The sequence below is a fragment of the Polyodon spathula genome, chromosome 21 (genome assembly GCF_017654505.1).
Source record: "Polyodon spathula isolate WHYD16114869_AA chromosome 21, ASM1765450v1, whole genome shotgun sequence".
NCBI lineage: Eukaryota > Metazoa > Chordata > Actinopteri > Acipenseriformes > Polyodontidae > Polyodon > Polyodon spathula.
Window position 1 is genome coordinate 9,831,880 of NC_054554.1, and position 72,089 is coordinate 9,903,968.

The window sequence follows — 72,089 nt, forward strand, 5'->3', positions numbered from 1 at the left end:
TGAAGAGCTAGAAAGTTCTGGACCATTGCCAACTCCTTGAGCTAAAATGAATACGTATGAACTTTTGAGGAGGTGATGTTATTTCATAGAAGTGCTTTCCTTCCTGTCTGTTTTCAGTACACAGACACAGTTAGGTCACTCTAGCTTGTAGATCACCCAGGTTGAGAACCAGTGTTTTGAAGTGTTTTTGTTATGGTTGCTATAGACAGGAGCATCAATCACATAGTTTGTCATTGCTCTGCTTCTCTGTGCAGGAGCAATATAAAGAACGGAAAAACAACAAACAAACTGCAAAATGTGTACTAGCTGACTATACTTTCCAAAGTATAGGCCAGGGGTGTTTTCTTTTTTAATAAATAATATTCAAATCACCTGAGTGAACACTGAATGTGTACCATACTCCTGCCAAAAATACATACATATACTACTCCCAAATTAGTTTGTAAGATACTTTAGCAATTACATTTGGTTCTAAAAATACCAGGTACTTTTCTCTTTTAAAAATCAATTAGACTAGAGTAAAAATACTCCAGTTTGTAATTATGTGTATGCTATTTAATACAGCATGACAAGGCTGTGTGTCAATGTGGGATGTCACCATACCTTAGGGTGCGTTGTGAGGCAAAGCGACTTCAACCGCCTGAGAAGTGACGACATCACACAGCCAACTGTGATTATACAACCTATTATATAACCTTTTAGATAACCTGAAATTAAAAACAACTAACAAAAAAAAAGAGACAGATGGAAAGGATTGATGGATCATAAATACATTATGCAAACCTGGCAGATGAGCTTTAGATTGGAAAACAGCAAAAGGGATGCAGTTATATTTTAACTGATAAAGCTTGCAGTATCTAAAATGAAGGTCAGTGTGTAACTGAAGCCTAGGCTTTTCAATAACAAGCAGTTGACAAGAGGGGAATGAAAAAGAATATATAAGAGACTGGGTTAGGACTGAGGAATGAAGTTAGCTGAGAGGGAAAGACCAGACCAGATGTATCCAGTTAGTGGGCTGAGCCACTTTTTCCCGGGATAGGTGTGCTCTTACTTTGTCTTGTATCGGCCTGCTACACTATGTCAGACTAGATATATGTGTTAATAGAACTGTGTATTCGGGCTCTCATAATCAAACATTAAATGACCATTAGATGCAAAACTTTGATTTGCATGCTGTCAAATAACACTATGTAACACAATTTTTGTTCCTGGGTAGTAAGTGTTATTTCCTAATTGCTTATGCCTCAAAAGTATAGAAAATGGCTATTACTACCCACAAACTTTGCTTTTGTGACCAGGACAGTGATATTTGTAAATACAGTATAATCGTAAATCTCGAAAAACTACTCGCTTCTAAATATTTTGTAGTCATTTTTGTATTACTTTAGTATAAATGCATGTTAATTTGGATTCATATGTTGTTTTTTTCTGACTTTATGTGAACGAAAAGACACACATTTGCCCGTTTTCCCATTGGAAAATACCACTGTCCTGGGCAAAGTTTGTGGGGAATAATAGTCATTTTCTATGCTTTTGAGGCATAAGCAATTAGGAAATAACACTTACTACCTAGGAACAAAAAAATAATAATAATTTGTTACACAGTGTAATGTGTGCATTAAGTCTGATGTGTGAATACATGATATAGATTTGTATATTTGATGAGTTGGGTTTTATTTTCTAGTGTATGGTGAATGTCTGGAGTATTAAAGCACACATTGATCTCACTGGTAAGTGAGTGTGCTGGAAACGTCAACACTGTACAAGGAATCCCTGGACTCTGGCGGTAAGGTTAATCTGGTTCAAGCAACTTGAGTGGAGAAAAAACACTGCTTTATAATAATCCCCAGCCTCCTTCACACATACTGATATGTCTGAGCTGAGGATAGAGAGACAGCTTTCCCAATGCGTCATAAGCTTATCCCTCCCCCTTGCCTGAAACACTCAAACAACACCATTCTGGAAGCTGGCTGAAGCAGACTATTTCCAAAGACTAATTTGTAGAACAGACAAGTCGTTTCAAACCAAATATGCTCACTTGAAAACAATGTCACTGTGAAGCTAAATACCAGCCCAGTGCTACAATTGCTGCCTTTGTCCGACATACAAATCAATTTGTCATTTGTTTTTCTATAGGATTCATCAAACCCTGTGTCACTTATACAAACAGCTTTCTTATTAAGCCTTGGTACTGGCTTGCAACACCTTTTGACTGCTGATACCATCACTGTTGACATAGAGCACCCACCGCTGGAATAAATATAAGATCAGCTTCCTAGTCATCTGTTGGAACAAGCTCTAAACCTGTTTTGTGCTTCAGGATTATAAGTTTTCCACCCACAGACAACAGCTGCTATCTCAGCTTTAGACCTGGAAAAATGCTACGTGGCTAAATGGAAATCAGAAGCCTGCAGGCACAATGATGAAGTCCATGCTGACAATGGGAGCACTTGCCTAGTGTCAATCACTCCCCCCCCCCCCCAATCATCATTGCCTGTGTCTTTAACAAGGATAGTGACTGATGTGATATAAAAGTGTACTTTGCCCCACAATCTCAAGTTGCTTGTTTTTTGGGGTTTTTTTTGTATTTTGTTTTGTTTAAATGCATAATTTTAATGCATCTTAAAAGCAAGGCCGCAAAAAGTCAGGCTCTGTGAGTTTCCCATTTTGTTATACCACCACCCTTGTTGTCTACCATCTGCCAATGCAACCAGCCAAGTAAATGTACACAAGGTCTCTGTCACTTCTCCACCAGCAAGATACTCATTACCAATAAGAGTAAAATGCAGAAAATGACTGCTACAAAGTGGTGTGGTTGTATAACAAGGGAGCGCTGTATACACAGAATATCATAAACAACCCTACATACCTTGATGCATTTAAATAAATCATTGTAGCAACAGTATGAAGTGTGCTTCTAAATCACTCAGCAACTTTGCAGTGCAGTACTGTATCTTTTACCCAAAGCGATCAAATTTGTCAAGTATCTATTGTAAATGATTAGCAACAAAAAATCTAGGACTACTGTCATGGGTCCTAGGTGGCCTTGCAGGTTAAAGTACATTAACCATTTAATACGAAACTACTTGAAGAATGGTTCCATTGTCAACATACATTAAAAGCAGCATTTTCCAACCCTTCCCATCCACATACTAGTTTGAAAAACACGCAGACATTGGCAATATATTTAAGAAATCTTTATTCTTTTTTTTTCCATTATAAAGCTATTTTCTCTGTAAAATTAACAAATATGCCAGGCAGGCACCTGCAATATACACAAATTCTCAAATAAGGAAATCAAATTGTTTAAAATGGGCAAACTGAAAGGTATTTTAATTTAACACTGTCAGTTTGATTTTATCAGCCTTTTTAAATTAGGTACCAATGTTCTTCAAATAATCTCATTGTTTCTAGCCAGATTCATCCAGGTATTAATGCACTTTTTTTTAATTCAAATACATGGATATATTATTTATAGCCAAACAGTGGTTAATTTTACCCTCACTACCCCCTTGTAGTCTGTAAACATTATATAAATTACAGCACACACACACACACACACACACACATATCATTTTAAATTTCAATTATAAAATAAAACATGTTTGATATAAAAATATTTCAACTTCTCTCATACAATAGTGCACAGCGTGAAATGAAAAAAAAGGCATTTGGTCAAGACTTTTCGGTGTACGAAAAATAAAATAAAAATCGTATAATCACACTTCTGTCTGGGTGGTCGGTCTGAGTTTTTTGTAGACGACGTTAATGATCACTATAAGCAGCATTTCTGAGGTGCTGCTGAGAGCCACTATAAAGGGCGCTTGCGATGCAAAGTCTGCCTCCACCCGGCGGAAAGACAGCTGCATGACGGCGAGGGCCAGGAGGCTGTTCTGAACCCCAATCTCAATGCTGACTGTCTTGCGATGAGGCACTGTCAGTCTCAAAGCAGCTGCCATGAGGTAGCCCAAAAACAGGCCAAAAAGTGGCACCGTGACCCCGACCACTATTATCTGCGGTTTGACATTGGCAAGTATAGAAGCTCCCATTTGATAAGCCATGAAAATACCTCCTACGATAAGGATGAAGCTGAATGGCCGTATGAGGGTAAGGAGAACCCGGGAGACGCTGGGGAACTTGTACTTTATGAGCATGCCGGTAGAAATAGGAACAGCAATGAACAGCAGGGTGACAAGGATTTTCACAAATGGCACATGAAGGGTCTCGTGTACATCGAGGAGGCGACCGTAGATGGTGGAGGTGAGTGGCATCATGCCAGTGGCGACTACAGTGGAGATGAGGGTCATTGATATGGCAAGGGTCACATCGCCACCCAGGAGGAGGCTGTACAGGTACCCGCCCCCACCTCCCGGCGCCGAACAGGTAATAATCAGCCCCAGAGACAGGGCTTTAGGAAGATAAGCAATCCTGGACAGGGCATAAGCGTACAAAGGCATGACCACAAACTGCCCCACTATCCCCATCAATACTGGGTGCGGCTGTTTCAACAAACCACGTAGAACGTCAATTTCCACTTTACATCCAAAAGCACATTTGTTGATGAATATCAAAGGCAAGAGGGCGAAAAGCACAGGGTTTTCAGAGAAATGGGACAGCCCACTCGGTTTCAGTAACACAGCGTCATCATTCGGCGATACTTTGATAACATAGTCGTTCCTCTCTTCTAAAATCGCCGGATTCGGCTCCTTGCTCAAATCCAAAAGCTGGATTAACAGGGGGGCCGTCCCCGCCAGACCAGATCTAATACTGACAACGTAACTTTTCTCCAGTCCAAAATTCCCACTGTCACTTACGTTTAAAATGGTCAAAACAGCTGTGTCCAGGGATTTTACATTCACCGTCTGCTTCCAGTTCTCTCTGTCTGTCCTGTGCCCGTAGTGGCTGGAAATCACGATGACCCCCTTGGTATTCTCTGGAAATTCAAATTCAACTGACGTCCCGTCTCCTATTTGGAGATACCTTCGCCCGCTCTGATCTGTCAACGTTGTCCTGCTGTTATTATGTGTATAATTCCCATTAATAACATCCGTACCTCTGGTAACACAAAAGATAAAACAACAGAGTAAAATAAATATACTCATTGTTTTATTTTTAAAATGTCAAAGGGACGCCGCCCAATAGAGAAAAAAAAATGTTGTACTTCCCCCAAATTGGATTACCAAAAAAATAACCACTCTTGTATCTAGCGTTCTATATTCCTGATCACAAAGTCGAGGTTTGCGTCTGAAGACCGAGAGTCACCCATTTGGTTAATTTGTCGGCGGTTTCAGATTGCCAATGTAAGCGTTTCCCGTTTTCTGTTTCAGTTTTAAACACACATTTGAGTTTCCTCCTTTTTCTTCCGGGCAGTCAAGAAATCTATCTGAATGGTTCTCTCTCTCTCTCTCTCTCTCTCTCTCTCTCTCTCTCTCTCTCTGTGTGGGTTGCTCGCTCCTGTAATCCAATCACAGAGCTCAGAGCTTTAACTGTTTCAGGTTCTGGTTGCTTTTCTATAAATGGTAAATACATTGTAAACATACGAAAAAACAAAACAAAAAAACAATCATACCAAACAAACCGACGACTAAATGACAACACACCGAAGACTATTAAGGCAAGTCTGAATCGAGTTTACCTCATCATTTTCAACATCATGCTGATTAACCGTTGACGCGTTGTAGTTGATAATAATAAAAGTATTTATATGTTTGTATTATTATTATTATTATTATTATTATTATTATTATTATTATTATTATTATTATTATTATTAAAGCCAGCTAGTTCAATATAAAGTGTAGAATACGTACATTGTTCTTATCTTACATGACTAGCAACGTCATTGCATTGAGAAACACCGGCTAAAAATCAGCTATAAATTCCATAACCTGACTGAGATCCCATCACAAGAAGCAATATTCCTAATATTGCTATGCACCACAAGAACAAAGCAAAAAACAAAAACAAAAAAAAAAAACAGCTTCAGCATATTTTTAAGGAACTACTTACTTTGCCTCAGTGGAATAATACACAATCTAAAATGCACCAAAAATAAAAAGAGAGAAATAAATAAAATGCTCATCTTCATTGGCATATACATAATACCCTTCACATTACCAAAGATTAAGGACTTCCTTCAAGTTGGGCTAATTACTATAAAAAAAAAACAGGCCATAATGAATAGGCTGAGAAACCTATGGAGACTATAGTGTCGTGGCAGGATAAATGGGTTTCATAAAAGTTGAATTAAAGTCCAGAAAACAAAGAAAATGAGAATTGTACAAATATTGTTCATAAACACGTCTGTTAAATGTTCACTTATTTGAAATTCGCATATCTTTGAAGTTTCTGGGGTCATGTTGTACTTGATTATATTTTAGATGAGGTAAATGCCATCAACCACCTTTATCTTTCATCCTACGATGTCTAAGAAAACATTAAACAAACAAGATTACTTATGCACACCCTTTAATTTTGCTTAAAAAAACCTTCAAAGGTTTTTACTGTATTTGAATGCCTCATTATGTGAATAGCAGATATTTGATCTGTTTTATTTTCAAATTCCAAATGATAAAACATTCTGTTGGTGTTTTCAACATATTTTAGATTTTTTTGCTTTGCAATATACACCAATACATCATATTAAGTATTCAGAGGCAGTCAGCAGAAAAGCATTCAACAAACCCACAGATCACACCTACAAGGTAAATACAACTGGATATGTTACGAAAGCCAAAACCATAACAAATAGTGTGGGCACAATTGCAAACAAAGTACATGTTCAAGTCAATATCATTGGCTTGAGCAAGACAACTGTAACTACAGCAGTCTGAAATTAGATATGATTGGTTACGACAATGTCCCATGAATATTTAAACTTTCAATTTGGAAATATTAAAAAATGTTATGATCTTGCCCTCAGTCACCGATATAGAATGTCCCTGTAAATCATATGGGTCTGCTATCCATGGGGCAGAATCATACATATTTTAGTTTTGCCATTTCAGATTTAAGCAACATGTGGCTATGTCCTTTTAGATATTTTAAATACAACTGAATGACGCATTCAATTGTATTTACCAGTATGAAAATACTTAACATGTTCATACTTGAAAGATTATCAACCAAGATCCTTCCTGAAGGGTGGATAATTATTACCTACAGCAACTGGTTCACCACGCTATGTCGTCAGATTACTTTTCATCCTGTCAATAAGATGTATGTTTGTGTTTGCCCTTAACTCGTCACCTGCAATTCAGTCAGTGTATGACTTCACCTAAAAGGATTATCATTTCATGTATACTGTACCGATTAATATGAAAATAGTTAATACCAAAAGGTTTTAGTTCAGAAGATGGACGTAGCTGGGTTTTTGTGTCACGTGTTTTTGTTAAAATTACTGAATCACTCAAAAAACAAGGACATTGCAGTACACAATTGGCTTGTATTAAGTAGAATAGAGACACAGATATGTGGGTATGGGTATGGATAGAATTCTCTATTTACTATGTGTTTGGACACAACCTGGGATTATTGCTGTATTATCCACTTTCATGTGGTTTCAGAGTCTCTGATTAACAGTACTGGCCATGTTTCCTGATGTAACATTAGGCAATACAAGATTAGTGTTAATCACAGCCTGTGTAATCAGACAATTGTATTTTAAATGCCTTGAATTGTGCTCACCATTAGAAATAATAACTTATCATACATACATTTTCTATAATACATCCATTAGTTTTGCTGTACTTCTATATAAATATTACATTCAGTTACCACAATGCAATTTGAACAGCAGACTGCTTGGCTTTCCATATTGCCATTTCTTACAGAACACCTTTCTGCTTACAGTGTTTCTTCAATAAACAAACAAACAAACAAAAAACTTTTATTATTTTTTTGATTGCAAGATTGGCATGCCCTTAATCACTCCCTTCAATGCACTCTGAGAAATGAACACTGACTTTGTTTCAATGCAGTGGAACATAATCTGTCTGTTCTGTTGCAGGATGGCGTATGTTAGTTTTGGTGCTACTTGGTGCTGGAAGCATGTTATAAGTTGCACCCCAACCTTGAAATTGAAATTTAAAAAGTTATTTTGAGTCTGGTAATTTCAAGCATTCTGTCAATTGTTAATGACAATATATTGCCATTCCAAGTTTTCAGATTAAATACATTTTGATGATGTTGCAGTTTTTGAACAATGCTTGACAACCTATGAAGCCATTGCTGAAATATTTGAAATAAGAATTAATTGAAAATAGGTCTAAACTAATAGAGAAAAAAAAAAAAATATATATATATATATATATATATATATATATATATATATATATATATATATATATATATATATAATATTAAACCATTGGATTGGAATGGCAAATGGCAAGTGTCACATGACCAAAAGTACTTTGTGCTTTAACACTATTGCCCTGTGACATCACAGGTTTAATATATATTGAGTGATTTCACCTCATAGTGGAAAACTGTTCCCCTTGGATTGAAAACGTGACTGCTAGTATTGTCCAAACTCTGTCACTTCAACTCATCAGTAATAAAAATGTAGTTATCCACTATATTTCAACTCAGGATTAGAATATTTTCTTTACAATAAGCAAAAGGCTTTCTGAATACTATTTTTTTTTTTTTACATTATTCTTTTTCTTTTTTAAATTTGGCCAATTATCGCTGCCAATTATTTTTTATTATTTTCTCCCAATATGAGACCCAAGAGCTACAGCGTCGGAGGACAACGCAGCTCTGAGGCAGCTTACAGGCAAGCCCGCAGGCGCCAGGCCAGACTACAGGGGTCGCTGGTGCGCAGTAGGCTGAGGACACCCTGGCCGACCTAACTTCCCCCCTTCTGGTGATTGGTGATTCAATATGCGTTTTTATAATGTTGTATCTGTCTCTCCCACATATTTAATGTTGTTACATTTTTGGCAAAATATACCATAAACAAGGTTGCTAGTTTTGCATGAGGGATTTTTTTAAGATTGAGTACATTTTTTTCTCTATTTGTGATTTAAATTTTATCTTTACAAATATATTTGCATACCTTACATTTGCTCTCACAGGTTTTAATATCCTGTAATGTATGTACCAAAATGTCAGCTAAATTTGCATCCCTTCTAAAAGCCACAATCGGCGCGTTCAGAAATAATTTTTCCATTTCCATGAAGTATACGTAAATGCTTCCAACTTTTGAAATGTTGGGTAATAGTTTGATATGTAATTATTAATGGTACTCTTTTAACCTTCTTTTTCCTTGTATTATATTCAAGTAATTCATTTCTATTGAGTTTGTTAACTTTTCTCAATAATCTGTTCTTTATATCCTCTTTTTTAAGATTTCTATTTTTTTTTAGTAATTTTCATCAGAACCTATTATTTTTATCCTTATACCCATTCCTTTGGGAGTGGCTCTTTTTGTATGGATATGATGAAAATGACTTATGTAGGTACTGATGCATATCGGTTTGTTTTGAGTAAAGATGTTTTAATAAATCCTTCATCAAGTTTATCCAAGGTATCTAAGAATTCAATTTCTGATTTTGTCCACCTTAGAGATACTGAAATATTAGGATGGATATTATTTGCTAATTCAAGAAAAAGGAAAAGAGATTCCTCTACATGTGTCCATATTCCAAAAACGTTATCCACGTATCTTATGTATACTAGAGGTTTCTGGTATACTTTACCCAACAACACATCCCCCCATTTACCCATATATGTGCTTGCAACATGCATGCCTAACTTTGAGCCTATTGCTGTGCCATCATTCTGCTTGAAACATTTATTTCCAAATGTAAAATAACTATTTAATATCTCTTCTGTAGGTATTATGTTCTTATCTTTTCTATTTTCCAGTACCTCTTTGCATACCTCTAATGTTTCATACCTAGGAACACATTGGTAGAGGGATTTTACATCCATGAAAAATAAAATAGTATTCTCTGGAAGTTTATTTTTTAATCTGTTAATCCTATTCAGAAAATGCGTTGTATCTTTAACATAGCTAGGTAAACTTTCAGCATGTGGCTACAACTGCATCTCAGCTATTTCTGGAATAACGTATGTGGGGTTATCAACTGTGCTAACAATCATTCGTATTGGGTGTTTATCTTTGTGCATTTTTGGGTTACCTCTAACCAAACCTTGTCTTGGATTTTGAGGGAGCATGTCATTTTTTAATTCTTTTGATAAATCAATTTTTATACAATCTGCTAAAATTCTCACTTATTTTACTGTGATATTAATGTTAGTAGTTTGTACTTCTTCATATGTATTTATATTTTGCAATTCAGTCCCTACTGCTTTCATTTAATCAACTTTGTTATAAAATGAATACAATACAAAACTTTAATTGATTATGAAGGTTCACAATCATGTTTATCTGTAGACAGCTGGGCTGTTAGCATTGCCCTACTAGTTGCCTGCCAAGAAACAAATGTTAACAGGTTGCTGAAGCCAAGTCCAATGTGTAACAGTTGTAAACAGGAAAAAGTTTTGTGAATATGGCCCTGTATCATTACTTAGGGGATATGCTGTGAAATAATGCACAAGCTCACTGGCTAATAATGAAATGCTTAGTTGTTTACTGACTCAGCGCCAACAGATACTCATTAAATAGCGTGTGCTTTACTATTAAATCTAACACAATATAAATAAAATGTAAAGGACAGCTTTTTTAATATTGATGAGACAGCATTTCCCCTGTTCACCAAAACGATTTGATAAAGTACATTAGTACACTTGGTTATAATCAAATAATGAACTACAAAAAAAAACAAAAAAACAAACACTTTAAACAGAATGAACAGGGTTTATTTAAAAATACAAAACCAAAAAAATTACTTTCTTTATATATCTTTGAACATCAATAATCTGGGATGGACCACACCAAAAAGAACCATTTAAAAGCACAAGCAGACAAAGATATTAAATCATCCAGAACTGTAAATTACAGAAAGAAAATGTTTTGATCCAATCATGTTCATTAAGATCCCACATAACCCTAAAATAATTCCCCAGAATACACCATAAAGTGTATGTTGTTTCATATGTGACTGGTATTACATATTATATTAAAGGCTTGTCAAAGGTCTATATATTTATTTTATTAAGTCAGCTAAATCATGCAAATATGCCTGTAATCTCCTATGTATCATCACTCCAACGAGAGGCATTCTGACACCATAGAATGTTGAGCTCTTCAGCAAGCACCTGTGTTTGTGTTAGGCAATATTAAATAAAATAATCTACATTATCTGTAAAAGATAATATCGTTTACTCATTTTCCTACATAGATTGTTTGCAGAGTGGGGGTTATAATAACTAATGCTACTGTAACTAAATTAGCAGAGTTGAAAGGGGTTTTTCAAATTATTTCAGTCCACTGTTACTGTATACCGAAAAAAAGTAACTTCAACTTCGTGAACACTACTTGCATGTTACGAACTGGGTGTGTTAGTTTTCACTAGCTTCTGTTTTTATGCAAGTTATTTAGAAGTGGAGCGTGTTATCAATCTGAACAGATGGTTAGAGGCAGAAGTTTCTCTGCTTAGAAGAACATGGTTCATATACATGCAAACTAATCATACAGCACACCTGCATATTCCAAGTTGTGTTGGCTGCACCAACAGATTACTAACTATCCATTATTTAGTTTCTTACTGGCCAAGACTGATCAATAAAAATGTTCTGAGAATTAGCAAAAACGCACAGATAAAACTGTACAATTCAAAGATGTTATTTGGTATTGAGTCATACTGAATGCATCTGTTTGTTTAATCTTCAGCTGTGAACAATATTCACGTAGTAGTTTTGCTATATGCAGTACTTTAGTGTTTTTGGGTTACATTATGTGAATCAGACCAGATAACAGAGAACATTGAGAGACCAAATAACAAGGTTGCACAGTGTTCAATAAAACCCAACCAAGAGAACAGCATAATAAACCATACACTGGATTGTCAAGCTGTTTCCAGGCTGCCTGATGTTCAGCAGCATCCTTTCAGTCTTAGTGAGATCGGCTATAAATAAAATGAAACAGGTACTATAGGGAAGATCAATAATAGGACGCCAGAATGCTTATACATACAGTTGATTATAATACATGGAGCTCATACTCTACTCTCCCATGCAGACAGTCCTTTAAAGCACTAATGGCTGTTTTCTCTTTTAAACAAAGTCGTAAGTTTAATGTCGTAAGGCAGCCAACCTGAAAGAAAAAATATATCATTATTAAAATGTGCCATTATTTATATCCACATTTCTTCTGTATTTGTTATTTCAAATAAATGTCTCTATAGGTGATGGGTGACCTACAGTATTTCTGAAGACAAATATAATAATTTACTGCATTCAACGGCAGATGGTTTTGTTTGGTCATTACACTTCACAAGTGGAAACAGTTTTTAATTACCACAATGAATTAAGCACATAGCCGCACACAAAAATGTATTAAGCACATGACTACGCCACAAAATTCTCCAGCTGGATCCTGCCTTCTAATTCAACTTTCTACAGCCAAAGGTTTGCAGTAACAGTAATGCGACTAAAGCTGGGCTTAAAGGGAAACTTGGCGTGGGTCATCCCATCTTAGTGGCTTTTTCAAACTTAACATTTAAAAGCATCCCTGTTGCCTCAACAGAGATCTTCATATAATTTTTAATAGCCAACACTGCCCCTACTGGATGCAAGAAATCCCACATTTGTTCCAAGGTAGCATCTGACAATTTCTTATGTCTACTAGTGGAAGAGTTATTTTATTTTATTTTTTTTACCCATTTACAGGAATACACCATGCACCACTTGGTACAGAGTTGTCAAACATGGTCCCTTTTTATTTTTGGGGTGTGTGTGTGTATTATTTTTTATATACACACACACACACACACATATGCTATACAGTATTGCATTCTATTAAGAAATTACTAGTAAACACAAAAACAAGTCATATCTAGCATTTTCTGACAGATACCTCCTCGACAGCTGGTCCTCCTTATCCTGCACGCGGGCAGAGCCCTCTCCCAGTGAAGTGGCTCCAGCTGGCAGATCTTTCAGCTGGTCCATGACCTCCAGGCCGCTCTCCTCTGCGATCTGTATGATCAGGCTATCCACCTGCTCCTGGGGTGTGGTCAGGGTGGTGGCCGAACTCATTGAATCCTCCATGACCTGAACAAAACAGACACACATTTATTATTTTTTAGTTTACCAGTGTAAGGTTTGATTTCTTAAAAATAAGTTGTCATTCTTTAGGTAACTTCAATCAAAAGACTTTTATTCAGGAACAAAGCATATCAAATGTGACACATCAGTGATCTAACACGCACGCCTCAGTAGATGGTGTTCTGAGAACCGTCCTGCCCTCAAAATGTTGTCTGAGCTGCCATGGCGACAGAGATGGTATGTCTGAGCTCTCATGGCATTGGAGACGTTCGTTTCTGAGCTGGCGTCAGTGCAAACGTAGTTTTCTGATCCCCGAAACAGAAGTTACAGACATTCACATACTGTAATATACTGGGCACCAGGATTACTCACTGGGACTGAACAGACCCAACTACAGCACACTGCTTTCCCTTTTAACATATTTATGTTGTAAGTACTTGATATAATGCACACCTTTAGATAAAGTACATATTACCTGGTTCTTTCTGTGGTGCGGCTTACAGAAGGGTATAATTTTCTTCATTCTCTTTCCTCCAATTTATTTACTTTATCTCCAGTGCTTACAATTCCCAATCCTTAGGATCACTTACGCAAAGACAACAGTTGATTCCAGTAGTATTTCAGGGACTGACAAGTACTAAAATCCTGACACAAAACTTGACTTGGAGATGCTAACCTTTTAACACCTTTCAAGGAGTTTTAGTACAGCATACAGTATTCGGCAATTACCTTGATTAGTTTTGTTATTGTCCTTTTTATAAAGGATAATCAGCACCATAATTAGGGTTTACACATCATGGTTTTGCTTATGATTGGATGCTAATTAAATATGGTTAAAAAAATTTCCTTAAAAGAAATTGATGCTTTGTGAACAAACAATAAAGCATACCTGGGGACATTACACCGTGTAAAATTTTTTTTTTTTTTTGTTCCTGGGTAGTAAGTGTTATTTCCTAATTGCTTATGCCTCAAAAGTATAGAAAATGGCCATTATTCCCCACAAACTAAAATATCACTAAAATTTTTTTTTTGTTTTTTGTTCCTGGGTAAAGTGTTATTTCCTAATTGCTTATGCCTCAAAAGTATAGAAAAATGGCTATTTTTGTGACCAGGACAGTGATATTTCAAAATATCACTATTTTCAATGGGAAAACAGGCAAATGTGTGTCTTTTCGTTCACAGAAAGTCAGAAAAAAACAACATATGAATCCAAATTAACATGTGTTTATACTAAAGTAATACAAAAATGACTACGAAAAATTTAGAAGTGAGCAGTTTTTCGAGATTTACGATTATACTGTAAATACTCACTTCTAAATCTTTTGTAGTCATTTTTGTATTACTTTGAGGAACTTTGCGGTGAAACAGTTAATGTTTACAGGTTTTGTAACTTAATTCAGAAAACCTAAGATTCCAGGTGTGTACTAAATATTATGGCAATAAGTCATACAACCTCAATATTTAACACTGTGTATGTTGTGAAACATAATTTTCAATTAAAAAACTACCAAAAGTTGTTGCACACCAAACCTTCAAAAAGGTCCATTTCTTACTTTTCTTGACAATCATCAACATAGCATTCTAAAAGTCTATTTTTGTTTTAATGTTTTCCCAACTTTATTTTCACTTTGACTCAAGTAAAATAATTTTGTATACACTTCAGGTCTGAAAATATAAGTGATATGCCTTAACCTGCGCCATATGTGGTCGGGGGGTCCTATTATAACCTGTAACACAATCATTGTGAGCTATGGCAGGTAAATAACTACTTTGATAAGGCAGTTGTGCTGATGTTAGGAAATAAAGCCCTGGGTATTATCCCTTTAACCTACCTACATTCTCATGCGTGAAATAACAAATGGCCTTTAACAGAGGGGTTGGAACAACACACATGTTCCACTTCCTTGCTTCAGGCACCTACAGCTCACCTATTTATGGAAAATACTTGGCAAAACTTCTGTAAATCAGCTGTTGTGATACTGATTTTTTATTTTTTTTTAATAGAAAAAACGTAACCAGAAAATTCTGGAATTCAGTAAGAATTCATTTAAAGGCTGTTGTATCCTACAAACACAGGCAGTCAGAACGGCCAAAATATACCTCTGATCTTGGGATGTGGGTTCAAATCAAATTCTTGTCCCAGTAGAAAAATAACTTGTTTGATTCTAGAGGACCACAAAAAAAGAGGCTCTGTCCAAATTAAAACTACTCTCAATGACTTTTTACAATATTGAGGACCACCAGCTATTGAGGTGCACATATCTGTTTCTTGAGTTATCAGTCCTAAATCCTTCAATTCAAATCTTGTACAGTTGAACTCTAGTTTATGGTCACCTGCTCTTGCCAGCCAGTTATTTGTATTTCCTACAGTAAATGCCAAGGAGCACACTGTCGTAAGCATCCACAAATGTTCAGCCTCCTTTGATGGTCGGTTACTTCAAGTTTCACAGCAGTTGGAAGTGTAAGGGCAGCAAGAGGGGCAATAACTGAAGAGATTTGAATTTTAATAATAAAACAAATGCAATGGCAAAGGAAAATATTCTGAGGGATGAAACTAGCAATAAGTTGCAAAAGGAGCAGTCAAATTACTGATTTGAATACTATCCAGCTAGTTTATCAGTTACATTATTTAATTCCATTTCTGGGAAAAATGCTTTTCACTTGCTTTAAAATAGGGCCCCAAGCGTTCCAACTAGTGTTTTTCTATTTTAAATAGAATATAATAAATAAACAGAAATTCAATACTATAAAAAACAGTTGGAATGCATACCGAGGTGTGAACGTCCAGATTTTGGACTTGCGTTTCAAACTTGTCCATAACAGCTGACACCTTCTGGAGATCCATTGAGCCCAGAGCTTTGTCCAGTGCTTTTGTAACTTGAGCCATATTCTTTGTAACCTGAAACAATGAAAAAGAGAATTAAATCAAGAGGGCCCTCTATGATGCATTCCTTGTAGTCTACACAGACATATTTATGGGACATAACAATGTTAGGGGGAGTAACATTTCCAAAATATAATATACAGTACACCCTTGCTATAACACCCTTCATTACAATGAACCTATAACAAACCTGGCCCCTGGACCCCAAACAAAAACAACAAAAAAAAAGCTGATCTAAACACCAGTGGTCATCATCCCGGTCTGTACACACAGGATGCCACCTCCACAGATAAGTCAACTCTTTTGTCTTCATAAAAAGCACGCACTGTGTAACTATGCCTCTAAAACAAAAATCATGTTATGTTGCAACAAAGCTGGAAACTATTGATAGTTTGAAAAATTGATTAAAGAAAAAACCAACAACAAAAACTGATTCACTTTTCATGTCAAACAAAAAAAGATGGCACGCAATCTTGTAACCAAAAATGTCTCCGTTCCCGCACATTATTTTATTTTGAGCAACAGAAAAACATGCAAAATCCACATAACCTACTAAAGCACTCCCTAAATTAAATTACAGATGTTATGGTTTACAAATTACAAAAAAAATGTGCCTCTATATAACCCAATGTATTCCTATATATAAACAGCAGCTCACCCCCTTCATTGTTACTGCTGTCTGAACTTTTGACGCCACCGCATCCACTCGAGATGCCATTCTCAGCCAGTTCACCCCTTCATTCTTCTTTCTGATGGAATTCTCTGCATAGACCCTGGCACACTCCACATTCTTCTGCTGAAGAGCCTGATTTGGGGAAGAGAAGAGAATGCCATTCACACAGCACAGTGAAACGCACAACCAAAAGCTGTAGTTTGTCTCCTGGTTTACAAAAAACACACATTTAAAAACACACAGAAGGACATACAATAGACATCTTCCCCTTAATGACAATAACATATATATTTGTTTCATTTAGAAGTAACTTGGTAGTGTTGCTGTAAATATACAGCCATTTGAACTTTCCCCTTGAGTGTTCTAAGCCCTAACTTATAACAGAGCTACTACATATTTATTACACTTTTCACAGTCCAGTTGAGTCACTTTGGTTTTGTAAACTTTGAATTTCCCTTCCACGTGTGACAGATACAAAAAAAAAAAAAAAAAGTATATGCTGGAATAAAAAGTGTTCACTCTGGTTTATTACAATGATACCCCACCCTTCTGTCACTCTACTAAAACCATAAAATAAATATTTAGAATCTGGTCTATAACACCAGTAACTTAAAAGGAAACTTGTACAGATTAAAAAAAAAAAGGATTGTTGTTGAGATTCACTAGTTTAATTTTCTGCATCAGTTATATATTGCATACTCAAATCCGTCAATGAAACAGGAGCAGTGAGCCAACTAAATGCCAATCTGCCGATTTGTCAGAGAGGTTTTGTTTTCTGATTGCAATCAATCCCCTATTGGCTCTGAATGCTTACATGATGCAGCCTCTGTTGCTCTCCAGACTGGAAAGCAGGCGATCAAAGGGTTCAATTTCACCTTGATCCTTCAGTGTCTGCAAAGCTTATTTTTCACCCTAACAATGCTAACAGCAAATGATGAAGTCAGTTACCCAACTAGCTGCTTTTCTACTCTTGGCTAACCTATTTTGTTTACTATTTGTTTAATACAGCTTATTCAGCTACTTTTGTTTACTTACCAGACAGCCTTCTTTCCCAAAGTGTACCAACCATTTTTATTTCCTCAAGGTATTCAAACCACTGTTCCCCACCCCAATGCACTGCACAAACCTTTTTCACTTTGGCCTGTTCAGTTCTGGAGTCTTTCTCGGCTTTCTTTGCCAGCTTCTCCAGCTGCTTTGATGTAAACTAAAAAACAAATGTGGGAGCTTGAAATTCATTTTTCCTACAACTATAAAACAGTCAAATCAAACAGTTTGGTTTTGTGAATAATGTTGAAACCATTTTATTTTACAATGATCTAATTAATCTACTGTACATGCAATAATTAGGTGTAGTGTACAATATATATCTCCCCACAGCTTCTCAATACCTTGGACTAAAGAATGTTCTCACCAAGTTTCATCACAATTGGATCTGTGTGACATAGATAAGTATCCTATCTATGGATAGCACCTATATATATATATATATATATATATATATATATATATATATCTATATAATATATTATATTATATATATATATATATATATATATATATATATATATTATATCCCCTGCAGGGAATTAAAATTTTGAAACATCTTTAAAACAGGGTTCATAAAGCGTATGATGAGATAAGCTGTTTCTGATTAGAACACTGGTTGCTTCTCTAATCATAGATATTATAAGTGCCATATGTGACATGCTGCTTCTGCTCCAATAAAAAGCACCGATAAGCAGCATGAATTGTTTTTATTGCACTGGAAAAAGTGACATTTCTTGTGGTATACATTTACTGTCCCATAAATGTCCCGGCCAATTTGTCTGATGCAAAATATATTCGCCATTATAGATATCAAAACACTGTATCAGCAGCTTCATGACAACCTGCCCACTGTTGCTAGTGTAAAACCTTTGAGCTTTATCTAAATAAAAGCCTGAGTGAATACGGCCCATTATTTTTAATTCCTCAATCTAATACATACAAGCTAAATATTAGGGTGTGTCAGCGATTACAGCAGTTCGGTCTGCTTTAACCAGACACAGCACTGACTCAGCACAAACAGCTGAAAGCATCAATAAAGCAAATTATCCTTATCCTGGACAATATAAAAGCTTGAATAGCTTGGTACCTTCACATTTCTACCTCTGATGCTCTAAACAGCAAAATAATAGTAATAAAAAAACTGACCTCCTAACTTCTCCTCATGGCTAATTCTACCTATAATTATCCCACTATTCCTACAACCCCTTAATACAATTACAACAGTATCAATGAAAGTCATAGTACATAAACCACCTTTATTATGGCCAAGAAAGAGGCTCAACGTGGTCTGTCTGATACACCCATAATGTTCAGCCCAGAGCCAACAAAAAAATTAACTAAAAAAAAGATAATGTATTTGTTTACATGGTATGAATTTTGGCTTATGTGATGCAGGTACTTACCACATCATTATCATTACACAGGTACTGTGTTCCTATCATTCTGATGACGTGGTAATTTCTATTTTACTAATCTAATATTACAATGTGTATGTCGCGTAACATAAATATTGTTTGGGAACCACAGCGTGGGGTAACATCAAAACAAAGCTCTAACCTATCACTGAAATTAAACACATTTTCAATAAAACCAAATTTTAAGTTGTGTTTCCAAAGTAAACCCATATTTATTTTGAAGAAGCTAACAGCCAACGGTATATTATGAATCCTACAGTTTGATTTCAAACTCTTAAAAGGGATATGATAAGAATATCTAGGGTGATTACAACTGTGTTTTTTTAACTAAAACATGATTATTTTTTTAATGAAAATACACTGTGTACCAAAAATTAAGACAGTAGCACAAAGTGTGTCATCTTTCTTTATAAAGCAGAAACCTAAAGAATCACATTAGGAAGCCATATTAGGTCAGAGGTTAATGTCTTAGTGTGACAAAGTGCCCGCCCCTGTGTATATTATCTGTTATATGTTCCGTGTGGTGCGTTAAATGTTGGTGTATAGACATTAGTACACAGGATATAAATGGGTCTGTGTAACACTAGTGTTTAAAATGTACATTTGTATTTAGGCACGAGGATTGCACAGCACTTCACGTGCAAGTAGAAAGTAATAATATGTGAGCACGGGGAATTGCACTTTATTAATTCACGTGCAGTTGTACCGAGACTCCAACTGAATGATTGATTAGCAATCGAGTCTTGGTACAGCTGCATAAAAGCAGCATGTTTTCACCCACTCGCGGTTGGGTGTTTGGTGAGTGGAGAACGGGATAGGAGATGGAGGTAGCAATTGCGATCATAATAATATTAGTAAAATATCCGCTCACCATATTTTTGTATAGTATTAGTCCGTTTTGTTTGTCTCTTTGTTTTGGCTGCATGTGCCGTGTCCTTGTGTTTCTGTTTGTTACCACCGTTTATTTTCTGTTCTGTTCTGTTCTGTTTATTTATTAAATGCTGAGTGAAAGCATTCACTCAGCTCAGCCAAACTCCACCTCTCTGTTTATTTTCCTGTTTCTGGTCTGACGTCACCCACTCCGGCAGTCTTTGTGACACATAGTCATTAACATATAGCATGCAGGATTTCTGCTTCAAATGGTTTGTCAGATATGAGGCTTTGTAAAAATTACTGACACAAAAGGGTTTTCCAAAGTTACACATGAACCGGTTTGTGAGATATTAGCAAGTGAAATACTGGATGTAGATTTTGAAACATTCAATCTCCACTCACAGAAAAACTTAATTTGTGGGTTAATTGTAATATGGTAATTAAACTGTTTTTTTTTTTAAAGATTTTAATTTATTTGATTTATCCTTTTTTTTATATGAATTACAAATGTTTCGGTACTCACCTTCAGCTGAAACAATGTATCTGTAAAGAACAGAGAAAACCACATTACGAAACACAAAGTCTGAAGAGATAGGTATTAAATGCCACACTACAGAGAACTTTCCCTCGACATGATTAGTAAACAATACAGCTGAACGAGAATGAATGTTCTATGAATAGAGAATTACCACTTTAAATCAGCACTTCATTAGAACTGCACTTACATCATGCAATGAAAATTTTTTTTAAAAGGAATGGGGAAAGTAGTGTCAGTTTATCAAATGATACAACAATGGCTTCATTGTACAAGGAGTCATGTAGTCTAAAGCCCCATTCACACTGGCATGCTCTACCTGGGACAGAACCTACCCGGGTCAGAACTCAATGTTATGCAGGTCAGCTATGCAACATCACACTACTTTTAAAGAAGCAGGGTCGACAGAAGCACATAAACAACATGTGTATCAATGTCCCGAAAGCAGCTCTTTATGGACGTTTCCATCCAAGCTTCTCTAGATTGAATGTCCTAAATGTTGATTCAAGCAAACCGTTTCTTCATCCCTGCTCCAATCTGTCTTATAGTTTGTCTCAATCAACAAAAATATGGCTGAACATAATAAACAGAAATGTTCCTTGCAGAAGTGAAACCTTCACACAGGTGCGGCTGTTTGTTATTTTGTCGGCTTACGAACAGCCGTCATGCATTTTGTCTCGCTTGACCCGGGTCAAATTAAGTTGACCCACATACTGAAGTGGGTCATTGAGATCCGGGTCAACCCAGATACAACCCAGGTACATAGTTTCACATAACCTGAGTAGCCAGAACCCGGACAGTGTGCCAATGTGAAAGGGGCTTTAGACTATACAAGCCTCTGAGCTGTAATTTGACAGATAGTTGTTTTACAAATGAATAGAGGTAAAGACTTGTGTGTAAAAAGCTATGATGGTATGTTTCCAACTAGTTGGAGGATCAATCTGTAATTGTAACACTAGGACAGCAAGGAACACTGTAAAAAGTACAAATTGACATCATCCTTCAATGATGCAGGTTTACTCTGTTTACAATTCATTGAAGGGAGTATGGGGAAGCGCTTTGCGATGAGTTGTCTCATGTCACATGTCTAACCCACTTAAGTTTCTGCATGTGACCGAATGGTTTTTGGACCAGTTATTCATTTTGGAAGAAAAGTCAATGTCATATATATCCGAGCATTGTGGCAGAACAAGTCATTCTGCAATCATTCATGGTGAAGTATGTTTTGAGATGATACTAATTATCTGACACTGGCCAAACAAACTGTGTAAATAGTTCGAGGAACATGAACCACAATTCAATTGAGCATCCGTGGGATGAACCCAGAACCCAAAGCCCAGAACCCTGACACACCCAGAAGTATCAACTTCCTGGCACTATTGCACACTACCTGGATAGGAAATTAACAGCATCCCACCGTATGTTTACTATTGAGCTCTACTTTGTTTGAAGGGGTCCTGCTGGATGGGAATCTGGTGGTGGCAACACAATAGGTTTTGAGGGGAGGTCCTAGTAAAGCGGCCTGGTAAATAAATTACCCCTATGTGAATAAAGGCTTTACACTTTGCAGGGCAGTGTTGGGCAAACATCAGAAGTGACTGAATTATTTCCTGGTGACGAAATCTTCCTGTAACGTAATTGTCTTTAATAACTCTTGAAATGACTTTCTTGAATTAAATAACCACGTCTGGGTGACCTAATGATTTTAAACAGTTTTGATATTTACATTTTTTTTTTTTTTTTTTTGTATTAGTTTTCATCAGCTGTATCGGAAATAGCTCATACCATACAAACACATATGCGAACCTTTCTTTTCTAACGTAATGCTTTTTAAAATAATAACACATTTTACATGTATACATTGTAAAGGGACCTCTACACACATATATGTTAATCCCTAACTCATGTTACATTTCAATTAAAATGTTGTCTGCTTTTTTAGCCCCCGTAGCTGTCAATTTATACCTCACACCAGGAAGTAAACAGTTTCGTCGATGCAGCACCAATGAAATGAACATAAGCCCGTCTATTCTCGCATAATAATAGGTACATGCTCTTACCGTCCATAATTTCACAAACAAGTCTTGTAAGAAGGTATTATGAGAATTAAAGATTCCACTGCACACCACCTTGTCATAAACACAAATTCAGGCCCCTCTTCCGCTTCCGGTTTTGCCTTAGTAATTGAAGCACGTGAGCAGGGATCTCGGCCACAGAAGGTGATTTGGATTAACTTAGGCGCAGCAATGTATGATATGGGTTATTATCTTGTTCCGTGACGCATTTTATTTACATATGTGTACATGTGACGAAGCATAGCTCGGCCAAATTAAGTCATATGCACACTTCAGGTTACTAATTCTCTTACTGACACCATCGGCTTCTTTCTGTATGTGGACAGAATTGGAAATGAGAACCAGTCTTAAACATTGCAAAGAATTACCATTCACACACATTAAATCTACATACATGTCGTGCTGTATTCCCTGACACATGTACAATTTAAAAGGCTTTAATATTCATACTGGATGTACATGTAGCCAATCTGTACAAATCAATGTCATGAAAAAGTTAGTGACAAGTAAGTATGTAATTAGCAAGAATGTAGTCTTTCGCTGCATGCATTTCAGGTAACATTCTGGGTTTGCTATGTCTATCATGGCGACTGCCACAATGTCATCAGGTGGTCATTTGTAGACCTGGTTAAGTATATAAGATTACTAAATACAGTATTAACGGGGGCTATTCCGTGCAATCAGAACATACAGGTAAGCGTTTAAATAATTCATTACTTCATATTTCAAATTTAAGATTTATTTTGTGCTATTAGCGCTTATATTGTTCAAGTTAAGTAAGACCTCAATTCTCGGATCCAGGGATTCCTATAGTGCTTGCTAACAACTTAGAAAGATGGCTTAATGCAGGTATTTACAAATAGTAATAAATAAACAACATGAGAGAATAGATAAAGAAATATTGAGGGACAGAAACTTATCGTCAATTGTTCTGTCGACTGGAGCTTCTAACGGGCAATGGATTTTTAACAATTATTCTATTGTTAAAGAAGCCGACATATTTTATTTAGCTGGTAATAATTAAAGATATGGCTGGTCGCCTATTTATTTTTTTCAGAAATGAAATGTTAAGTTTTCTGTCCATAAGTTTTTTGACCTTAAATGCAGCTAATCCCTAGACAGCAAACTGCAGCACCATTAAACTAGGAGCTGTTTCTATATCGTTTTAATACTGAATATTGACAGCTTAATGCAAGTTAAAATATTGTTACTTTTTAGGATATGTTAGCTATATCTATCTGTCTATCTATATATAGCCAGCATGACACTGTGACTAGTCTGCATGATGTGCAATTTGTTCTGGAGAAATACATACATTATAGGAGGGTTACATTTAGATTTTAAATTTCCTTTGATTTAAGTTGTGAAAGTGCTGGCTAATTATCTGATAAATATAAATCTCCTTTTCCCCCATCCTCTTGTCAATCTGATCAATCAACCTCTAACTCTCCACCCACCACCTTGCATCAAGCCTTGTCTAAGCCATCAATTTAATAGCAATGATAGCTCATGTCCTGCCAGTCCCAATTTTGACAATTGTTAAAGAGTAACATTTTCATATATGTTCTGCCTTTTTATGATGTTTGCAGTGAGTCTTGTTAAGGTGCTTTGACCTGAGCTGAGGACAAAGCTAGACCAGCCAACATGTCTGTATGTAAGAGAAAACGCCATTGAGGTACTGGCAATACACAGCTGTGCACAAGATGACGCGTTACTATGAACATTTCATTAGAAGCTGCAAAATGTTTCAGAAGCATTCAAAACATTTAACAACGCATTACAACATTTAAACTGTTGTAACTATAAACACACCTTCTACATGACCAGCCCTTCAGGGTAGTTTAATCTTCTATACCCTGCTCCCTTTAGGAATCTCGATCAGCAGTCTCAGAGAGATAAACCTGCTGCTCAAGCTGAGGCACCCCAGTATTGTGGAGCTGAAAGAGGTGGTAGTAGGAAATCACCTGGAAAGGTATGATATGGAGTTTAACAAAGTAAATCATGAAGGTTTTACGAGTACTTTATCATTTATTACTCTCTGCTGTCTAGCAGAGCAAAGGTTAGAGCTCTACTTGTTACTAGAGAACTGCTTATCCAGTTGGTTGCTATTTCTTACTACATTCATTAATTTTAGTTATTGAGAGTGTCATATCCTTTGAATATATAGATGGACATATCCATTACAAAAAACATAGAAAAATACAAACAAAAGTGACCTAACTGACCCGGTATGTTAGCAGCAAGGCTATAATCCAGTCTGGAAAAGAGTTTCAATAGATACAAGCTAAATTAACAAAGGAAGATTTACCCTGGGTTTCACTCTTCAGTCTTTAACTCAATACACCATTTGTGAACTAATCTCAGATTACCAGCAGACATGCCCAGTCTCCTTGCCAGCTAAAGTATTCACACTGAAGACTGAAACTAATAATACGTGGTGTAATTATGAGCTGGCACAAATTCTGACACAGAGGAATGTGCTGTGTTGCTGCTGTGAAGAGATGCGAATATCCTTAGCAAGACCTTGTTCTCCATAAGAGAACTGCGTCACAGCATATTGATCAACAGCAAGACTGAAATGATAGCGCTAAAAATAGGACCAAGGATGTGACCTGGAACTCTGTCTTTTCATTACAGATGTATGTGTGTTGGTACCTAGCATTCGATGCCAATGGCATATGAGTTCTGGTCCCAGAAGTACAGAAAATGTTTCAATGAAGAGTAAATGCAGGTTTCAAGGTTGAGTGAAGAATCAGTCATAACTTATGTGAAGCGAAAGCGATATGGGTTTGCAGTGAGCAAAACCACAACTCCTGCACTTTTACCACTGGTTTCACCTTGATTGGCAGTATCTTAGTAAATTAGGTAGTCCAAGATTAGTGTTAATTTGGGTCTGTGAAAACAGGAAGGTTATCTGCAGGTAATTCACACCCCTGTCCACTTTAAAAAGCAGCTGTACTTTTTGTTTTGTTTTTCATTTTGTATTTTTCTGGTGATGGGATACAGTGAACAAGACCTTGTCAGCCTTTTAGAAAATATGCAGTCACCATTCTCAAAGGCTCAGATAAATACTAGTGCTGCATTAAAATTGACAACTTACTGACTGTATATCTTAGACCCAGAACCATTACCATAACTACATTATCACAAGTCCCCCATTAATTTGCTGTGATTATTTTTTATTTTTTTGTTTTCTATTTCAAATAGTCTTTAGGGTAGTGAATAATAATAGTTCAAGAACACGGCCTTATATATTGCGGGGGAACGTGCAGTATAGCACCTGTCATGAGATGCACGTTTGTACTAAAGAATACTTTGGTTAGAACTTTCTCATTCTACAGCTTTTTAAAGGGACTCCATTACCTGCATGAAAACGTCATTGTGAACAGGTGAGTGTAATTCAGGGGGTGGCAGAAAGCTTTGCTGGAGCCGCTTGACTTCACAAGCCTTAACCACAGGCAGTCACTTCAGTACAAATGCCATGAGATGTAATATATTGTAGAAAAAGTTATACAGTATGACAAAATGAGTATCTGCCAAAGATGCCTTCTGGGCCAGTCGGGGTAATTTCTTTCCTTGGCAGGGGATAAGTATATCTTCTGATTTCTAAATACAGTGCAGAGTATATATTTGTGTTGATCTGTTTCATTTTTGGTCATGATGTCAAATTTAGTTTCATCCTCAGGGATCTTAGTGTCCAACTTACTAATGACTGACAAAGTCTGTGAAAAGATTGTTGAGGTGGATTATTTTATTTTATTTTTTTAGAGGAATGACTAAAACTACCGTAGTTAGACAATACTAATACTGACATGTCACCCTGCTGTTTAGTTAACCTGCCTTTGTAGCTTTGTTAATGAACAATATTAATGCTCTGCCATACTTATATAATTGAAGTAGTAACAAAGAAAGCATTTGATATGCTCATTCTAACTTCTGGTAAAGGTTGTTGGGTTTTCATATAGTACACTGCTTCGCTGTATTTCAGTTCCCTCTGGTGGGGGATGAAGGTAATTCAACTGTGATGCAAGCTGACTTGCTTTAATACAAACCAGAAATAGAATCATACACATTTCCAATCAGCAAACTTTTAACTTTTTGGGGTTTTAAGCACTTTTTTCCCCCATGCCACCCTATTCTCTTGCCCAGTTAATTTTTGTTTCTTATTTTCTTTCCTTTGATGGTTTTGTTTCCATCCTTGTGCTCAGCTGATTTCGGACTGGCCAGAGCCTTCGGTGTGCCTCTGAAACCGATGACCCCGAAGGTGGTTACATTTGTGGTAAGTTCATCTTTTGGGATAAGAGGACAGGTCACGCTCAGTTCCCATCTTGACCTTGGTCTTTCTGTGTGTGTTGGAAGAATGATTCATGATTAGCAAGCTAGAGAAGTCATGAACTGGAAAGAATGCCATCCCTGCTGTTCAGTTTACTTGGTGTCACATTCACGTTGGCAAGTTTCCCTTGGAAAGAAGGCCTATGTCTCCATGTCAATAACCTGGGTAAATAAACACACATACTTGGTGCCAATCTGGGGTTTTGTGATTTGGACACTTACTGTGTCTACTAAGAAATGGATTCCGACATAAAGTGCTTATTTAATATAAATTAAAATCTGTTCCACTCCTGTGCTTAGTTTTTAATAAAATGTAACACTTTGCAGCCAGAAATGAAACCAAAAATTGGCGTTGGTCATTCCTTAAGTTTAAATCAGTAATTTACCATTATTTCCATAAGAAGTATTTACTTGGTCTTGGGTTAAACGTGAGATGCAGGGCCATTTTGAAGCACCTTCATTTATGGGGCCTGAAGATTGATTCCAGGTCATCTCTTTAAAACGGTGTCGGTAGAACCTTTCAATAGATTGGTTTAAAATTCCTGTGCCACGGGGATAGTTGGTATTTCTTACTAATTCCAGTCAGGAGATTACCACTATAACGGTAAATGGGTGATTGCTATGCCCCCTATGTAAAGGCAAATCTGCAGCCATGGCCATTCCAATTGCTAGGATTCCTTTTTTTTGTTTTTGTTTTAATGAATTAAATGTTGTAGTTTTTTTTTTTTTTTTTTTTTTTTTTTTTTTTTTTTTTTTTTTTAAGTGTCATAGCCCCAACTGTCTTGTTTTAATATACTCTACGTAAACATATCGCATCTTCCTTTTGAAACTGGCAAGTTTTTATACATTATATAATTGTGTGCCTTTTTTGTGTGAGGTTTGAATGATTACATTTACATTTCAGGGCCATAGCAGAGGATAATTTAGAGAGTTCCTACTTCAAAGAAAAGCCCCTGTGTAAGTAATATTAATATGTCCATAATGATTCAAGGGATATTTTAATAAAACTCAATGTAGAAAGTTAATCTCTGATGCTTACATATCTAATTGGCATAACAGCATTTTCACAAGTCCCTAATTGTTTTCACTTTGACAAGATTTTTTCTGTCACTTACCATTTTAAATTGTACAGTACTTTGTATCCCAACCTGTCCTGTGTACTTGCATTCTACGGTGCACAAAAAAAACCAAACCTATAGTAAAAATAAATAAATAAAAAATAATCCAACAAACAACGCATTTTCTACTGTCTGTAAGAGTATGAATGTAGCATCAACCCCCTAAACGTCAAACTAAGTTGGAAGGAGCCTCTAAATAATTGTTCTGAGTAGTGGCTTGTTAGGTTTTTAAATTTTTTAAATTGTTGTTTATTATATTATCTGTGAAAATGTCCCTGGTGTATGCACTTGCAACAAAACTGTGTCTCTACTGTTATGGCAAGAAGAAACTCTGGAAAATAAAGAACTGCATCTATGAATGTTATTTTTAAAAATTGCTGCGCTTTAAGTTTGAATCTATCATTTACCTGTATATTAGAAGCATACACATCTGTCTCGTTGAATGATAGTTTCAAGCACTTTTTTTTTAAATTACTAAATTGACAAGTTAAGCTTTGTGATAAAGAGCAAAGAAAAGCTTAACTATGAATTTAATGCAGATTTTGAATATTTATTGTGAAACTTTTGCAATGGTAATTCCTCAGTACTGTAGTGGGCATGTTTACTTGTAGATGCCTACCTTCCCTCACCACCGGAACAAGCGAGCAGCTAGGGGCTCCGAGATCCAATCAAAACGCATCAAGGTCTGATCCCAGGAAACAGCCCTCTGGCAAGTGGTAGTAGTTGTAGCAGCAGCAGCATGTGCTCCTCTGCACGGTTTAAATAATAAAACAATCCCTTCTCAGAACAGATTTGGAGATTTTTCATTAGCTGTCATACACTGTTGATGTTTTTGGTTGTTGAACCTAGAATGTGTCAGTGGAGGCTTAAACTTTCTTGGTACCAGTATCAAAAAACCTTTGTGCATTGATTTATATTGTGACTTGAGTATTTAAAATTCTAATGGTATTCCTAATTTTGTATTGTATTACAAATATGGTGCTCCATAGTTGTTAATTTTTTTTCTCTAAATCTGCCTTTACCTGGCTTTGAGCTTGGCTGGGAATAAACTGCCTCCCCTCATTGCAGTTGCATGCAAATCATCTTCCAGTCCACCTTTTAAATTGACAAACAAAACTAAGAAGATGCATCTTAAAAATGGCTTATATCAATGTTCAGTATGCTTCTGTCTTTCAATGTTTGCATGTGAGCATATTGAGGTTCCACACAGGGACAGACGTGCTGCTGCTCAGTGTACATCCTTCCTCGCAAGGCTTTGCAATTCTGTAGGGAAAAAATATATTGCGGTACAGTGACACTTACACTGTTAGATTAACAGTCCCACTGCATTCCAGCTTCTGCTTCTGATGGGCATGAAAATCTAGATCTGACAAGTTACACCAAACAGATACTTCTACAATTTCAAAACATCAGAAAGAAATCTAGTGGTAAGGATTACCATAAAAACACTTTGAAACAAAAAATGGATTAAAGCAGCAACTACCAAAGCATGTATTAAAAATCAGTATATTTTTGTATAGTTACTTTGGGTCTTGTAAATAAAAGAAATTTTTAAGCAAAATTACTGTACAGTTTCTTGTCCATTGTATTTGTAAAGAAGCTACCTTTATATTGAAGACACGCAGAGTGAAACACTGTATTGTTAAAAGGGATAGTACTCAACAATATGTACTGTGAGTACAGTATGCTATTTACTGTTGAATACAGATTTATCCTCTGCTTAATACCACTTAAATGTGTTACAAAACACGTTTGATTAAGGAAAACAATTTTTGATTTAGTCACAGGCAGCAGGATCCAGTTAGAGTGTACTGTTTGTAGTCAGTAAGAAAATGAATACACTGGAGTGAGTGACAGTTTAATTGAACCTTGGGTTTCTATCTTTCTGTGTTATACATCTGTCTTGCTGTTGCATGAGAATTACTTTACAATACGAATTATGAAATTAATTTTCACCTAATCAGTTATTACTAGGGTAAAACAAGCATTTGGGAATTATACAAACAGTAGCGCATACAGCCTTAGAAAAATGTAGTACGTTAGCTTATTCTGTTCAACTATATAATAAAAAAAAGCAAGCTCACTGAATACCATTCTCTGTCAGTCCTTTTTAATTTCTCTGTTACTTTAAACAAAAGCTGGCTTTCTCTCATGTTCAGATTTCAACTTAATTCTTAATAAGATCCATGTTTAAACCAAACAATATTCAGTTATAACAGGCATCAGTTCTCAGTTGCTGGGTACAGCAAATCAGAAAAAAATGGAACAATTACTATCAGGAACTATTAAGACTGGAAAGCTGGGAAATTATTTTTAAAGATTTCAACCTGTTTTATTTATTCATTCATTCATTTATTTTTTAATAATCACTGATTTTTTCAACAGGAAAATTGATCTAAACTGAAAAAGGGTTCTTGTGTGAAAAATAAAAACACGCTAATTGCATAGCTAAAACTATTGCTTAATTCAATAACATGAAGTACAGTTACTGTATATGAAATAAATGAAATCTGAAGATCTCCCTCTATTCAACCTGCTCTAAATTAAGATTATTGTCCTATAGGACTTCTGAGTTGAAAATATCTTTAAATTTCAGTTTTGTTTGTATAGGATCCTGGACTGTGTGCAGCCAAATTCAGGTTGGCTTGGTGATTGGTCCTATGAACTCCAGTAGGATAGGAGCTACCTAGAGTAAGTTTCTGTTCAAGCGACTGAGTGCCAGATCTTGAAGAAGCATTAAATCCACTACAATCATCTTTATACATCTGTTCTGGGACCCTTTCAGTTTGATAAAAGGATACATTGCTGGTATATATACCCGTGCGCCTTGACTGATGTTCATCTTGAATCAGTATAAAGATCAAGTGCAGGCTCTGCTGATTCTGCATCTTCTTTTGTCCAGGGGTCTCTTTGCTCTTGTTTCTTCAAGGCTAAGATCTTTTTCTTGAGATTTTCCACCTTCATCAAGGCTTTTCATAGTGAGTCTCTCTAGTATCAGATGTTGAATAGAAGCATCGAAGCCCTTAAGTCCCTTTAACACTTCTAACAGGAGGTCACACTCAGACCGGGCTGTGAAGAAACCACATGCCCGTTTCATCAGGTCTTCAGAAGATGGTAAGATGGCTATTTCCAGCTGATTATTGACTGTTTTTCTATAGCTCATTTTCTGAAAAATGTTCACAATATTGTGATCAGACAGGATAGGTTTCAGATAATGTATGTAAACACCAGAGTGTCTAAAACAAAAGAAAGTTACACGAGTCAGAAAAACAGTGATTCATCATGTTTCCATGTTTACTATATTTGGAATCCTATCAAACTCATTTTTTTGTGTTTTTATGCTAAGTTTACATTCCAGGTTTCTATTGGCGCAACTGGATTCAAGCATGGGTGGAGATGAATATTGTGACAGTGGTCTTCAAAATAAACACCAGGCCCTATATTTAATCTTTAATTAGAGAATCTACTCTCCATTTACGTGTGCAAATTTGATTCAAGTTTATTCTCTTTTTACAAATCATTCTATTGATGAATACACGAAATAACAGCTCCTGATCAAAATATGAATTCCCTGCTTCGTGCATTCTGCTAAGGAGGCAAGACAGATTTTAAGTTCCCAGAACGTGATCTTCATTTAGCTTAAATTAGAAATCTCTGCCCCACACTAAGGCGAAGGGAAGCCATGCTCTTGACAGGAGATCTGAATAAGAGTAATCTGCAGAGCCCCATGTTTTTCGCAAATACCAAATAACACGAAAGACAAAATGCAACATAAAACGAAATAAAACAAAATGCAAACAAAAACGAACAATCTATATAAAACAGAGTGACGTTTTTAAATTGCATTGTGAGATCTTGTTCTTGTCGTTTGACTAGCAGCTTCTTGCTCTCGCTGAAAGGAATCTGTGATGATCTCAAACACAATAACCTGCAAAGAAGTCACTAATTTGGAGCGAGTCGTTTGGGTATTAAAATTGTTATGGAAGAGAAGAGACGTTTGTTTCTAAAATGCCTAAACCTGTACACCTTTTTGCAACAGGAAAAAAAATTTGAGCATGAGGGTGATGTATGCAGTGTGTTGTACATGTGGTCCATGACAAAATAATAGATGGGTGTACAATGATGTGCAGATTTTGCAACTGTAGGCTGGAATGGGGAGTCAAAAGATACCGTCGTTAAGCATCATAGATGTTTATTGCTTTTGTGGAAAATATGACTTGTTTGCTTGTACTGTATTTTGCATTATTATCCTAATTCTTTGCTTCATTTCAAGTGGTGCAAACTTTGCACTGGATCAAATGCTGTTTTGGTTTTGAATGGATTTGAGTTAATGAATCTTATTTGCTAACTGTTTAAATACAGAAAAACGCCAAGCTGTATACTGGAGCCCTGCTTCAGTGCAATGGGATTGAAAAACAATTCCAATGTTTTTTTTTTTTTTTTCTGTTTGTTTCGTTTTGTTTTTAACATGTATTTATTTTTCATAAGTAGACTGCTGTATGTGCAATTATTATGACAGCCCGACAATAATAGAATAGTGTGTGTGTATATATATGGCAGTATTTACTGTAAACAGTTGATTAAAAGAGTAGGGGAATGTAATTTACCGTTACTGCCGCTAGTGTAACATTACAATAAGGTTAACTAAATTTTTCTGTGCATGGTCTGTTTGTCAAAATATTAGTTAAAACATGGTGTATACTATACTATTGTTGATATACGATATACATCTATTAGTGTTTTATTCATGTGTATCTGTAATAAAATTACATTTGTGAAAAATAAAACGAAATAAAACGACATTTGTGTTTTATAATGTTTCTAAAAATGAAAAATAAATTCACGCAGCTCTAGTAATTACACTATTTTTTTTTTTTACACCCTTATGTTATTGTAAACACTTTCAGAAATTAAAGTTCATTATGTAGTCAGCTACACAAAATATTATTATAATATAATATATATAATATATTTTATATATATATATATTCTATATATATATATATATATATATACACATCTGTGTGTGTGTGTGTGTGTGTGTGTGTGTGTGTGTGTGTGTGTGTCTGTATTTCCAACCTAAACGACAATGTAGCTATAAATAATGAACAGCATTTGAGCATTTTAATATAATATAATGTTAAACCGAAACCGAATGTCACCATAGTTTTTTTTTAATTAATGATAAATCATAAAACTAAGATTCTTACCTTTTGGTTATCCTTAACTTGTCTCAGCAAAAATGACTTCAAATTAAAACTTCTCAGCCCACACGCAGGCAGTCGAGAAACGAAATTTCTTTTGCACGGTTTAACTAAATTAGCCTTTAAATAACCAGACTGCTTGCTTGTGTATAACTTGTTTTGACTAATAAAACCCTATAGTTTCTATGCCTATTCCGTTTATTATTTTCAGCTGTACGTTTAATTACGTCGTTTATTTAATCACATAAACTCACTATATGTGACATCACTTTTACTTATATCTTTAAATCTATATTAACTCTAATTAACATTATTTTATATAAACTTATGTTTATATTATCATGCAATGCTGGCTCTGAGGATCAGCCTTGATATGGTCTCCCCAGAGCATCAGAATGCACAACTTTTTAATTAATTTTGTTTATTTAATTATTTTTAACTTCTATATATTTATTGGAATTAATTAGTTCATTCTTTTCTGTTGAGTCCCGCTGGCATACTTGTGTTCAGTCTATTTATCCATTTACTTTCCTTTATTCTTCTATATGTGGCATTAAATAAGTTTAGCTGTTCTAATACTAAAAACCTTACATCATTTATGTCATGTCCTTGACTGGTGAAGTGCTGTACTATTGGCTCATTCATTTTTTTATTTCTAATTAATGAAAGGTGGTTCTGAATTATTTTATATAAAGTTGTTCCAGTCTCTCCAACATATTTTATTTCATCACATTTTTTACAGGCTATTCCATAAACAACATTGCTATTTTTACAGTAGGTATTAGTTTTTAATGGCTATGTGGTGTTCTTATATATAAAGTGTTTGCTCAAACGAGCCAACTTCTTAACGTTTACATACAAAGGGAAAGTGTGTTTGAAAACAAACAGTGGAGGTAGTTATAGGATTTGGATGTCATGGCAACCACATTCATTTATTTCAATTTAAATCTATTAATGTGATTGTGATGTCATTTACCACATATTGTTGTGGATGATGTAATGATCTATTAATTTTTCTGTTTAAACCTTCAGGCATCATGGTATTAACTTTATTTTCTTTTAGTCTTATATATAGCACCTTTCATAATGCTTTACAGAGGTAGGCTATGAACTGTGCATTATATGCAGAGTCACTTACAATAGGACATTGATTTAACATCTCATCTGCTGGATGGAGCACAAGGATGTTAAGTGACATGCTCAGGGTAACACCTTGTGGTTATAAGCCCTGGACTTTAATAACTGGATCACACTGCCTCCTTGTACATTGTCTAATTTTTTTATTTTTTTTTCTAAAACTACTAATGTTAGATCATTCATGTTATGCTTTTTCTTTGTAAAGTGCTGAACCACTGGTTCATTCACTTTTGTATTTACTATGTTTGATAGATGATTCTGCATGTGTTTGTATAATGTCTGTCTTCACTTGGGTCAGGAGTATATATATATATATATATATCTATATAATATATATATATATATAATTATATATATATATATATAATATATATATAATAAGGCCCCCGGGGAAACGATGTATGATAAATAACAAGCTATATCTCTATATCCGCGTTGTCCTTGAGGTCCACCTCAACATAACTGCAAACACCAAAACACGGCAAAGGAATTATGTTTTCTGTTGTTTACATCGTGTTGTTTTACTAGAATTACAACAGGTGGCGCAGTTTTACAGGTTATACACAGCAGCAGAACTGTCCTGTTGAATAGCAGATGCTGCACAAGATGGGTCTGTCTCGCTTGGCGTTCTTGTGAGCATTTATATTCATACAAAATATCTGCTGTATGCTTTGTGCCACTTTGAAACTGAACTTTATTGCAGGTGTCGCTGTTTTTAAAGGCACTGATGCAATAATAAGCTATCCCTTTGGAACAATCAGATTCAGACGATTAATAATAATTAAACATTTTAAATGTACAAATACATAAATAAATCACGACAGCGGGGGGAACGGGTACAGCAGACGTGTTTTTAATTTGTACAATCAATGTGTAAAATGTGTATTAGATATATAGTAGATGCTGTTTACTAACAACCTCTCGGTTCTCAGCAGAAAGTTGTCATTAAGCAAAAGTTGCCAATAAGCGAAAAAAACCCGTTTTCAAGTATACTCATATGGAACGATATACTCTAGTTATACATATATGGCACTGAAATACATGTGTTTTAAATTTTATTGTTAAAAAATAACATGAGAAACACGAAATTCCCAAACAGAACTGTTTACTTCACGCGTGTTTAAAACAAAGAAAAAGGAGCAAGCTTGTGCTACACTTGTCCCTACAATGAGTAAAGCAAACATAAAGAAATATATGTTGTACTTACAATGAATTCTAAAGAACACACTTTGAAAATAAGAAATTGTCCAACGTTGTCTGCTTTTTATAAATGTACCACCTCCCGCTGTAAATCCATCTCAATGTTGCGTGCAGCTTCGTAGCCAGTTTCAAAGCTGCGATTCTGCCCCAGTCTGTCAGAAATACGCAGTTGCGAAGTCAGTGTTATAAAAGCTGCATGAAATATGCGCATAAATCATGCAAGTGCGCTCTGTAGCACTGGCAACTAGTAATAAAGTTGTCAATAAGCGGCGTTGCTAATATCAGAATCACATTAACATTAATGTCTATGGGACAGAATTGATTCCTGGGCAAATGTTGTCTTTGTCAGTGTTGCTAATAAAATCTTTTATTTATATATATATATATATATATATATATATATATATATATATATATATATATATATATATACATATTCTAAATACATGCTCATGTCACACAGTGTGAAACATTTTGTACGTCTGGATGGTTTACCAAAACTCAACATAATGATGCTGGGGAAAAATAATAATTCTTAAGAGTCTAAGGAAACGTTATCCTTTTGCAATATGTTTTTTTTTTCTTCTACCTACATGTATAATAACAACAAATGTAATTATAATAAAAAAATAACTATCCATAGTTTTCTCTCGTCTCCCAGTCCCCAGGCAAGATAAATGTAAGGGGGGGGGGCTTCTTTTACCTGTCAGGGCGTGGCTTCATTCCTAGGGAGGCGTGACTTCCATCCTATCGATGCCCATTTAAACCCTTGATAACGTGCAGCCTCCATCAGTTGTACAAACGTTTTATATATATATTTTTTTTACAATTTTTTTAAATTTTTTTTTTTGCAATTGCATTTGTAATTTGAGTTTTGTGTTAAGCCCACGATGTCCTCCTCTGACAGAGTTGTTTTGGCACTTGGGGGAGCTGGCACCGTTGGGTCAGGAATTGTCAAAGCGCTGCTGGACAAAGGTAAGAGATATTCACATAATTTACACATAGCTCACTGTACAGTAATGGCACATCTTTAGTGTCACACCGAAAGCCAAAAACCCTAATTTGACCATTGGCTCAAATGCACTTTATTATTAAATATGTGTGTGTGTCTGTGAGTGTATTTATTTGTTTTAAAAGTAAGGAATATTTTTTTTTTTTATTTTAAGCTGATTTTAAATCAATGATTTGTTACTGACTAACAAAAATTACTAGATGCTACATGTATCATCAACACATTCAATATAGCTGTGTATGTTATAAACCTAAAATAGTAGATTTCTTCTCTATGCATACTAAGAGATGTACTATGTAAGAGCTTAGCATCATTATAGGGTTCTTGGTTAACATTGGTCATACTAAGAAACCCCAATGGATACACTTGAGGCACCTGCATCATTTGTGGACAATCCGAAATACAATTCTTTGTCTTTTGAATGAATTAGACAAGAGGCTAGTCCCAATACATTTTCAAGAACGTGTAAACTTGCATAGAAAAATCTCAGATTTTAAAAGTGGACATCTCTCAGTCTCTGCAGCAATTTTTTTTTTTTTAATGAAATCCTATAGCCTAAAGACTGTGTTGCTTCAGCACTATGTGTTACAGTACAGTATTTTGGGCTTCATCATCAAGATATGAACAATGGGCAATGAGAACGGAAAAATATGCAACCAGTATATATTGACCGTTAGTTACAGAATCTGTTACATAGCTTCTATCACACTGCACACACTGCAAGCTGTGCTGGTAAGATTGGCCTTTGGTTCAGCCTTAGGATTGTAACTAGCCTTCAAGTGCATAGTCTGTTACTCTTATCAGTGCAGCATTATACCTTTAATTAAGGCAGTTGGTCTTATCTTTGTATATATACATTTGCTGAATCTATTCAACTTTTAACAAGAAAATAATCTATAGTCAAGCACTTGTGTTTTGAAACCTTTTAGTGAACACCTGTTTAGTGATCACGCAAGTCACCAATAATGTGGCTGTGATTAGCGTGTGTGTTAGAATTGCACTGTCATCTGTTAGGATGCAAATGCATTTTATGATATGTGATATACTCTTAACATAACGTAAGCGCAATTAAATGTTGTTACAAGTGCACTATTTTAAACAGCAGGCTGCAGATTGAAAGCTGACAACTGGGTTATGCTGCTTTGACAAAGCTATTCTAGGTGAAGAATTGAAATGGGTCAACTTGGTTAATTATGTCCTAGGTGATTGTGATCCACACAAACACAGTCTACCAGAAACATTTTTTAAAAATCTCATAGTTAATTAATGATAATACCTGTGCCTAACAATGAAGAAATTCAAGCTTAACCATTGGCAGACCACAGCATCACCAACAATAGATTACCAGTATTGATTCATACCACTTCAATATCATCCACATGTCAAAACATTACAATTTTACCACTGTAGTACCCATTGTAGTAATGGTCATACTATTGTTGGTGCCTATGTGCTACCATTACGTTGTGGTAAAGACCATTTTGTAAGAATAATTCAGCATTATTGTTTTACAAAATGTAATAGTTTGAGGCTGTACCCAGTATCCTGATTTTAGACTAGCAACTCGAAGAATGTTTTAAATGTACAGTGTGGGTTTAAGTTTAAAACACCTGTTCCTAATTTTTCAGCTCTCTGAGTAGAAGTCAGATTAATTGCGCTGTAAACTCTAAGGTCTATATCCATAAAGTACTAGCTTGCTGGTATAAGTAGTTGCATAGTCCTGTGTACCTACAGGTAAGCCAGTCTAAAATTGTATCACAGTTAATATAAAAAACTGTTTATATTATTTGTTGCCCTGTGTGGTTGAGCAAACAGTGTTCATAGTGCCGATAAGTTATGTTAAACATAAGTTTCCGAGAGGAATAAAACAAAAGATAAACTGGAGCAAAGGTAACGGGAACCATGGTAACGGTCCAAAACTAGCAAGAAACTTACATCAGTAGGGTTGACAGGTAATTACAGTGCTGTTTTCAAGGCAAATTAATTGTGGGGCTTTTAAAACCAGAAACTCCTTTAAAACTAATTAGTGTGCTTCCTTCAGTGATCTTTAAAGATCTTAAAACCACCTAAAATGAAAACTAATTTGACAGTGTTGAATATAGTCAAACAGGTGGATATATTAACTGGTAATTTATATTATAATGCCTGGTGCAATATGATTGTACTGTTTTGTAACACTGTGCTGTGTGCTATAGTTTAAAACGGCTTGGAATTTTAAAAAACTATCATACTCGAGTTGTCAGTGCTACCCCCAATACCGCCTACCTTTGTGTTCTAGCTCTTAAATTCTCGTTATTCAAGAGGAAAACAATAGGGAGATTAGAGATCAAGTGTGGCAATAGTATACTGTTATCATTAACCAGGAAAATGTCATTGAGAGTCATCTTGACATCTTGATCCAAGACCATCCTGGATAGATTACAAGAACGCTAAAATTTTAATAAAATAAAAAACAAAGAAAAAGCCAAGAATAAAAGAGGTTCCGAGTACAAGCAGTGGTCTGGAATCATGCTGCCTACTCATATTGAAACAGTGTGCCAACTTGCTAGACAAGCTAGTTTCATAAGCCTTTCCACATCCCAGAGAGTAAAGTAAGGCTATATAGTAAGATATCCAAGTCCTAGAGCATATTTTGGTTTAGCTGAATGAATAAAACAGGATCAAGTTAACCCTGATAGCACTTAATTTAGATTATCTATTTATGATAAGGCAACTTAAAAAATACTGAGCCCCTTGACAAAATAATGAACCACTTGAAAATCATACAGCATCTACTTTGGACTTCAGAATCAGCCTCGCCCTGATGTTTGGTTTTGTTAATGTACAGAGAGCATTAGAATACTGAACAGCATGCATGTGATAGTCGTGACAATTATTATTATTAAATGCCTTACATTGATAATATGACAAGTGCAATATATGTGTAACATAACGAACCAGCTAGGGGGTAACATTTAACAAATAGTTACAGTGCATTTACCTAGTCTAGAAAAAAGGAAAACGCTATGGGGATAAGTAGCATGCTTCAGTTACATCGTTTATAAAACTAGCTGGCCACAATTATGTCATTACAAACACCTTTAACAAAGCAATGTATGACTAGTTAATAGTAATCTGTATCATGCTTCAACAAAATATTACCATAGCGCCTTATTAACCTAAAGGTGGCTTTACAAGTTCTGTTTTTTTTTTTGTTACACAAATGCCAACAACCTAACCTTGCTGTACAGGATGTACAAATCATCAAATGGTAAAGAATATATATATAAAAGCTAAATCACACATAACGTAATAGTATATGAAACAGGTATGAAATTCAATTAAGGACAATGTAGATGGTATGATGTATTCCCTTTCACTTCAGCCAATTAAAAGGATTTGTGATCCCAACTCAATGGGGAAGTTAGCTCCACTTGTAATCATATAATTAATTTTGCATGCTCTCTGGAATGTCTTTGAAGAATGTCTTTGTAAATTCAAAAATGTTTGATAAGCACAGAGTTTTTACTGGAAACAAGAATAAACAAACAAACAAACAATGAGAACTATTCATGAGGCAACGTCCGTAACCAAGAAACCATCGGAGGTCAAACAAACCTAGCAACTTTCCTCCATCTCCTTCCAATCTACTTACCTGTATCAATAGTAATTGTAAGTGGAGCCAGATTTTGATGTTCCGATATTAAGATTCATTCATTTGTTCTACAGCTGCCTCTAACGATCATCATGTTTGCTTGGAGGCATTTTTGTTTGACCATGTGCTTTGTCTGTGAGTAATCTGTGAACTGTAGAGTCTTCCCTTCCTTAACCTCAACAGTTTATTTGGGATCACGGCACCAATGTAACAGTTTGGAGGCTGGGTGTGAACCAACGACCTTTAACACCACAAGTGAGGGTCTTAACCACTATGCAAAAGAGCCAGGCTCATCTGCACTAGTGGTTATAGAGCTTTTAACCTCATCTCGCTGACAGGCGGTCATAAAGGTGACCAAAATGTGATGAGACTGAATTACACAGGAAGACTATATTAGGTCCGATTTTTACATCCATGCCAAATTGCTGTGTAGACCTCAATCCTGAATCAAATGTCAGAGATGTTTATTTCTGGTTTGTTAACCTTATTTGTGTGCACTTTTCCATTCAGAAAATGATATTAATGAACTTTAACAATCTATCCCACTTTGTGTGGATACATATCTCACCCTATTTGTATCTTTATCATTTGAAACCTCGATTCACGTCCATGCTTTATGCCTGTCAGGTTTCCGTGTGGCTGTGATCTCCAGGGATGGAAACAGACTTGAAAAGCTGCAGAACTTTGTCACCCCTTCTACCAAAGACCATCTCTATACTCTGGTAGGAGATGTGGGTAAGATCACTTAATTCAGTATTGTACATTCCAGTGAAAATGACGTCAACAACCATTAACACAGGGTGCCCAAAAGGAAGCTTATGTTCAGCTATCTGTTCCAATAGGGACTGAGGAAGGAGCCGAAGCAGCTAAAACCAGCCTGCTGAAGAGTGTGGGCAAGGTGACCGACATCGTGTCATCACTGGGCTTCAGCTGGTGGCAGGGGGGCCCTCCTCACACACAGTCACTCAAGGAGCTCCATCAGGTGAGTCTGGGGCAACAGAGCAAACCATGCACTGATCTGCATTGCTTTGTGTATCCTCTACCATAGCAGGATAACACAATCTCTCAGTTACTGAGCGTGGTCAAAGCATGTCACAGGATTCAAAGCATGTCAGTGATTTAGTTGATTAGAGACGGGAATGAAGGGGTCGGGACAACTCAGGTAAAATTACTTAGGAAAAATCAATTTATGCTATAGTGTATTTCTTTCAAAACTGCACATGTCATACTGCGTAGCGAATTGAAGGACAGAGCAGGTGTGGTTTATGGAATTATTATTCATTAGGGTCGAGGTGGCATGTAAATTAAAGCTTATGGCAATAAGAATTCTTATTAAATTTGAGGCACGTGTCCTGTTTTTTTCTTATTTTAGGTACTGGAAACTCTTCTCTTGAGCACATTTACTTCCTGGAAAGCTTTTTTCCCATTGGTGAAAGACAGTGCCAGTGGAACATACACATTCATTACTGGTGAGTATTTCATATAGTGTTAACGGTAGTTCAGTTTTCCTTACCAAATTACCTTGTGTGTCTGTATTTGGGATGGATAGCAGTAGAAGAATGCCACATGTGTGCCTGTTTGGATTTCAGTGTGTTGTTCTTTTGCAGGTGGTGCTGGAGAGCGGTTGCTGATGCCAGGGACTGGATTTCTCACTCTGGGGGCAGCAGGAGCTTTGGCGTTCTGCCAGGTAGTCAGGGAGGAGTACCCTGATGTGCCATGCAAACTGAATGAGGTGAACCATCTTTCTGATTCTTGAACTAACAGGAGTATTATTATTATTATTATTATTAGTATTATTAGTATTATTATTATTATTATTATTATTATTATTATTATTACGTAGACAAAAAAAACCTGACTCATAGCAGTAGTGTTATAGAGATAGCCTTTGGTGCAGTGGCCCTGAAATACTCTACACAATCAATTAAACATGTTATAAACAAAAATGAAGCAAATATTTTAAAAAATGTCAGTCAAAAAGTCTATTTGTTATGAATGTTTTTTCAGTTTCCATGGGAACCACATTTTTAAAACGCGACGACAATGCACTCCAAAGGAAACAATTTTTGGCAAGCAAACTAAAACAAAAATAAGATGCTAAACAAAAAAGGTTTTGCTGGTAATTGAGTTTTCTTTTCTTTTTTTTTAACGATTATAGGGTTTATTTCAATTCAAACCACTAATTTATAAAGAAGAAAAAAAATAGGGGACGATAGATTGTTAGCAGAATATTTAAAACAAACAAAAAAGACTTTATAATTCATATACATATATTTGCTAAAACTAATTCAACCTGGTAAAGGCACGGCCGCGTGGTGTACAGTGCCAGTCATACAGTCAGGGAAGTTGCGTCTTGGCTGTGAAAAATCGTCTTCTGTGGGTTAGGGAAGCAAAAGCAGCAGGGGCAGTTTCTCCTCAAGACACTACAGCGGGCCTTTCTGACCAGGCATCTGTAGGGCATCTAAGTTGGAGAAAAAACCTGTGGTAAAATAATTAAATAATTGAGTGCTCTAAATGAAAAAGTTGCCTTAAAAGTTTTACAGGCTTTAATCAATTTTAAGTACCTTTAAACACTCATTACAACAGTATAAAAAATAAACGTGGCATTAAAATCATGAAACATGAAGTACTGGGGGAGAACATGAAGGTCACCATCAACTTAAGGTCAACTGGAGAATAGTGTTGAATTGAATATTGCACAGCTTCTAAAACAAAACAGCGGGAAATGCATTCATTATAAATAAAATTGTTGTTGCTTCTTTATCATATTGAACTTGCGTAAATATTTGGAAAAGTCAATTAAGGTAATTTTACTCAATATTTTCTCTCAGATATAGCTTTATTTTTTTTTTTTCACTTTCCATGGGAACCAAACCCAAATAGTTAACCAAACAGAAAAACCTTTGTCTCCTCCCTGGGAAGAGAAGCACACTCACTCATTTTCAGACGCCAGTGAGGTCAGATTTAAACCCACACCTTCCTGGGCAAAGTGCCAGTCCGTGCATTGTCTTCTGAATCGCCATTTATTGCTTGGTTAAGCAGCATTACTTGGGAGAAGCCAGGGGCCACAGATTTTCACCCACTTCAGTATTCCCCCAATTAACCAGACAATACTTTGTGGTCACAGATTACTAGATTTCAGAGATACCAAGAGACTGCAATATCTACGGTTTTCTGCGTGAACACCATGGATTAGCTTAGCTTGCACAAAAAAAGCGCACAACCCTTGAGAAACTTAAGAAGATAAAGACATACTGCAGTGATGCAAATTCAACTTTTTCACAATACAATTCTACATACTAATAGGGCATTCGATCCTGCATGGTGAAAGTGCATTCACTTTCCATTGTTTTCAATAACGAAATAAAAATGTTTTCACAGTGGACTACTGTATTTTTCCCAGAACAATAGAACAGTTTCTAATCCATCCCCTCTATAAACCTGCATCATTTTTGGGTTACGACCAAATCCCTAGTGAAATTAATAGTGTGATCCCCTCTACAATTCAGCATGATTTCTAAATCTTGTCTACCTAAAATCAATGTAAACCTGGCTGTGCAGCCTGGCACAAAGTCATGTGATTTTTCTGTTCTTAGTTTTTATTAAACATTAACCATTCCCTCCCTCTGATGCCATTTTCTTGCACGATGATATGAAAAGCACATCCATATGATGTTCTGAGTTGCACTTTTGAATCCCTTTCTGATTGCCATGTTATGCATTGGCCATAGTTCTATGTTATTTTTTCCCATAAAATGTAATCTGTTACCACATTTCATTAACTGCCTGAAAGAGGAAAGATTCCACTTACGTTACTGAAAAATGTAAGGATAGCTTGACCTTTCCTTTCGGTGCTGGGATCTCTGTTTCAGTTTGCTGCTTTGTGTGCCCCTGCTAGGTGAAGGTAAACATGGGAGTTGCCAACGCAGAGAGGATGGGACCGGGTTACATCAACCACCTGGACCTGGGCGAAGCGGTGGCGTCTCTGGTGGAGAAGAGGAATACCTCGCACAAAGTGTTCAGCATCAGCTCCCCTGCTGACCTCAAGACCGTCTTCCTGGAGGGGAAAGTCTAGATGTCCTGCCAGAGACTGAATATGAAGACCCTTTAGCAATCGCACTTCTGCAAACACCATATATAATACATTACATTGTAGAGCTAACGCAGATCTTATAGGAACCATAGTGATGACCAGTAGTTTTTCTGTAACCATAGACAAATTGTGACCTTTAGAAAATTTTAACCTCCCCCAGTTTTCCTAAGAAAAGACATTTTTTGCTGCATGTCTGGTGCTTCCGTTGAAAGTACAGCAAATACAAAATTGTACTCCCTTTTTATTTCACTATCTAACATTAAAATGAAATACTGAAAACAGGGAATAGTACATTTATTTACAGTTATTACCGTGAATGAACTAAATCTGTGAATTATTGCAAATCTGTGAATTATCACTTTATCTGGGACCCTCAAGATGAGCTTTATTAAGCTTACTTCTCTACATTTAAATTAACATTTGATGATAAAACATAAAAAAAAAAAAAACATAGTGGATAAATAAAATGACCGCCTTCTAGTTCCAGAACCAAAATATTTGTGGTATATCTCTGTTGTTCTGTTGAGGCTTACCAAAAATACAAAAGTAGGTTACAATGCTTTCCTGCATTATTAAACTTGATAGCCGATCATTTGCTTTCACCTTTTCCCCCAAAAAAGAATGAATGCCAATAGTTTACTGAATGTATTCCAGTGTTATTTTATTTGTTGTTGTTGTAAAATGTGACAGCTGTCAAAACTAATATGGCAGCTCTAACCATGCATTAAAGAAAACACATAAAAGTTGTATTTCAGTGGCCCAGTGAATCTGGACACTTTGCTTCAGTGGTTTTGCCTCTTCTCCCCTGTGTGAGAAGAGGCTATATCAATTGACTTGCCTTTTTGTTTTGTTTGCCTGTCATGTTATTTCTTTGCAGGAATTCCATTTATGATAATGAAAGATAGCTAAGCCTATTTTGTAACACTCGCAGTGCTTTTGCAGAGTCAGGATTAGTCAGTCTGAATGATTCACTTCTGTTTTACGGGGTCACGGATATGTGCAACGGCAGGCGTCAATCTCTTTGACTGCTGCAAAAAACATGAGCAGCACAACCTTATCACCACATCACTCCCATGAGTAAGTAGCATCATATCGCGCAGCTGGATATCAAAATTACTTATGGCAGACAGATTAGCCTTTGCTTGTCTTTTTCAAATTTTGTTTATATTTTCTGTAATTTGTTCATCATTGACTTCAAGATCAGTCCCCCTACTGGTCATTGTATGTGTTGTCTCCTAGATTATGGATCATAGATTTCATTTAGTCACATACAATTCTACATTTAACTGATGCTTGTATTGGCATATGTTGAACACTTGGCACAGTATCAAAGATTAACCTTTTCCCTACCAGGAGAGCATGCATACATAAAGTTAATTCTGTATTTAAATGACATCATAGCAGAGTTCATATCATATAAAACACCAGTTATTACTAGGTGTGCCACTCTTAACTAATTTAAAAAACAAGTAAAGGGCCCATTTTGAGCAGTAGCAGTTCCAGTATTTAGTTTAATAGAGCAGAAGGACATTTCAAAAAATATATTAGAACTAACAATGCTTTTAAAACCTATTGTTTTTACCACTAGCGCCAGCAATATTAACATTGCCCCCAGATTTACCAGATTGCAGGCATAAACCAACGACACAAAGTGGAAACATGACAGAGAGTGGTTGAGATTAGAGTCATAAAACTTTTTTTCTTTTAAGCACAACTTTCAAATTTTTTAGCTGTGCAAATTGTGTAGGCCTCTAAGCAAATTGCTAAAAAATAATACAGACATGTTCATTTAAATTAGTTGTCTCATGAAACACCGCCTTACAGAAAGCTATGAATGCATACTAAATTATAACCTCAGTTATTATGTTAGTTCATTACTTTAGCTGTGCAGTAACTGTGTGTCAAAGCTAACCTATTCATCACAAGTAAATCAGAGCAGGCATGCAGATGTCTATGGTGTGTATTAAAGCAGTAGAATAGTTTCATATTAATGCTGTATGATAGGTCCTTTGTTACAGGTGAATCTATAGGTTCATTCTCCTCCATACGTTTTTGTGCATTTAGTATTCAAGATAAATGCTTGTCTCTTGTAATGAAAGCTTTATTTACAGTAAATACATTTCATGCTTCCTCAAAATCACTATAAATTGCATGCGTTAAGACATTCTATTTGTAAAGAAACCAAACTGTCTTATTGTTTGCATCTTCTATAAAAGCCACTACCCTATTCCAATGGTTCTCTGTCCATTTGGACCTTCTTAAAAGTGACTTTGATCTCGTGTGCCCCCCTTTTTGAATTTCTAATAAATAATACAGTCATTATCTATGCAGCATCTCTAGAGGTTATTGAATATACATGAAATATATGAATAATAAATGCACTGTTGCCATTACGCATAGTAGGTCTGCTTGTGACATCCCTCGACCAAAGTTTCTGAGCACCTGCCCTACTCTCACCACCCAAATAATGCGTGATCCACACGCATTTAAACCATAGATTGTCATTCACAATTACCTTTTCAAAACATGATGACCCTGCATTATTTAGGTAGTGTGAAAAGATTATAAGCTTACAATTAATTACTTAAATAAGTAAGCTTATTTCTCAGGATTATAGTTGTGTTTGAGTTTACATTTGCCTCATTTAATACAAGTACATACCACAAACACACATACACAGGATGATCAACACTAGAAGTCTGACGGGTTATATCACATGGGCAAGAATGCTCTTTAACAGACCACAAGTTAGATTTGGTTAATTACAAGTCATATTTTAACATAATACATAAACATCATATGTATTTTAAACAAGTTAAATACATTTCCGTCATCATAATGAATGACACATATGCAGATTTCTTTTGTTAACATTCAGCACAAAGGTTAAGAAGAGTACTCAAAAGGCAAACATTTGCCAATCATACTCAAGATTAAATTTTTTTATGTATTTAATTCAAAAGTCATCTTTATAACAAAATGTTGACAGCATGTTACTGGTTAAAGATAATGCTGATGAGGTGCTGAGGAAAACAGCTCAGAGTACATTTTGATCTGCGTTCTATTTGTAATAAATATCCACTGCTGAAAATCATACACGCAACAAAGAAAAAATAACTTCCACGTTATTGCTTATTTAAATTAGCGGGGAATGATAATCAAATGAGAACCACATTGTGGTGGGAATGTGGATTTGTTTTTCTGACACTTGTCTGAACTCTCTTCTCACCATCATACTGTTCTTATTAAAAGCCTTCATGGAAAGAAAAACAACACAGTGGTTAGCAACGTCCTCAGGATCATGGTTGCGTGCTAGCGGTCTTCCTTGGACTGACCAGTCAGAGTCAGGGCCAAACCATCAGGGTTCAAGGCATTGACAGCATGCTGGCACACAGACCCTGGTTGGCCACAAAAGGATCTTTAACCTCCAATCTGCAAAACAATTCCATTCATCTTATCTGTCTCTCAGTTCCTTTAGCTTCAGAGAGATCTCAAATGTGCAGTTTTGAGAGAAACACATTAGCAAAAAAGTATTTTTTTAATTTTAATGAGCTGGTATTTTACTGGTAAGTTAAATAATGCTCTGTTTGTAAACCTTTTTCTTTCAGATTGGCTTGCATTTGCTTGGTAATTTCACCCGGAAAGTGAAAATGTGCCCACCCCTTAGGCACCTTTTTTCTATCATGAACCAACCAGGTGCTTCCCTTTAATGATTGACCCCAAATACATTGTTGATGTGAAATGACCTTGGAACAGTAATAGACTATCTGGAAGTAAGACAAACTAAATGAGAACTTTGTGTATTACAAGAAACAATTTTGAAACAATTTAAAATACTTATTGTAGTAAAGACCTGCTTGAACGATATGGAATAATCTGAAAGATGTCACAGTGGTGTATTTATTTATCCACTTTAAACTGCTGAACTAGTATTCCTGTAATACATGGATAGGAAACGCCTGTACCTTGCAAAGTTCTTTGAATTATAAAGGAAATATCAAATTTGTTTTTGCTTTCTGTTGTCAAGACATAAAAAAACTTTCTAAAGACGACAGATGAATGAAATGCATTGAAGTACTGTAATATATTTCTCCACAGATGGATCCTGATTCTTTTAGAGAAATTAGATTTCTCTGAACCTAGGTTTGATATTCAAACCAAACAGTAATTATAGAAAACAGCCTTCTGGCTTCACTGCCCAAATTCCCTTTTCACTGCCCAAATTACACTTTGGGCCTTTCATATTGGGGTTTTCAAACAAAAAACTAACATTGGTTGCACAAGCCAAAATGGTTTTCAAAGAGAAAAAACACACATGATGTTGTACAGCTGACCTTGTCTCACGGACCCGAGCTTCTTATGCACACTCAGTTGACGTTTCTCAGTCCTCTGGTCTAGGACAAGATGACTCTCTTATATTGCAAGACAATGTCCTGTCCACTAACTTATATCTGGACTAAAGTTTGATATTGTAGTAATCGTTTCATTTTTCTTAAAAGGCAACTCTTACTTTAATAGGCGCCACGCCCAGCCTTTGTTATAATTACCTGCATCAGCAGAAAGCCTTGTTACAACAAGGATGAGAACTATATGCACAGGCTAGTATTTGTTTCCTGCTACCCACACAGCTCAGTCATTTCACAGATTACTGTTGGCATTCCCACCATCTCAAACAAGGCATCATTCTCAACATGCTGTGAAGGCTGTAGTCTGGGAGTCAACTGAAGACATCTCCAGTTCCCCATGTGCAGCAGGTCATTAAAAAGATTAAACATAATATAAATGCCAGGGAATTAGATGGTGTGTAGTGAGGACACTGACCCTTAGATCTTCAGTCTGGGCTCTGAGACAGCTGTAGGAACTCTGATTTGTTCTCATCCCTTGCAAGCCTTTCTGATCCCCTGAACTGGCACTTACTCATCTGATGACTGGGGTCCTAGCATTGTTTAGAAGCAAACAGTTTGTGCCATGCATGAATAATTAACCATTTAAACATGATCTGCCAATAATGCCATGATACTTGTAGTGTAGAATATTGCAATTATAGTGTTTTTACTTTAAATATGGTATGCTTTTATTGGGTAACAAATGGACCACCAAATCCCTTTTCTTAACAAAGCAAAGATATTAAAAAGAATCATTGAAAATGGAAAAGACCTGGGATAAAGTACATTAATTACTGACATTAAATTGAGGTCAATGTACCAGAATATTGTTCTGAAATAAGTATTAGTACCAAAAGCCTGTGAATGCTACATATCCCATGCAGATGTATCAACATTACAATGAAACTGAGAAATGTGCATTAGGTTGATATTCAGTAGGCTTAGTGAAAGACACTAGAGTTGTTTCTGCTGGTACAAATGGCCTAGAATATTTAAAAGGACTTACATTTGCTTAAACCTACTTCAGGAGAGGATGGACAGGCAGTGTCTTTCTATATCTTTGTACACGTTGGGCTGCCTCTTATCGTGTTAAGAGCCGTCTTTTGCGTGCCAGGTTGTGCTGCTACAAAAGAAAGCTGTTTCCAGGACGATAGAAATAGTCCTTGTTTACACTCTGTATATGTGTTTAATGAACTCAGCAAGGAAAATATTAGGTAATCTTTGTTAATAGAAAACACTTTGGAATATTGGGCTGAAAAAACAACTGTGGTCATTGAGTCAAAGTGAGCTGTGCCAATGAGAATATCCAATCTGAAAGACAGCTGCTGATTTGGAGCAATATACAGGGTGTACGCATGCAATGTGGAGATGAGGCATGTTCATGGAATGGAGAAGAGGAACGCCATAGAACCACTAAACCAAAAACTGGAACCTGCCAAGCAATGCGTGTGTAGTAGGGTCAAAAGTTTCTCTCTGCGTGGACAACTTGGCAAGTAAAATGACTGGTAATCTGCAAGAAGCTACTGCTTTAATATATCCTAATTTGACAACTTATGAAAGGAAAGCAATACAAATATAAATTAAAATCACAGAAGAATTGTCAAGCAGTGGTTGAAAGCGAATGCATTAGGAGTTCTGACTTACATCTGCAGTACTGTATGCCGGGATAAAAAATAAAAAAAATCTACCAGCAGACAGTTGATTGTTTTCCAGTCCCTGTATCTGCCTCTGCAAATCTGCTCTTAATAATCAGTCACTTTATAAATTCGGCATCCGGCTGCTGTTCCTTCAGTAGAACTGCCAGGTCACACAGCTTCCCTTACTAAAACCAGGTGCTATGAAATCAACAAAGGGCCTGCAATTTAATTTCGCATTAAACTTGTCATAATTGTTATTTGCGGTGCCCAGAGTGTGTGGCCTCTTGGAACGTTACATGCTGGCACTGTAGACAGCAGGGGTGCTAGCTCACACGCACACCAGGCTTTCATAGGCAAGTGCCAAAACTCTGCCTAGTAGTATTCAAACCTTTGCCTATTAGACTATATCATCAATTTATTGAGGAGCTTTATATCAAAATACCCAGATCTGCTGTGTCCCTGTTCTTGCAACCAATTTAGTCACAAACTAGTTTCACATAAGTAAGTCCGAACCCAAACATCTGAAGTTACTGTGCTACATGAGGGTCAATGAACTGAGAGTTATATTACATTTATTGAGCAGTTTAGTAAGTCTGAATAAAGCTTTTCAGTTACAGTTGGAGACAATGGAATCATTACTTTCAATAGAAATTAAAAAGCTTTATAGCAGCAACAAAACTAAGAGGGGGAATCTGACCAATCAGTCACTGAGAAGACTCCTTTGTGAAGGGCAGGGCAGGGCAGTGTTGTTAAGAGGAGCATTCAAGGTTTCTAGCATAAACTCAGTTAAGTTATTGTAACCAGTAGCCCAGACATTAATTAAGAGGCAATTCTATTTGAACCCTTTTTTACACATTTCCTCATTTAATCATAACCAACTTTATGGATGAAGTCCAGTGAAAGTGGAGCTCTCCTCCCATACATTAAACTAGAGCACAGGACTGCTGTCTGATACAAACATCTGGTTTCATTCAAAATATTACAAAAAACGAAAGCACGAGACAGAATTTGTCTTTATTGCACCTATAAAACTGCACAGGCTGGAGCAAATAGAATAATACATTTGCTTTTCATTAATAACCCTTTCCTGTGTATAAAAACAAGGCCTGTGTATGAAAGAAACACACGTATAGCACCAGTGAGCCAGTGAGCCAGTGCCAGATTCCATCTCAGTCTCAACGACTATTAACTGTCGCTCAGTGAGAAATAGAAAATTGGAAAGATCTTACCAATTATTTTGAAAGCCCCATTTCCAATAACCAAATTCAAAACCAAAAAACAAAAACAAAACAAAACAAAAAAAAAAAAAAAACAATAAGGCTGTCCTTCTCAAGGTGAATCAGAGCATTGGAAATGAAAACTATAAATCCAAGGGAACCTCTTCAGACCAGAACACTCATTAGATTCTGTCCTGCCATGGCCCAGTTTATCTGAATATTGAGTCACTATAAAGTTAACCTTCAAAAGATTAAAATAAAAAATAAGAACTCAGGAGCAAAAAACTGGAGCTACCCTACCCCTATGCCAAATTCAACAATTAACCCTTTACACTCTGAGCTGGATAACATGCACACTATTTTATAACTAATTTCATTTTTATTTGAAGTATTACCATTTTATATAGCAGTGGCATGAGGCTATCACTGTTGTGAACTTGTTGGTACTAGAACACAAGTAGACTACTGTGGCAAAGTGGTGAATACATGCAGGTGAGTGCAGTGCAGAGTGGATAAATGACACAGACAATGATGTACAGGTGCAAGGGTGTTTATTAAATTAATTCAATGTCCAGAGCCTTGTAGCAAACCTGCAAATAATAATAATGTTGGAAGTGGTACAGCGGTGTATATCACTTCTGATTATAATCCCATGGGTTTGACCCGTAACCCAAAGTCCAGTCCTTTCACCAACACAAAACACAAAACACAAAACACAGACACAAAGCCACGCCCCCCTATTTATACCCTCGCCCATGACCCCTAGGTTAATGAATGCATCCGCTCCTCCAATCCTCAGATGCCACGCCGTTTACCGTCCGGGTCAGTGAGCTTGGGTGCCGTAGCTCCGCCCCTTTCCTAAATGGCCGACTTCCACCTTCCCTTCGGCATAAATTGTCTTGCCATTTGTTTAAGGTTACTCTGTTCCTTCTTTCTAGTGCCCTCACCGGTCGGGAAGGAGATCTAACATCAAGCGTCATTCAATCTCTGTCACAACTACTCACATTGTATTGTTTACATGTTAATCCAATATGGGTAATACACTTCAATCCCAGAATGCTCCAATAATTACTAAAGAAGACCTTTCTCACAGTACTGACACCTGTTTAGTAACCTAACCAGAACACCATGTAAATGATAAGACTGGACAGAACCTGACAACCAAAGAGGTCCACAGTTTTCCCATGGTCATACTATGCATTTATCACAGTCTGCCATGTTATGCCATTTTTGTTTTAATGTTTACCTGTACTTTATCATGCTTTTACAATGCTGTGTTATATTAGGCTTTTACTATGGTAAACTTTTATCAATTCTATATTTAATAACATTATCATATGTATATAATAATGTTATTCAGGACATTCTGTCCAGTCTTATCATTTACATGGTGTTCTGGTAAAGAGAATAAAACAGATTTTTACTCAAAATCCTTCAAACTCCAACAGAGGCCCCCTCTTCATCTCAGCAGTGTTCCAATCAAAAAGGAAGTGAAGCTAGCACAGCAGCACCTCCCATCTCACAGGACCACCACGAACATTTCCTGTTTCCAAAAAGACTTTTCTTGTCTAGCCCTAAGTGACAGGCTGAATAAATTGTATTAATGACAAAACTGTGTTTTTTTTATCCTTTAAAAACAAACTCCCAATTCAGAAGAAAATAAAAACCCACCTGTTTTGTTTAATTCTAACAATATAGATATTCTGTGGGAAACAAAGTCTCTCAGTCCTCATTGTGGAACAGAAGGGGGGGATACAAAAGAATATGAATTTACATTTTATAACTTATTAATTTTTCATCTTTCAAACTTTATGAGCAATGTGGCCCGTTGGGTTGCAATAAGCACAGGAGGCAGGCTCTTTGGGTCTCAGGGGGGTTCAGAGGTGAATGGGTTTACTGCCAGTCAGCCCATTCATATTGTCATTGTGTAAGGAGGACTGTCTGACACATGCTGTTCAAAATGTTAGCCATGGCAGACTGACTGGAAGAATACAAGTAGTAGGACATATTTTCCTGGACAGTTTTGTGTTTCTGACTAAAATGAAATTGAATGCATTTGTATTGGAGTGCTGTGGGATTTCTGTCTTTTCTTTCCTGTAATCCATCTGTATCTGATTTAAAAAACTTATGTGCAGCTACAGAAAGACAGTTGGTAAATTCCATAAATATTTTGAAGTGAAATTCCTTAAAGGCATATTCAGACTATTTATCCATTATCTTGTAATAGCAATGCCCTTTTTCTTGTAGCCCTCCTGTCCTAAAAGAGATAAGTTATATTATTAGTAAGTGGTATGAACAATAAACATAGATCTGAAGTTTCATAACTCCAAACCAGACAATATTAAGGCTTTGGAAATAATGGTCTCTGAGATTACAACATGAGGTTCAAAGGGGAGAGGGTCAAGCAATTATGTTGTGTTAAACTATTGAAAGAAAGGCGCAATTAACAATTTGAAAATGAAGCAACTGCACATACAGTATACTATTGAAAGAGTTGAATACCTAAAACTCCACTTGACTGTTAAAGTAACTAGGTGGCAATTTAATTTCAGATTGCTTAAAACAACATATTCACTTCTGCACTTCAGCGTAGCTGCCAAGTTGTGGTAGCGCCCAAAAAGCAGAGCTTCAGAGTGTGTTCACTAGGTGAGAGTTCAAAAAAATGATGCACAAACCTGTTTATGAAAGCAGGGCTCATTTAATTAGGACTTGAAAAATGCACCAATTGTTTTCTTGAAGACATATTTCGAATCTTCAAACCTTACTTCAGCTGGTAACTAGCTGGCAGGCATGTTGTCACAGCAGAGCACGAAGAAAATAAATACATTGAACTTGCAGTGCAAAGCCCAGGCGTGCAATTCAGCTCAAAATCTATTCAGCCAGCCGGTTTCAAAATGATGACAGTTCGTATCAAACTGTAGCGTTTTGTTTTTATTTTTTTACAATAAAACTTCTTTTGTGGTAAAAAGAAGAAGTTTTGCTCAAGCTAAGATGCAAGTCTAGTTAAACAGTTACGAAAGACAGTCTGGTATCTATCAATCTCATCTTGCATTTTCTCACCATGGAAGTCAAAGGATAGCTTGTTCAGACTGACCTTTTTCTAACATGCACAGTCCTGTTCAGTCAAACATGAGTGAAGAATTTACATAACTGATGTACAGTATGCTTCTATTTCAAATTACAGATTAAACTATAGCTGTCAAAGATGTCTGATATGTACTAACAGTTACTGGTTAGTTTCCCTAAAGGCTTTTAAGATTAGTGTTCCTAAACAGTTCTTGCCTTCATGTCAATTTATTCTCACTGGTAGGCTACTGCTATCACAGATTTTGCAGCATCACATATTGTCATTGCTTGTTAAAAGACATTTAAAAGAAACTGACAATATCAGATACTAGTACATGTATTTTATAATAATCTTAACCCCAATAAGTTTCAAACTTTGTACGTTGTCTATTTTTAAATGTTCAAAATCAGTTGACATTGGAATAAAGGGTAACATTTAATGTGACATTGAAATTCATTGATTACAGTATTATCTTGACAGGTTAGATCACCAATGCCTTTCCAATCAATGTATTAGGAGTAATGCATAATGATAATATTAGGTTTTGGGATAAATAAATACAAAAGTTGATTGTAGTATTATTGAACACATGAATAGCATTTTTACCTCCCAAAATAAGTTTCACATGCCAATGAGACTGTCCCTTGCTTGTTATACATGCTCCAAAGGCCAAAACATGGTCTGGCAGGTGTGATGCTAGTGGAGATATTATTTATTTATTTATTTATTTATTTATTTATTTGGCTGATGCCTTTATGCAAGTGTAGTATAATAATAACAGTGGAAGATACTCTGGCAGCATGGCAAAGATGTCATGTCTCTTTATATGAATTTACAAAAATATGGCTGTAATATTTCAAGGTGCAAAACCTTCGAGAGAGACATAGAGACAAACACACATTGCCACTCACATAGAAAATGCAAATTCAAATAAGCGCTAGAAAAAAACATTCCCATAACACTGTCAGTATGGTCTTAACACCACCATGGCAGACCAGAATATATTGGATATGACAGGTCTGTAGCATAAGGTTTTTAAAATGTTCTGGATGGATATCTGACCATTGTTTTCCACAATAGCCCATTGGGTCATCTCTTTTGAAACACATTTACGCCCTCTATCAAAATCTCACACCTCCTGTCGTGTCAGCTGATCTTAGTAAATGGTATCCCCACAAAAAAAACCTTTGCCGTACATCTCACGGGTCAACACGACATATGTAAAACTCTAAAAATCATGACATAAGTATGGATGGACATCTGATTTTTATAATTTGTTTTGGATAGGAAGGGTCAATGTTGTTTTAGAATCATCATTTACAGAATGCAAAGATTCTTAGGTCTACTATAAAAGTAGGCTGATGGAGATGAAACTGTTTATCTTGATAGGCAGGTTACTGTGAAAACAACAATACGGAAATGTACATGCATGTAATGAGTACATTAAACTATTGGGACCTGGGTCAATTGCTGGCCATGGACAGGAAGGAGCAGGAGTTACCTTGAAGTATGGTTTCATGTTAAGAGTTCACTGTATCAGTTTATTTTTGTGACTGCTTCCAAGTTTATGCCACAGCTTGGTGGAAGAAAAAAATGATCTGAGCCAAAGTGTTGCTGCCACGTGCAAATGTAACGCCATTCACAACTAAAACATGAGATCAGATGTTTATTTCATTTTCCCTGTGCTATATCTACAGTTTGCAACTGAAGAGAAAAATTCCATATTGAAGTGTAATTGACAACATATGTTCTATATGCTGAAATTCTGTATGTAGGGTATCAAATGAAAATACACAAATGATCGCCAGATTTTCAGTAGTATACATTTAAACATGAAAGACAGATATCTTATTAAAAAAAAAAAAATAGAAATTCATTTTGACACTTCTTAAAACAAAAACTTCTGAGTATACCTCCAATTTGATAAAACTAGGATTTTAAACCTATATTTACTAGTGTTAGATAGTTTTAGTCATTAATATACAATAACGACAACTAACAACTGCCTGTTTTTTGACCAGCCAATTTAAACCAGAGAACTAACATTCTTAGAACTCCCACTGCAATACGTTCAGTGACGCAGAATATTCAGCACAGGACCAGAGCAAAATACAGGATTATTAGTAATTTAAAAAGATGCATTTTATAGTCCAAGAGGAAAGCAAACAATGTAGTCAGTAGAAAGTGAGCACTAAACTGTCAATTATGTTCCATATTGCTACAAATAAAAAAATACATTTTTATTTAAAAGAACACATATTGTAGGGTATTTTAATTGACCGAGTGCTTTGCTAAAATGATAGAGTTTAATGAAAGTTCAAATTTAAATACTTTTGGGGGACCCCTTCCCCCTTTAGGCTGCATGATGTTTTATCACGTGCTTTATAAAAAAAGTTTTAAATGTGTGACAACATGGTGCATTATGGGTTGAGAACGTACCATTCTGGCTTGCTAAAAGTAATTGTATGGGGTTGGCATTCAAGTGCTCAGCAGGGATACAACGCTACATTATAGATGGGATTCGAAGACACACAGCACATTCTCTATACAACCTAAATAGGAAAGAGCTTTAAAAAACACATTATTTACTGTTTATACTGTAGTTAGAGATGTACAGTACTAATTTACATGTTCTCCTAAAAAAGGCAAGGTCATTTCTGTAACATGCAAATGGACAATGGCTTTCATTAGGTACAGATGGGAATAGCTGATTATTTAATTTCTTCAGCTTCCTTGAAAAAAGGCCTTTTCTACCCTCAGCTGAGCACAATGACAATTAAGGCGCATTCTATCCTTGCTGTTTGTGTAGCGTGTCACAGATGAGACAAATCTCTATTGAACTCCATTGCACATGTGGTGGTGGTGACATCATACTCAGCTGCACATGTAGTTAGAGCATTGTTTTTTTCTGTTTTTGAGATGAACTTGTCAACACACAAAGTTAAGATTTCACACGGTGTGTGGCTCTAGGCAGTGGTATCTGGGATCAAGGGTTGGATTTAATCCACTCTGCAATGTCATCCAGCAAACTCTGGGCAATCTTGCATAAAACACTCTGTCAGGTCTAAGAGGGAAGGAGTGGCACCCATAGTAATGACAATGATAAAAAATAAAAAAATAACCTCTCTGAAGAGAAAAAATAACCTCTCTGAACACAAAACAAGGCTGGTGTGGTAACACTGCAACATTTCTGTCACGAACATTGTAACATATTAAACAAATAGTGAGTCAATGAAAAAGAACTGAGCCAACAAGATGCATACCAGGGGGGAGAACACACCCCTAGGTCTTAATCAAGCGTGAAGATCACTTGCATTAAAAGTAAACACACCGCTTGTCACTTATACAGTTTGATAATGCTTTTTCCATTCAATATACATTTGCTTTTATTCAGCATTATTAATGTGACAAAAATGCTTTTCTGTTTGCAATCTATATTCTTATTCATTTTTTTAGCTTTTTTATTTTCTCATAATAAATTGCCACTATTTATACATAATTCTCATAATTATAAAAACTCCATCCCAAACGTTGGCTGACAGTTTCTTTTTAGCAGCGCAGCTAGAAGCAGGAGTTGTATGCACCCTCCATACATATGGCTGCATTACAAGCTTGCGATACCTGGAATTTCATGCAGAGCTATACATCATTAACAATTATGTTCCCCATTACCAGCTCAGATTTTGATAATATTTGGCACACATATATATATATGGACATGCATGTTGATAATATATTAAGATTCAGCTAATAATTCTTACTTCTCCTAGAGATACAGCCATTCACAGGAATGGATAAGTATTGCATGATCCCCTGTAAGGTAATGTTGTAGCATTAATATCATAATTTGAAAAATGTTCCTATGGGTGTTATCTTGCCATCTTACTTTGTTACACTTGAAATGCAATAAAACAAGATTTTGGGCATACTATTTCCATAAAATTAAAACATATATGATGCACTCACAAACACCTGTTCCACTGTGGTTTCCATAGCAATGGCCCCCCACACCCTTATAAACCCCCCCTAAAATGTATCTGGACGCTTTAAGTGTTGCAGAACACCCTGCAAAGTTTACTAGGAACACATTACTTTACCTATGCTGTGAGCCACATTGTCCACAATGAGGCATTATATTTTTAAACATATTGCCAGCTCTTATGACATTTTTATCAATGCATTTTTCAACATTTACTCATGAGCATTCACCAGGAGAACAAACTGAAGCATTTTTAGGATCGCAATGTATACAGATCATTCTCCCACCTGTGCAAATGCTGAATTTCTGTTCCACAATATGCCTAGTTTTATATCAGAATGTACAATTAAGTAATGAAAGGTATCCCATTGAAAATGCTGAAAAAACTTTTAACTAAATGTGTGGTTTCACTGAATGGGAAAGGAGGGTGAATAGTGTTGCTTAGGGAAATGAAGATCCGATGTTACTGCACATCCCAAGCCCATTTATCAAACTGCCCTCTTTGTGAAATACCTACCGCTATCTGGAAATGGGGATGAATGTTAAATTCCAAACTACATACAGGGGAAAAAGAACATTCACTGGGGCATCTGCTGGAGAGAATGGAATATGAAGGTCTGGCAATACCAAATCACTGCATGTAAACTGTGGAGCTAATGACTATATTTTTTGCTGGCTATAGAAAATGAAGGCCTGTCCTTTCAAAATAACTGGGTTCTAGGCAGTAAGAGATTATCAAGATCTAAAAACAGACCAAGAAAAGAAAACCGAGCAACCAGTTTGATACTAATCGTATAAGAAATCCATAGACTATAAATTAATTCTTCATGGCCCCCGTTTATCTTTTTCCAAAACGTGGAACATTCTTACACTGGTATAGTCTGTCTGTCTGTCACACTCAAAATGGCAAGCATGATAACTGCCATCAATCTTCTATAAACGTACAGCCTCCAGTAGATCCTTTCGATTGTTATGTGAAGAGTAGATTTTAAATTAAAAGAATCTCTCTAACTGAACTACAGTCTCCATAATGCACTGTGCTCCAAGCAGATGTTGAAATTAATAATTATGGAATGTAAATCTGGAGATTCCTGTGCTGTTTTTCATGAGGCAGTTCTCTGCATTTTATAGAATAGGAGATGCTGTAGAAAAAGGTACAGCAAGTTTAACTCCCAGAAGCCATTATTATTCTTGTTAGCTCCCTCATTCTCAATAACTAAACATTGTTTTTCAAGTGTTCTCAATGTCATGTGACCTTCGCAAAAGTGAACAAAAGTGTTGTTTTTATGACTACATGTTTACATTGTTCTTTAACATTTCTGTGCGTCTGCCAAGAATAAAGTGAGAACTGCAAATAAACGCCTCGTGTTATTTTACTACAAATAAATGTTTATAAAATCCATACTATTAAACTATAACGTAATGCATTTCTTGTAACACTGCAGGGTGTTCTGTAATAATTTAAGCTGGCCATATCCATTGTTTAAATGGTCGGCATGCTAGTTCTGGCCTTGTTGGGCAGTGGTACTTTCCATGACCCTGAAGTTTAAGTTGGAACAACTTCACCTGGCTACGTATTTAAAACATATAAGCTCTGAGAACTTGGAGAAATGTCATATTATGATAATTAACAACTGTTTACTCTAGCGGGAGACAAATAAATTGCCCCTATTAACAGAGGATGATAATTCTTGGACTGCGAGGAGAAGGCAGTGTTCCAGCTCTAGCAGCAGAGTCTTTGATGTGTTTACAATAGATTGAAGGTATTATAGATGCATTAGTAGTGAATTCTAGGATACACTATGCAACTGCTTTAGATTTCATCTTGTTTTGAAACTGAAATTCTGGACAGCAGTTTCAGGGTCTGGTTGTCAGAAATAACTAATTGGATGCATCTTTTTATTGATTTCTTTTTTAATTGAGTGCTTGTGGCAGGGTGTGGTGTCCCCTGTCACAGTGTTGTTATATTTTGTTGAGAACGTGGCTGGAATGGAGGAAACCATGGGTCTCGATTGGTGGGCTAATCAATTAATTTACTGTTCAATTTGGTGACATGATTCGAGGTGAGGATAAAAGGCTGCAGAAAGTCAGGCACACTAGGCTGGAGAAAAAGTTTAATTGAGAATCTGTTCTATATTCTACATTCATGTACATGTCTGGGTCAATGAGTGTACCAGGGAAAGCTGTGGTTTCCCAGACTAAAAGCCTGAAGACCATGGGTATTATTTGTGATCATCAACAAAAGTACTCAATAAAGATGAGGTACAGTCAGCACACCTTAATACATAGCTGAGCAAACTCTAACCAGACAGTCCTGAGCCTCTCAATCAGATGCTGACAATTGTGGTGGTTTTGTGAGCTAGACTAATGTCCACTGGGGGCAGGGCTGAAACCATCTGACGCAGTTCTTTGAGTTTAGTTTATTCCGAGTTGATGGTTGGGTGCCTTAAGTAAATTATGAAAACATTCTTTAATAGATTAATTCAATTCACAAAACCAACAAAACCTCCCTTTAAAGGAACATTTCAATGAAAATCGTGGAAAATGTAATGCTGGTTGGTATGTGGGAGAAACAGCATGGAAACACCAGCAGGCATCTTTATTCCCAGAACTGATGCTCTTCTTCAGACCTTTCTGTCATTGCTGTATCTGCAAAACACTTATCAAAGGCAACTCTAAAAACAAGCAAGTCAGTGACGGTCAGCATTATCATCAGTTCATTATAAAGGGTTATTGGTAAAGTGAATGTAGCAAACTAAATTATTTCATAAATACAAACATCTTAGTTATAGCAAACATATTTTTCCATTTTAAAACATGTTATCTGGTACTACATTAAGTTCATGAAAGTTCTCAGTTCTCATCTCGCCTAGGTCACTTCACCTGAGCAGTGCCTTCTGACTTGAAGCATGTTACTGGCTGAAAGCAGCAGGGAAAGCTGCTGGTTGGTTAAAGACAATAAAGAGGGCTGTAGCAATAAATTTCACCCTCCAGGTGGCATGACCAAGTGTGTGCAACACTATATGATGCATAGCTTGCAAACAGAGATGTCTTTAATATAGTGTAATGCCAGATATCATGATTTCTAATGGAAGGTTCTATATAATGGAAGTGCACAACAATATTCTTATATTATATATTGTTGGCTACAATTACTTTACAGAGTTTAATACATATATTACTACAGTGATGTAGTTACTTGCCATTTTATGTAGAAAGAGTACAGATTTAATGTTAGTGTCAATGGTAATTATATGCATGTGTTTTACTCTTGATTAAGTGTGAAGTTAGCAGTATTAACTTTTCTGTTTTTAAACACAGAGATGCCTAACAGGTGTATCTGAAGAAGTTGTCGATGTGAAGTGACAATCTAATTATTGTAACACAAGTGACAAACTCCTCAAAGTCACAGGCAGTTGGCCAGCATCCCTTCTTGGAAGCTACAGTCTGTGAGCTCTAAGTTCCTGGAAATTATTTCCTTCTTACCTCCCTGAAACCCCTAAAGGGCCATTTATTCAAACACAAAGAGACATGTTATCTACTAATGAGATATTTCTGTTCAAGTTATTATTCTGTGTCTCAACAAATATTAGAGGAGGCCATTTAGCCCATCAAACATATTTATTCTCTGTGTTACTGTTCATTGTTCAAAATTGAAATAACTAACAAATGCATGTATGCCATTATAAAAAAGTTTACAATAGTAAATTTGCATAGCCATTTTGCAGTTTTCCTATGCTTTCCCTATGGTTATACTATGCATTTACAATAGTTTTTAAAAAATGTATATACTTTACCATACTTTTCTGGTCTTTACAACACTTAACTATACTTTACCATGGTCTCACTATGCTTTATTACAGTTTGCTATGTTTTTAGTATGGTAAACATTCATAAGAATGTCTTTAACTATTAACTAATCAAGCTTAATACACTTTGAGTAATGTCTCTGTTACTGTGAGTATTCTTTGTTGTGTTGTTTATACCAGCGATACAGATGAAGTCCTGGGACATTCTACCTGTCAGTAATACCTGCTGAGAGACTGTGCAATCCCATGCGTTTAGAATCTTGTAAAAATGAAATATGGCTGGTGATTCTAATCAGGCATTTGTTTTTCGTGATCATTTTATTTTGAAACAGAAGCCTTGAGGGATAATAAATGTTTTGGAAGAAATTTGTAATGAATGTTTGAATGTTTGCTTTTCATTACATCTACGTCTGGTTATTTCTCCCTTGACAAGACAGAACTTGCTGTGTTGAATTGCAATGCTATGGAACCTAAAAAAAACAATGTGAGTCGAATGACAAATTAACCACTTTCACTTTTGGCTGTTGAAAGAGGGTGAATGATTAATAACGATAATCAGAATAAGGGGCATTTTTTCATAAAGCTCTAGAACAGTATTAACTTTGGACCTGATTTCAAAGCCTTTTACTTCAAAAGAGTAACTTACTGGGGAGAAAAACACTTTTGTAACTTGAAAGGTTGTTTTACCTTTTCAAAGCAAGTCATGTGTCTATATACCACATACTGGAGCTCTTCACCAGTTCTTGCATAGGCAAAGGATGTCAATTATTGTCAGAACTCAGGAATCAAAAAACAAGCAATCTGGTTCCTGCACAGGTTGTTAATTCCAAATCTTGAAATGGAAACAAAAGAACAAAAGATCCAAGAGGTGACCTTGTGAACAAACACGGAACAGTTTGACATGTTTTAATTAAGATGGCATCATAGCACTACCAGGAGAATAATAACCATCTGGGTTAATAACCCTCTATCCAATCGAAATCACCTTGATCTTGAAGTCTGTCATATTCTTCGGTTGCAATGTTTGCTTCTTACAGTGTTATGGGAATCTAACAAATAGATAAGTGCTCTAGGCTGTGTATATTGCACCTATATACACAGCCTAGAGACCAGTCATGGTTCAGCTCCTTTCCATAAAATGTCTAAGATGCAGCTGCTTTATTTCCTGATAATGAAATAACACATGTGTCGCACACACCAGACAGTATACCAGACATGTTTTCATACATGTCTTGGCAAGACTGTATACCTGACAGTGATAAAGGGCTGATAGTAGGTGCTTGGAAGGCAGATGCGTCCATTTGTAAGCCTAAAGTTAAAGCAACAAAATTCCTCCTCTACTCCAAAGTACATTTTAATCTAGTCAAGTTTTTAAAATGCTGCCAATTCTGTTGCTCAGCATCACAAAGCATAGGAGAGAGTATTGGGCGAGTCGTTGTTGTGGAGGCTGCAGCTGGTGTGACTCATGCACTGTTGAAACAGGGCTTCACATGCAAGCTCCTCCTCAGCCTGCCCTGCCCAGCCTGTTGGATCAAACAGCTGACACACAAACACAATCCCAGCCAGACACACGAAGGCCTGCTCTGGTGACCCCGGGCTTCCTGAGGTGCTGGTTAGACTCACTTGCATGTGGACTCCAATTGTTCGAATTGTGCTGATCACACGCATAGCCACCTACCTCCATGCTGTCAGGAGCTTGATCCTGCCGTTTGAATGAGGCAGCTGCTAGAAAAAATAATAGAGGATTCTTACTCCCATGGGTAGTTGTGCATGTTTGTGCATGCATGTAATCCTGATGTGTGTGTGTATTGAAGGACATGGATAAAAATTATATATTTTTGCATCTCATGGGTTGTAGCTCAAAGTAAAGGCCATGTGCCCAGAAAGAAGAACACCTCTGGTGATGTCAGCCCAGCTCCTGCATGGTAAATAGATTTCTCCAAAATTCATATTTAAACTATTTGTAGCTAACAGAATAATTCCATACATTTTTTCACTTCCATTACCTACATAGGTCTCAAATGTGCAGTTTTAATGAACTCATGTTAGCAAACACGTATTTACAGTTTAAAACAGACTTGATACTACACTACAGTTTCAGTTGGTTGGCCTTCCCGTCTAGGAAGTCTGTTATCGCTTTGTCACACCAGTAGTGTCTTCATCTGATCAATGTACTGTGATGTAGATCATACTTTTATGCCATGTAGCACAATTAGTCTGATTTGCACATAACTGCATCACACATGCAAGCAAGGCTAATGGATGTGAATTGGTTCTATACTGTTTTTCAGTTTAAGTATATGCCACTCACATGCAGAAAAGGGGTACCTCATGAAAATGGGTGAAAAAAACCTGTAGGAAGGAACATTGAACACTGCGCTTGGCACAGTCTTCAGGGAGTTAATGAATGTATCCTGCACCCTCATTGCTATTAATTTCATTGCTTTACACAGCGTTGGATGCCAGCCCAACACTGCAGATGCTATTTCGCCTTGATAGACCCCCTCACGTAACAGTCTCCCTTGTCATGCATCGAGTTGCCCACAGCTGCCTTCTCTTTTGTGACTAATAAACGGAATACATACTCTCTGATGGGCAGCAAAGCAACTTCCTCATTCCTTTACAGGGCTTTTTTGTTTTCCAATACCTCCAACACTGAGGTTAAAACCTCCCCAGAGACATGATCATAAGCAACAGGTATTACTTCACAAGTCTGACTCTGTGAAACATTGTTGAACTCCATCCAAGATACACTGAATGTGTGTCAAAGTTCAAAAGGATCAAGAGGTTTCAAAGTGCGCCAGGTATGGCTGTTTTATGGGGTAGTTAACCCTACTATAGGGTTAAATGCAAGTGTTTTTTCTGTGACAGTGGTTCATCTTTTTTCAGTCAGGGAAAATATTGAACTATCAGGACTGCATCGCCTTGGACACAATTAGAACAAGCATATCAGTGACACGTGTCCCCAGCCATGGCATTAAATGGACAATCAGTCATATGAAAAAGTAGATCATAACCTGTATCCCCTGTATATGCACATGTACAAATGAAAGATTGACGTACAGACAGACAGATGCTTCAAAATATGATTCTAATATTCTCAATAACTTCAGAGAAAAATAGAAAATCTAAACATACATACAGAAAGACAGACAAACAGCCTCCCTATAACCGCATATTAGGATATGTTCAATAATATTAGCCAATCATGATCTGACTAAAGCTAATAGGATTCTAGAATCTTGAAACTTTTTACAGCAACATACAGTACAATTCAAGCAAGCTTAGTCTTTTGTTCGATAACCTTACTTTCCCCACAGACAGCTATCTTGCAGTCAAGGACTGCTGCGTTGGACAATAATAAATCAACACTCTAAAGTCGGCAGAGAACATCCATCAATAACTCAGAAACAATTAATTATTTAAAACAATTCATGCCAACATCAATTATAAGCCATTCACAGGCCGGTCATTATGAAGAAATGTTTAAAGCAGTCTTGGGCTGTTACATAATATACTCTAATCCAGGACTCAGTTGTGGCCCAGGCTGTGGTGCTTCAATATATCACTCTCAACTTCAAACACTTTGCTTTCTTTGACACAAGTTGAGATTCAAATCCAATTTTAATCCCAGTATGAACTGTTGCAATTTGTTATTTTGTGATTCAGTAGCAGTTGTTTAAAGCAGAAAACTAAAACACCTAGCCCAGTATTGAGACAGATCCACTGAATGAAAAAGGCATTTTGCTGTGTCAGTCTACTAGAGTATTTTCAATTTATATTCTTCTTTAAACATCTGCTACTGCAATGTAGGCATACCAGTTGATTTCAGTGACTAAGAGATCAATACATTACACAGCAAGCAATACAAAGAGGAACAAAGGAAACATGGGAAGATATTCTTTATACAGATCAAATAACTACATTACAACAGTGCTCACAGCTAACAAAAACATACATGTAAGTGCCTTCAATTAGTAAAGTTGAGACACAAGCTAGATAGTGTATCTTATCACCTGCAACTGAGAAAAGTAGGCAGTCAAACACTGCAGATGCACCATCTTAAATGTCAATCAGGACAGGTACCTGAAACCAATACCCATTATTGACATGGCAATTAATGTCTTATTAAGCAATTATTTCACACAAAGTAATAAATAATAGTACATAAATAATGGTAAACACCAAAAACAACCCAAATCAATCACTTGCTTTTTTAAAATCATTTCTACAGTGAATAAGAGTTAATTTGAGGTTTCTGTAACTATTGAAGTATGTAATTATGCCATTAAAACACATACAAGCCCAAATCAAAAATGTAAAACTCAAAAGCCAAACCTTAGCCGCAGAGAATACCAAAGGTAACCGCATAACGAGACAGGGTGGTGCAGCTTGGGGTGTACAATGTGTACTTCAATAAACTGGCTAGTAAAGAATGAAATAATCCACAAAAACAGTAAGCACTTGTGGATTATGATGCTTCAGAGAGGGTTTTTCTAACAATTTCAAGTTCCAGTCAACCACATTAGTAAAAGGTCTTCTTCAATAGGCCATGCTACATGATTGTGTGTTTTTTCTCAAGACATCTGTTTCTCGTGAAATGAACATGGACATGGTGCCTTTTTGTGTTTACATTTTAGAACGCCTACTTTTCCTCGAATGCTGTGCAAATAAGGGGGTGTGTGTGTGTGTGTGTGTGTGTGTGTGTGTGTGTGTGTGTCAGATTTCAATTAGCCATGCTGACGGCCCACTTAGATTATCATGCTGTTAAGCATGAAAGTCACTAAAATACTGTTTACATGAGCAGAGAAAAGTTTCACGAGAGAGAATCCACATGTCATCATTTGTGACGTAAATTGTTATTAAAGATCTGATTTGCTGATGGGGGTTGGGTGTTAGATTTTATTATTAATGAACTGGGTGGCCATTGAACAGGCGTTTGGGCTATTATAAGGGAGGGGGCATACGGAAGTGAACCACTAGCTTGTTCCCCAAATTATTACAGCCTGCTGTATTCTGCACAGACTGTGCCAGGACCGTAAGGAGGTGTTCAGGCAAGCAGAAAATTCCAGCAAGAATTGCGCAACAGCGATAAGAAGAGGGTCCTGCTATTAGAGATGTACTGCCATCTTTATTTTTGTAACACAATGGTGTACTTTTATTTTGTATCACATTTTCATTTCATTAGTTTATTTTTTATCTCTTTATACCAAATATAGCATCTTCATTTGTGTTGTATTTGTATGACTGCTTCTGCTAAACAAATAATTGGAATATTTGATTAGTATTGTTGATTCCCAAGAAACATCACAAAAAATTCCACACCACATTTTATTTTGAGAGTGGGTTAAACAATGTTGTGCATTGTATTAAGCTGTCTCATTATATTTTCTTCCCTTATTGATATTACACCCGAGCCTCTTCATCGTTCCAAATAACGTAAGTGGAGGATGGACACAGGTTTTGCTCGGAAGTAACTAGGAGAAATTGCATTGGAGTATAGTTATACACATTTATACATAGTACTTAGTAATACTTTACTCTCCTGGTGAAATGACCAGACAAGTGCGACACAAACTGAAGCACAGCTTGCAAACAGAGACTTTTTTAGCCAAGTGTAGAACCGCAACAAAAATAAATATTTTGTAAAATTTAAATAATAGGCACAGTACATATTATTAAAACACTTTACGCACTTTACTTTTAAAATTTTTTAAATGTTTAAATACTTTGGTGGGTTTGAGGAGACAGGAGTGTGCAATGAATACACTAACACAAACTGAACACTGCCCTGCCAGGAGAACAGACACAAAGAAGGATTTATCCATCATGCAGGATTCCAACAGCTGAAATGACCTCCCTCAACTACAGGACTGCATTAGGGGACCATTATCAAAAGCTTATACTTCAAAGTAAAAATAAACTATATTGATGCTATATCATCAGTTATATTAACATTACATATTTTCACCACTGTTATATTTTCAGTATTATCAAGCTAGATTTATACAAATTTTTCCTTGAAAAAATAGTGCTGTTGTCTTCAAAATAAAAGCCACATAAGGTCTGCTTGAACAATTCACTTCTCCAAAACAGCTTTAAGGATACTGTGTAGCAATAAATTTAACATTTAATGTCTGAACAATGTTTAGCAGCAGTGTTAACATTTAATAGATGAGCCACTTTTTTTTTTTAGTGGCTATTTGTATATTTTGTACATAGAGAACTGCCAAGTTTTTATTTAATAATAAAAGACCCTCATCGTGCGTTCTGCTCGGGGGGAATCACTTTAGAGCAGAGCTGTTATTATGTCACTGCATTACACATGCAAGATGTTATTTCATTTTCCTGTTTCATTATTCGGGGGAGAGAGTTACGATGGTGATGTTCCTGTAAAGCTGTAAGACTGCTGCAAGACATGGTGACAGAAAAGCCAACCTCTGGCTAAATAAAACCGTTGGCATCGACATGCAACCTGCATTGTAGTCCTTATCAAATCCCAAAGCTTACACTTACAAATCTCTTAACTTCCAAAATATTAAAGACCTGGAAAGTGTACAGCTGGCATCTATGTCAATCAAATTAGTTTTTCTGCTTCAATGGTGTCTTCATATGTTTCATTGTGTTTTCTTTCAGGAGATTTTAGAGAGTTTTTAGATAAAACCCCGCAGAACATCAAAGATTAACTAAAATATGTCTTTCTTTTCAATATTGTAAACATTATGAACACAGGACTTTTTGTATTCATTAAAATCAACTGAAAGATGGATCTAAAAACATTGTTGTTTTTTTATAACTTCCACTGACCCAAACAAAATGTCATTGTTGCTTGAACAAATTCCTTTTGTCCTAATGACTTTATAACCACAATATATAAAAATAGTAATTGATTGGACAAGTGATAGATTGCATAATGTGTGTGAGCTGCAGTGTATGCTGTATTTATAAATGTTCTAGTTTGGGTGTTGAATTGTTTGCTTACTTCAATGAAAGCTTATGAGGCTTATAACTTGTTAATACCTTGTTGGATTAATCTGTATGTAGCTTCATAATCATGGGACAACGAAACACATACATATTGTAATGGACCTCCTAGTGGCTGATGACCTAATGATACTGACATCAGCATAAGACATACTTGCCTCTTGACTACAGAGCTTGCTCTTTAGTTGAATGGTATGACATTCTTCTTTGAACCACAAGAACATAAGAACATTCGGAAACTTATGAACAGTAGGAGGCCCATCTAGCTCGTCCGATTCCTAGTAGCTGATTTATCTCAAAACTTCTTCACAGCTCGGTCCTTTAAGTCCTGGGATTAGTTTGGTTGTTCTTTGTTGGATTCTCTCCAGGACCAAAATGTCCCTTTGATACTCTGGTAACCAGAATAGCGCGGTCTCACTAGTGCATTAAACATCGTAACCTCTTTGGAGTTTGTGGTTTTATGTCCTGTCCTGCCCTTCTCTTCTCTTTCCATTCAATTCAATGGGCCGAGATTCTCATTATTTACAATATGTAGTGTTAGAAGCATTCCTCCAAAACACTACGTGCTGACGAAATATAGATCAATGAGCATAATCACTTGGTGTGATTTGTGGTTGTAGGTAAACACTCATCATATAATTTAATATATATATATATATATACCAAGTGTGATAAAAGAGTGTAGGTAAATTACAATATTATATATCTATATAATATATATGGTTCAAAGATTTTCTCAAATTTGTATGTAGGATATTAAAAACTATCAAAACTATGTAGACAAATTTTAAACAATACCAAAAGCCAATGCTCATCATGAAATATTACTGTTCTTATCCTCCTGGGTCTTTAATAACTTTAATAGGCTTAGAAAACATCATTGCTGAGGCTGCAATTTCAACTGTAAGCCAGCGGGACAAGAATCCAAGCGTGTTAGTCAGCATTAAAACCGAGGAGGCTGCAGTAAATATCAGTTTAAACCACGACAGATGGCCAGAAACCAGGCTCTGATGGGACACACAGCCTGACAGCTAAATAACAGTTCCATGTCTGATGTATTCTGGGACTGCAAGCACATTTTCCATGAACACAAGTATTAAACTTCCAAAAACTGCTGCGGTCAGGTTGAAAGCTTCGGGAGTACATTTCTGAAGCTCACGACAGGCTTGTTGTTTAAAACTGTCTTTAATACAGTGAAACCTGAACTACCCGTCACTTAAAAAATATCAGAAAGGTTAAACTAGAGCCTGGATTAAGGAAAAAAAAAAAGTCAATTAAATAAGAATAAAAATTTTATGGCAGCATCCTTTGTGGACATAAAACCCTAAAATCAATTATGGCAAAAGGACAAAATAATCTCATAAAAACAGTCCCCCTACTGTTTTCGAGTGAGGCCGCTGAAATGAGGAGTGGTTAGGGCCGAAGGGAGAAGTATACCAGGCTTATTTCAGAAAACTGTTTTTTGGGCAGTCATCGTCCCATTGCTGATGCGGCATGGCATGATTACTTCACCGATGGTAAAATTTTGGTTCTCTCTGTGGCCCAAAGCTGAAGTTGACGATGATGTGCTTCTGGCCTTCACATCATGCCAGTGTCTGCCACAACCAAGCCCACTGCATTGAAGATCGCCTGCAGGGAATGTCATTTTATGCAGCCAGGATTTCCGTCACTCTTTGTATTCTGGGTGTGGTCTGTAGGTTTAACTGCACCCCCAGCTCATTCCTGCACCCCTTTGATGTATTTGCTCTAGAACCCCCGGGCTTGATTTTTATGTCAAATCAAATGCAAAAGCCAATCAAAAGAAGTGTCATCTTTTAGACCCGTGTTGGTTTTCAGAGCGTTAATGACACACCGCTCACATGAACTTGTTAGTACAGGTCAATTGAACATTTTTTTTTTTTTTTGCATATTGTAAAAGGATACAGAACCCACCAATTTCAAAGTGTATTTATTTTATTTATTTATTTATAGAGAGAAGAGCCTTTTGATCAAATACAACCAATCAGGATACATTTTCAGACAACAGCGTTTACGGTGACAGTACTTTATTGAAATGCTTTACCTAATATGAGCATGTTATCACAAAACAGAGAAACAAACAAAACATCAAATTCTAACAACATTCAAACAGTTTGTTTTCATGCTACTAGTTAAAAAAATAAAAATAATAAAATCAGTGGGACTGATATTAAATACACTACGTCCCTTATCTTGAATCTTGATCTATATTTGATATTTGATCTGTATCTTGAATGCTGTGATCCACATATTTGTGCTCTCCAAATATTTTCTTTGTGCTGTGGACATATTTATTACTTCGGTTTTGTATTTCACAGCAACCATGACAAACAAACAAAAAACCTAGCAATTTTTTTTTACAATACAGCAGAAGCTCATTTAAATGAAAGAAAAAAATATTTACATTAAATTACAGGAATTTATCTCCACTTCACACAAATTGGGTTTCTAAAAATCAGGTATTCACAATAAAGCCAGTGGTAATTCTAAATAACCGAACTGTACTGGTTAAGGATAACTGTCTGAAGCCTGACTGGGGTACAGCTCAAGTGATTAGTACTCTCATCAAAACGTGTTCAGATGAA

The 72,089-nt window shown here is 36.2% G+C and overlaps 3 protein-coding genes across 3 annotated transcripts; 1 reads left to right on the forward strand and 2 right to left on the reverse strand.

Annotated features, from left to right (window-relative positions):
- Positions 1 to 1,591: 1,591 nt before the first annotated feature.
- LOC121295972 (P3 protein-like) lies at positions 1,592 to 5,392 on the reverse strand. Its single transcript, XM_041221078.1, has one exon. The coding sequence runs from the start codon at positions 5,100 to 5,102 to the stop codon at positions 3,720 to 3,722; it is 1,383 nt and encodes a 460-aa protein (XP_041077012.1). The 5' UTR covers positions 5,103 to 5,392; the 3' UTR covers positions 1,592 to 3,719.
- A 5,420-nt stretch (positions 5,393 to 10,812) lies between these two features.
- On the reverse strand, positions 10,813 to 22,810 carry LOC121296456 (charged multivesicular body protein 1a-like). The gene is made up of 7 exons (XM_041222049.1): positions 22,664 to 22,810; positions 20,592 to 20,611; positions 17,860 to 17,937; positions 16,719 to 16,865; positions 15,947 to 16,075; positions 12,989 to 13,182; positions 10,813 to 12,226 (listed from the first exon to the last, which is right to left on the reverse strand). The coding sequence occupies exons 1-7, from the start codon at positions 22,668 to 22,670 to the stop codon at positions 12,205 to 12,207; spliced, it is 597 nt and encodes a 198-aa protein (XP_041077983.1). The 5' UTR covers positions 22,671 to 22,810; the 3' UTR covers positions 10,813 to 12,204.
- Positions 22,811 to 36,456: 13,646 nt separating this feature from the next.
- On the forward strand, positions 36,457 to 46,730 carry LOC121296071. Its single transcript, XM_041221241.1, has 6 exons — positions 36,457 to 36,644; positions 40,943 to 41,050; positions 41,158 to 41,297; positions 41,688 to 41,784; positions 41,923 to 42,047; positions 44,214 to 46,730. Exons 1-6 carry the CDS (start codon positions 36,560 to 36,562, stop codon positions 44,388 to 44,390), a joined length of 732 nt encoding a protein of 243 aa, XP_041077175.1. The 5' UTR covers positions 36,457 to 36,559; the 3' UTR covers positions 44,391 to 46,730.
- Positions 46,731 to 72,089: the final 25,359 nt, after the last annotated feature.

What these genes read in the sequence shown, in the direction of transcription:
- LOC121296071 (XM_041221241.1), top strand. Translation starts at nt 36,560, where the DNA reads ATGTCCTCCTCTGACAGAGTTGTTTTGGCACTTGGGGGAGCTGGCACC. An exon ending in CACTCAAGGAGCTCCATCAG is followed by an intron (nt 41,298 to 41,687) that starts GTGAGTCTGGGG and finishes TTCTTATTTTAG; the next exon opens with GTACTGGAAACTCTTCTCTT. An exon ending in AACATACACATTCATTACTG is followed by an intron (nt 41,785 to 41,922) that starts GTGAGTATTTCA and finishes GTTCTTTTGCAG; the next exon opens with GTGGTGCTGGAGAGCGGTTG.
- LOC121295972 (XM_041221078.1), bottom strand. Translation starts at nt 5,102, where the DNA reads ATGAGTATATTTATTTTACTCTGTTGTTTTATCTTTTGTGTTACCAGA.
- LOC121296456 (XM_041222049.1), bottom strand. An exon ending in CAGCAGTAACAATGAAGGGG is followed by an intron (nt 16,076 to 16,718) that starts GTGAGCTGCTGT and finishes TCATTGTTTCAG; the next exon opens with GTTACAAAGAATATGGCTCA. An exon ending in GAGGACCAGCTGTCGAGGAG is followed by an intron (nt 12,227 to 12,988) that starts GTATCTGTCAGA and finishes TTTTTCTTTCAG; the next exon opens with GTTGGCTGCCTTACGACATT.